This window comes from Haliotis cracherodii, unplaced genomic scaffold (genome assembly GCF_022045235.1).
Source record: "Haliotis cracherodii isolate W230 unplaced genomic scaffold, xgHalCrac1.p SCAF_7, whole genome shotgun sequence".
In the NCBI taxonomy this organism is placed as follows: domain Eukaryota; kingdom Metazoa; phylum Mollusca; class Gastropoda; order Lepetellida; family Haliotidae; genus Haliotis; species Haliotis cracherodii.
The window spans coordinates 33,881,800-33,953,888 of NW_027266330.1; the positions used below are offsets into that span (position 1 = coordinate 33,881,800).

General features: G+C 40.7%; 5 protein-coding genes across 6 annotated transcripts; 4 read left to right on the plus strand and 1 right to left on the minus strand.

Annotated features, from left to right (window-relative positions):
- Positions 1-4,883: 4,883 nt before the first annotated feature.
- On the plus strand, positions 4,884-8,427 carry LOC139448434 (sulfotransferase 1C2-like). The gene is made up of 6 exons (XM_071229985.1): positions 4,884-5,046; positions 5,220-5,376; positions 5,638-5,822; positions 6,535-6,629; positions 7,068-7,248; positions 8,330-8,427. The coding sequence occupies exons 1-6, from the start codon at positions 4,884-4,886 to the stop codon at positions 8,425-8,427; spliced, it is 879 nt and encodes a 292-aa protein (XP_071086086.1).
- Positions 8,428-14,862: 6,435 nt separating this feature from the next.
- LOC139448820 (uncharacterized) lies at positions 14,863-30,722 on the plus strand. Its single transcript, XM_071230349.1, has 14 exons — positions 14,863-14,953; positions 15,472-15,639; positions 17,489-17,645; positions 18,830-19,020; positions 19,861-19,964; positions 21,624-21,804; positions 22,380-22,461; positions 22,494-22,510; positions 26,786-26,956; positions 27,135-27,291; positions 27,532-27,716; positions 27,958-28,052; positions 28,730-28,910; positions 30,625-30,722. Exons 2-14 carry the CDS (start codon positions 15,477-15,479, stop codon positions 30,720-30,722), a joined length of 1,782 nt encoding a protein of 593 aa, XP_071086450.1. The 5' UTR covers positions 14,863-14,953; positions 15,472-15,476.
- Positions 30,723-35,036: 4,314 nt separating this feature from the next.
- LOC139447766 (sulfotransferase 1 family member D1-like) lies at positions 35,037-38,996 on the plus strand. The gene is made up of 7 exons (XM_071229258.1): positions 35,037-35,119; positions 35,498-35,669; positions 35,854-36,010; positions 36,242-36,426; positions 37,036-37,130; positions 37,506-37,686; positions 38,390-38,996. The coding sequence occupies exons 2-7, from the start codon at positions 35,507-35,509 to the stop codon at positions 38,485-38,487; spliced, it is 879 nt and encodes a 292-aa protein (XP_071085359.1). The 5' UTR covers positions 35,037-35,119; positions 35,498-35,506; the 3' UTR covers positions 38,488-38,996.
- Positions 38,997-42,914: 3,918 nt separating this feature from the next.
- LOC139447981 (sulfotransferase 1E1-like) lies at positions 42,915-61,614 on the plus strand. Of its 2 annotated transcripts, none has more exons than XM_071229481.1 (7): positions 42,915-43,001; positions 55,754-55,932; positions 56,544-56,700; positions 56,993-57,177; positions 57,823-57,914; positions 60,481-60,661; positions 61,301-61,614. In XM_071229481.1, the coding sequence occupies exons 2-7, from the start codon at positions 55,770-55,772 to the stop codon at positions 61,396-61,398; spliced, it is 876 nt and encodes a 291-aa protein (XP_071085582.1). In that variant the 5' UTR covers positions 42,915-43,001; positions 55,754-55,769; the 3' UTR covers positions 61,399-61,614. The 2 variants fall into 2 exon arrangements, with proteins under 2 accessions (XP_071085582.1, XP_071085583.1); XM_071229482.1 differs by lacking the exon at positions 42,915-43,001 and adding an exon at positions 49,062-49,118.
- A 3,458-nt stretch (positions 61,615-65,072) lies between these two features.
- On the minus strand, positions 65,073-70,232 carry LOC139449098 (monocarboxylate transporter 14-like). The gene is made up of 5 exons (XM_071230571.1): positions 70,154-70,232; positions 69,063-69,206; positions 67,881-68,027; positions 66,457-67,374; positions 65,073-65,224 (listed from the first exon to the last, which is right to left on the minus strand). Exons 1-5 carry the CDS (start codon positions 70,230-70,232, stop codon positions 65,073-65,075), a joined length of 1,440 nt encoding a protein of 479 aa, XP_071086672.1.
- Between the last annotated feature and the right edge of the window lie 1,857 nt (positions 70,233-72,089).

Below are 72,089 nucleotides of genomic sequence, written 5' to 3' on the forward strand. Positions count from 1 at the left end.
CACATCCAGTAACGACAACCAGCCTATGGCTACCACCAAGTCACTGCTACCAATATCGCCACATCCAGTTACGACAACCAGCCCATGTCTACCAACAAGTCACTGCTACTAATATCGCCACATCCAGTAACGACAACCAGCCCATGTCTACCAACAAGTCACTGCTACTAATATCACACCCAGTAACGACAACCAGCCCATGGCTACCACCAAGTCACTGCTACCAATATCGCCACATCCAGTAACGACAACCCCATCCCATTTGTACAACAAACACTATTACCAACCTAAAACGCCGACAATCACCACCATTCAATCGCTGTGTCGCTATGAATAGCTTGAGGCCCTGTTACACGACAGTACATTATCGGGGAACCACATGATAAAGTGTATTAAATAATGTGTGTATAAGATTAAAGAAATACAATGAATTTCGCCCATACATATAAACGAAACATGATGCGTACGCTTAAGACATTGCATGCGTTGATTCTGTCCAGGAAAGGAGAAGAATTATCGGAATACCATGTTCTTTTAAGAACATCAAACATGCCAACGATAATCTCAGAGATCAGAATTTCTCATGGTATCTGGCAGGATAGCTCAACATGATACTTAGAAAAGGCAAATTGAAAGTTATCTTGTAATAAATATGATAATTCTGAATATGTGTTATTGTGATGAAAAGCGCGCTTACTTCAAAGCTTACTGTGTTTATTCTTATCTGCAAGTTACATTAAGGCTGGTTCCTTGTTACCGAGCAACAGACATGTGCCTTGAACAAGTGACACTGGCTATTAAACTATGTTTGATTTTGTAGACTGATACTGATCATGTATTGAAGGCCACAGAGTCACAGTATAACGAAACAGTATGGCTGACTTACTGATGACCATTCGTGACCAACTCGTGTTATTCCGGGGCAAGCCGAACAGCGACTCGTGCCCGTCTCATGACCTTTTTGACGGGTTCCGTCTAATATAAGCGCAAACGGGCATACCTAAAACAATTGTCAACTCGTGGTTCACATATATTTCAGATGCAATTAAAGCACATCGGGATCTGCGGTATCATACAGGATGATTGAACACATTTAAGTGTGTCTTTGGTATATTTTTAGATGCAAGACATATGCAAAATCAACAATTATTTCTGAGGGACTCTGTGACGAAGAACTTGAAATCAGACGCGCATTCTGATAGGTTTGTCGTATTTTCGCGCATAACATTCATCGATAGGGGGACGAGTCTTCTTGCAGATGACGGAAAGGGGCGAGTGGTGACGAATGACTGATGACGTGACTGTAAATCTTAACACACTAACTATGACATAGTATGGATACAGTGCTTCTGTTTTTGAAATGTAACAATGAAAAGTAAAATAGAAATAATGTCAAACTCTCCTTGGTGTCCAATCAGGACTTTGACCATTTTCAAATATACCTCAAAGTGATATTTCTAAACATAATAAAAATGTAATTAAGTCTATATCACTCTGTAAAGGTCTGAAAATTCACCTACAGTGGTCCCCCAAGATGATTGTGACCCTTTACATGCAGTATTGACGATTTCTACATGCGTACTCGGCCCGTAGTTTTACCTTGATAGGGGCATTCTGGGGTTTATCCCTAACCTGTGGTACGAATTGGACTGACCTTCCACGAGACGGTCAACAAGCCCTCGACCAAGTAAAGTAAATCTTCTACCTTGCCACGTTTTAGATGACGACTGTTGTAGTGAATGAGTAAGTGAGTTGGGTTTAACGCCGCTTTTAACAGTATTCCAGTTATATCACGGCGTGTCAGCTTAATGTGGGAGGGAAGCCCGAAGTGATGCAGGTCTCAGACGTTTACCACTTCGGTGAAACCCACGAGCACGGGTATGGTGCTGACAAACCTAGAAACATAATTGGGGCGAACTGGGTTTCGAACCCACAATCATAGGTTTCAAGGGTCGCAACTCTGCACAGCGAATCGCGGCGCCTTAGACGACGACGACCTTTTGTAAGCAAGGCAGAACTACCCCTGTATCCACAAGAGAATTTAAGCAGTGATGTAATGGTGTTTGGACACATTTTATTATGATTATTATGTACAGATTAAAATAAGAAATGCGGCAAAGGGGCACAGTCAGGCTTGTTCGGCTTTCATTCGGCTTGGGGCCACTGCTCCCTCTTCGCGCAGCCCAGACAGCGAATGGGACTTCTCCCAGGAACCGATGCCCTGTCAAACCCACCCAGAACTTGTCGGATAATGTGAAGCCTCCACACCATGAACAATTGTTCATGATATATTCGGAATCGCACAGTCGACTCTGATTCAGCAGATATATCTTATGAATACTGAAACGGTTTTGACGCGTTCATTCCTAGTCGCCTATTTTCTTTTCATAAAAATATGTTTTTCAAGCTTCACTATTAAATCACAAATCCGGTATATCAAATTATCGATTTTTTAAATAATTCAAATGAATCATAATAAAACTCTCTCAATTAAACCAAACACTACCAGATGCGGTTAATGCTACTGTTTATTTGCTTTTTTATTTTCTTTAAAGCAACATTCAGCAAAACATTTCAGGTGTAAGGTAATTCAAACTTTGTATTTACACTGCCTAAGAAAAGGAATTGTTGCATGCATATTTTGGTATATGCCTACTCTGGAATAAGACCCTGTTTTGAAAAGGATCTGGTCAATGTATGTCAAAGGTCAAGTTCAGCTTTACGCTTGTTTATTTACTCTTTCATCTGTAGCTGTGGTACGTTACATGTGCATGTGCCTTTAAACCTATGACAACTTACCAGATGTAATTGTCAATAGTTTATTGTGAATATGAAACGTCATAAATAACCAGTCTCGATTATTCGCCAAAACAGATTCCATTGGATGTAAAAGCCAAAACAGCCGTAAAAAGTACATGAATTGGTAAACTTTCAATGCCAGTAATTGTTGCACTGTTACTTGTACAGTCTTGAGACTGTTATCTTGAAGGTCAAAGTCTGGATGTGTTGTTTTAGTTTTGCATGAGTCTGTGACTACTCGATTGGTGATTCATGTGATATAGTCGCTGAAACATGCTATAACTATAACATTTCTTTAAACACATTACCAAAAAATTTACATTTTCGCAATGTTTTCAACAACTTTGCTCATAAGGTCAATAATTGTCTTGTCTTTTACAGACTTATTCACACGCTGCGGTAATGTATATTAAACAAACAAGCGAAATGCAGTTACAACTATGATTGTGTATGCATCTCAAGCCTGATCCGCCACTAAAAGTGTTTAGCCTGATTCTTGATTTGGGCTAGAATTATGTGTTAATATCAAATTCATGCACACATGTTAGTTATTCAAATCATCATTATATTTTTTTTTACAGAAATAAATTGTTTCTTATATTATCGTTTGAATCTGATCACGTCGTTTATATACCACTAAGCAAATGCTGAATTATGCCCATTGAATCAGACACATTTACCTCTTCCAAATCTCAAAAAAAGTTTTGTATTTTGTGCCAGGGCAATAGAGACACATTATTCAAGGCTGAACACGGCCACAGTATAGGGATTGTTCCACATTGCTCTCCAGCAGTCCTCCGTGACGTGGCTTAACTATTGCCGACTCATTATGGTATTGTTTATGGCAAGTCATGTAAGGTGAGTCATGCATCATTATCATTGAAGACTTTACCATTGTACACTTTTAATTCAGGAGTCGAAAGGTAGGTAGGTTAAGGTAGGATCGGAACAGGTTTTAAGAAAACTAGACGTGTCTTGGTTTGTATAAAGTATACTTTCTACATCACGTCAATTTTCAACGCTTTAACTTTCAGTACTACTTAATAGTTTGTATAACATTTACAGACATGGATCATTCAGAAAGAAAATGAAGCATGACCATGGCCTGTAGTCATCTATTTGCGATCATAGATTGTGTTGAACTGTTGTTCAAAGATTCGTATTCCTTCATTAATATCACGCCATTGCCACGTTCAAAATGTAAATCAATCAACGTTTTGTTTTGAAAGGCTTTGAGTTCACTGCAGGGATGGTTAAACGGTATGGCAATTTGAAACCATACAAGTCTATAAAAAATAACGCTGTCTAAATATACTCAACAAAGGACAACTAATATATCTCTTACTTAATAATATCGTTGTCAAAATGTTCTAGATAAGTGAACATGTTAATAAGTTTGAAAATGTTGAAAACCCTTTAATACTTCCTTGAGAAGACTCTAAAAGCAGGGAAGAGAGACTTTGATGAAAATTCCAATATAAAACGACTTAATATCAGTGTGATGTCAATGTACCTAAATCAATATTTTTACAACGCAACTAACATCTGCCCACCTTTGATAGCTGAATCATATCCCACAGTAACTCATTCTTTGACAAATCTACCAGGTTGTGCTGACATGCAGTTAAGCTGGAACAGGCGGTGTACGTTACTTTAGCGCAAAAGCATAGCTGATCGGATACAAGTTCAGGGCATATGTCTGTGAATGCATACTCTGTATCTGAAGATACACCTTGACTAGTCTGGCTGAATGTGGCCAGCATTATCATTCATGTGAACCCAATATAATGTCATCAAATCAGACGAAGGGTCACGATATATGGCAACGGTCAATCTTCCATTTGTTAATATATAGAGCTCATTGTTTGTGTGTGTGTGTGTGTGTGCGTGTGTGTGTGTATGTGTGTGTGTGTGCGCGAGCGTGTGTGTGTGTGTGTGTGTGTGTGTGTGTGTGTGTGTGTGTGTGTGTGTGTGTGTGTGTGTGTATGTGTGCGTGTGCGTGTGTGTGTGTGTGTGTGTATTTAACGCTACATTCAGCAATATCAGCAGTGTTCCCTTTGATCATTTGATCACAGTTTGTCAAGATGGCCACCCCAGCGGAAATAGGAATGGCAGGGGGAATTCCTTACGACATGACAGACGAGGACGGAGTGGTTCAAATGACTATCATTGCAGACAGGTCAAGAACGTTGAAGTCTCGTCGACTCCGGGAAGATGACATCCTTCTGTGCACATTCCCAAAGTCAGGTAACAAATAAATATATGTATCCCTTAAAGGACAGCTGATTGTGCTGAAATTCACCTTCCGCTTCACCCATTGAACATTTACTATTTGTGTCCTGTCGTTACATGAGGGCGTTGAATGACGAACAGATGACAGCGATGACTCTATAATAATGTTTGTCTTATAATAACGAAAGGCACTCACTGGACATGGGAGATCCTCAACATGATCGTGGCAGGCAAGGCTGAGTACGCCAAACACTGGCAGAACTCCGCATGGCTGGAATACAGGACTGAAGAAGAACTGGAGGAACTGACATCACCAAGGATCCTCCACACCCATGTACTGCCAAGGTACGAATGGTATAAATAATAAAATCTCCCACGAAAATCACCCTCTACCACCGGTATGTATTACAGATTTGTATATTGGTAATCTCTAACTTTCTTGCCATGTTGTAACGCAAAGTGCAACCCTCTATTTTTCTTATCAGTTTACAGTTCTTATTGTTTTTGGCACTGCATTCACGTCATGATCAGATGTGTAACGTTTGCAAAACATTGCAGAAATGATCCATTTATGTATCAATGTTCATATACATCCCATGCATGCAGGCAGCTGCCCGAGTCGGTATGGAAGATGGGATGTAAGGTGGTGTGCGTCTGGAGAAACCCCAAGGACTGTGCTGTGTCCTACTTCTGTCAGGAGAGCAACCAGGTCTGGAAAGATGACTCGAACGTCACTTGCAGCTTTACAGGGTCATGGGACGACTTCCTTTCCTTGTATCAGAATGGTTACGGTATGTATAACATTACCACATATGATTTAGTTTGTTTGTTGTTTAATGCCGCACTCAGCAATATTCCAGCTATATGACGGTGGTCTGTAAATAATCGTGTCTTGACCAGACAATCCAGTGATTGACATCATGAGCATCGATCCACGGAATTGGGATCGATGAAATGCATCAACCAAGTCAGCGAGCCTAACCCCCCGATCCCGTTAGTCGGCTCTTACGACAAGGATAGTCGCCTTTTACGGCAATCATGGGTTGGTGAAGACCTATTCCTCCCCAGATCTTCATGGGTCACCACATATGTGAAGACCCATATGCATATAAATGATCTTTATTGGCGCTTAAATAGCTTTCTTCTTATTAATGAACGTACAGATGTTATAGTTTAGTAAAGTAACAGAACATACGATATGTGTCATCACCAATACTGTAGATAGTCTGCATCAGTCATACAACTGTCCAGTAATTCTTCTTAGGGGGGGGGGTCGGGTAGCCTAGTGGTTAAAGCGTTCGCTCGTCACGCCGAAGACCCCGGTTCGATTCCCGACATGGGTACAATGTGTGAAGCCCATTTCTGGTGTCCCCCTCCGTGATATTGGTGGAATATTGCTAAAAGCAGCGTAAAACCTCACTCACTCACTCACTCGAGTAATTCTTCAAAGCGTCAGAGAACTCACTCACCCGCAGTTATTCTAAAACACTGTCTTTGTTTCAGTTGCGTTCGGGTCAATTTTTGATTACATATTTGATTGGAAGAAAACAGCAGAACAATATAGTATCTGCCAAGTTCAGTTTAAAGACATGAAACAGGTGAGTTACACAATACGAAATATTATTGCAAATATACTTCAAACGTTAAACATTTGAAATAAATTGTTTATATTCTGCTTATGCACTGGCAGATACATATGTAAGCAAATGGATAAACACATTTCAAGATAATAAATGTTTCAGTGATTCAACAATAGTCTGTTTTAACGTTTCATAATGCTTAGAAGATAAAATCCAAAATGTTATAGCAATTATAAATCCTGACAGTACTGTTTAATGTGCCTCATGGTACAAGTACAAGTGTAATATTTTCATTACATGTGATTTTAAAACACTGTCAATGAGGATTAAGTTTTATTCGACAGTATGACTCTAATGTTTCGCCAATACTTTCTAGTAAAGTTAAGTATACAAATGTTAGTCAGTTGTGTATGTGATATCTAATTTGTCAAAAGCATCTGTTTTACTTCTCAAAAGAATTGCGTGAACGAGATAAGAAGAATGGCTGAATATCTTAACCGCCCTCTCCCGGAGGAAACGTACGTTGAAATAGCAGAAGCATGTTCCTTCAGCAACCTGAAACACGCCAACGAGAACATCAAGGATCAGACCTACCACTCCAAGTGGCAACAGGGATCAAGTGGATACTTCAGAAAAGGTGACTACTCGAACTGTAAAATATAAATTGAGGCGATAAAACAATTTCCATAATCATCAGAAATAAATGCTGAAAGCATTGATCGGACAGTGAAGATCCGGGGTAGAATAGATCTTCAACAACCCATGCTTGCTGTAAAAGGCGACTATGCTTGTCGTAAAAAGGAGACTAACGGGATCGTGGGGACAGGCTCGCTGACTTGGTTGATGCGTGTCATCGTATCCTAATTGCGTTGATCGATGCTCATGATGTCAATCACTTGATTATCTGGTCCAGACTCGATTATTTACAGACTGCCGTCATATAGCTGGAATATTGCTGAGTGCGGCGTTAAACAACAAACCAACCAGACAACCAATTTGCAACCATTGATCGTTTCCAAACAAATCATGAGCTTATTTCTATGAATCACTAATAAATAATCATGATACAAGGTGTTCACGAAAGAGACGGCTATGCTTATCGTTTTGTTTGTTTGTTGTTTAACGCCTTTAGGTTGGGTTGCAGAAGACCTATTTTCACCCGGATTTTCACGGGTCTGTGCTTGTCGTCAGAGGCGACTAACGGAATCGGGTGGTCAAAATCGCTGACTTTTTTATGCCGGTGCTCATGATGTCAATCACTGGATTGTCTTGTCCAAATTAGATTATTTACAGACTGACGCCATATAGCTGGAATACTGCCGAGTGCAGAGTTAAACAACAAACAAACACAATGAGTTTAAAAGGCAAAATACTGCAAATTATATGAAAGCATCACTAGTACTGAAACTGAAAGTGTAAAGTTTCCTGCTCCTCCGGCAGCACCTGCCATTCAGAAGTTTTCCATTTTAGATGTACGTGCCAGTGAGTAGGGAGGTTTGAAATGACCACAGCATGGGATAGCATCGCGCAAGTGACCTTAGACATATTCACTGAACAACTGCCATACGCTTTCTGGAATGACTTAACCAACACCATGGTTGGCAAATTCACTATTTGTGTTGGTAGCAACTGCGTGTACTGTGAAAGCATCGTTAAAATGTAGTTTGATGCCCACAGATTCTATGTAATGATACGATGTTATATATTTTACTTTTCAGGAAAGACCGGTGACTGGAAGAACTGGTTTACAGTCGCCCAAAGCGAGAAATTCGATAAAATATATGAATCAAAGCTGAACAAATCGTTTCCTTACTGAAATACGTTTCCCGGAATGGTTAAGTTAAACTACGACTGTACGATGATAGGTTAGTCATTCCCAGCGTCAACCCGTGTCAGTTCGTCTATCTTTATCATTCCCTCATACTACGATGCTGTACAATTCATAATTATCAACACCCTAGGCACACCTCGTTGTGGTTTCTTGGAAATCTTTAATGTCGAAAATGTGCCGAAATAATCCCCAAGGGTGGCATTTAATGGTCATATTAGAATAGTGTTACAGTTTTCAATGAAATAGAGCATGGCATGAAGACCAGTCTTTATTAAATGTATAATTATTACTTACATTTGAGTAAGCACGAACATTTAGTTATCATATAGTTTTGTTTCACTTCAATCTGGAACTCCTGGAATAGGGGTGTAGGTTTGCTTAGCTTACTTCTGAAAATCAAGTCTTTGAAAGGATAATGATTATGTTTACTGGGTTGTTGTCTCTACTTGGAGGTGAGGTGATGTGAAATGGGGTTTAACGTCGCGTACAAGATTATTGCACTTATTGCATATAGTGACGTGCATGCACGTGTGTGTGTGGTTGCTTGTACTAGTCGTGACTGATGCCGATTTATGGTGCTAGACCACTGAGATACCATGCCGCAGTTTAACATGAATACCCAACTCAGACACAGTATACTGACTAGTACTCCGAGTCGACCAGTCCTTGTTTTAGCCCCTTAATGCCGAGTGCCAGACAGGGTAACAACAAGTACCATATTTTAAAGTATTTTGGTATGACACGGCCGGGGATCGAACCCAGGACCTTCCGCTCTCCGGGCGGACACTCTACCACTAGACCACGGAGGCGGTCCTCTACTTGGATAACCAACCACAACATAAAGTTGTGAATAAAGTTGATATTGATACTAATTTGATATTTGTTATACAGCGATTGTTCGGGTTGTTTCGAGATATGGTGCAGGCACAGACTAAATGTTCATGTGTTTCTTTGTCTGTGGCACAGAAACTACAACTACTGCTGTCCATGAAGCCTAGTGTTGACAAATCATTGTTGGAAGGAAGAATATAATATTCTGCATTGGAACCATTGTATCGTTAGTACACCTGAAAGGGAAAACATTGTAATTTTGCCTGAAATTTGATTTATTTTTGCGAAGAACATCCTCAAATAATGTGTTACTTTTTGGTAAAAATCCAGTAAATAACCACACAGGATCCAAATAAATCAACACATTATATTTCAAATACACATGATTAGGCTACAATCATAAAAGACAAGCCAATGGGCCAAAACATGTGGCTGCAGCAATATACCAGTACACGTATTAGTTGCTCAGGGGGATGTCTACGTCTTGCTTAAAGGAGGTTATCAATGAGGGTGTGGGGGAGTGAATTGGGTTTTATGCCGCTTTCAGCAATATTCCAGCAATATCACGGCGGGGGACACCAGAAATGGGTTTCACACATTGTGCCCAGGTTATTAATGACATTTCAAAATATTGGTTCTCAATGGACTTTCGATAACATTTGCTTTTATATCATATAAACGTGTAAACATATTGTAGTCAATTTTTAATTATACAGTAAACTACGGTTATAACGAACTCAAAGGGACCACAAATTTTAGTTCGTTATAACCGTAGTTCGTTATAAGCATATATACAGCATATATACAGCAAATGGCCGGGACCAAAAAAACAGTTCGTTATATCCGCCAGTTCGTTATAAGCGTGTTCGTTATTAACATAGTTTACTGTACTGAACAACAAAAAATTCCTGTGGCATTGAATAAGATTTAATGCAAAGTTATGTTTTTTTACCAAATCTGAAACAATGTCGGTTTGCAATAGATAAAAGACTCCTGTAAGTGTTCAAATGGTTTAATTTGCCATACTGACTTCAGAAAAGGCGTGATTTCATAAAAAAGCACATGAACATGCCAAAATGTCAATTTACAAATCAATACCGTGGGTGTCCACCTCTGGTTGCGATGCAAGCAACACATCTTCGTCTCATGGTATGGACCAGGCGTCGCACAAAGTCCAGAGGGATATCTGCCAATATCTGCTGGAGCATGTTTCGAAGTTCCTGGAGTGTCTGTGGAACACGTGGTTGACGTCGAAGGCTCCGATCCATTTCATCCCACATGTGCTCGATTGGTGAGAGATCAGGGGAGCGAGCCGGCCAGGGAATGACATTCACGTTGGTTTGTTGAAGAGAATCCTGAACAAGTCGAGCAATATGAGGTCGGGCGTTGTCATGTTGAAAGGTAATGCCTGGGCCATGACGACATAAAAGCGATAGAACAACAGGGCCGATGATCTCGTTGCGGTAGCGCTATCCATTTCCCTCTACCGGGTCCTCTGTCTTGCTGTAATCCCACCCCATACCATTACGCTGCCGCCCCCGAACCGATCTTCTTCCATGACACAATGATTGACGTTAACGTTCACCTCGACGTCGGTACACTCGAATCCGTCCATCACTGTGGCTGAGGTGAAAATGAGACTCGTCAGTGAATAGAACTTATCCTTACTGCATGGCCGTCCAGCGTAGACGCTGTCTGCACCACTGTAGACGTGCTTGACGGTGGTTTCCTGTCAAAATGGGACGTCTGGCGGGTCTTCTGGCGACAATCCCTGCACATCCGAGGCGACGACGTAAGGTTTGTAAATATATTCGTCGAAGGCAAGGGATCCTTCTTGCAGTCACTGTTGCTGGCTGGAATCGATTTCGTAGGTGTGTTGTTCGAATCCAGTTATCTTGTCGATTATTGGTTACGCGTGGCCTGCCACTCTGAGGATGGCCTCTGACTACATTCGTCTGTTGTCAACGTTGCCATAAACACCAAATGGTGTTTCTGTGGAAGTTAAATTTTCGTGCAAAATCACGTTGACTCGATCCTGCTTCAAGCATAGCAATGGCTTGCAGACGCTCATTTTCGGACAGGCGTGGCATTTCGTAATATTGAATAACTGCGTAGATTTGTTGTTTTTCTGAGTGGTTGTTGTCAGCACAATGCTAGACAAAGCATATGGAATCCCATTAACGCACATGTTTTATAGCCATTCTTGGGTAGTGAAATGCATGGGACGTGCATAAAAGTCACCTTTTGCATGGAATGGTTAATTTTCTGTAGCAGTTGCGTTTTTGTGACTTGATTCCATACATGTACTACAATATTGAAAACCAAACTTTACTTGTTTGAAAAATACACTAAAATATTGGTGTCACAGGAACTTTTGTTGTTGAGTATATATGTCAACAAAGATAATTTCATAGACTGCTTATTTAATCATTCCGAACAACAATACGAATTCTGACATCGTTTAGCACAACCATGCAACACAAGCCCAGCCCATTCTATAATTAGGGAAACATAAACGCGAAAAGATTGCTTGGCTAGTCAATCATATGTCACGGAATTACTTGCAATTTATGAATTCCGTGTGATCGTAATCACATGATCATAATCTCCTCTCCTTATTTGTAATCTAATCAAGGTGTTTTCAGGTGTGTGTGTGTGTGTGGGGGGGGGGGGGTTGCACTAGTCCGGACTGATGCTGATTTTCAGTCCTAGGCCACTGAGATATAATGCTGCCGTTTAACATGAATACACTACTCAGACACAGTACTCAGACACAGTACTCAGACACAGTATACTGACTCCGAGCCGGCCAGTCCTTGTTTTAGCCCCTCAATGCCGACCGCCAGACAGGGTTACAACAAGTACCATCTGTTAACGTCTTTTGGTATGACGCGGCCGGGCTCTCCGGGCGGACGCTCTGCCACTAGACCACGGAGACGGTCACGAACAGTAAGTATTGTTTGTTTCGAAATGAGTGAAATTTCAGCTGTGTAGTGTGCTTCGCACTCCATGGGGGTATATATCGTATTTGCATATACAATCAAGTCACCGACATACCTGCAGATAATGATTTCGTGGCAAACAGGCCAGAATTGCGACATCGGCATATATACGAGATGACACATTGAAACTAGAAACAACCGTGCTGACTGATTTAAAGGATACCTTGTGCTTAGAAATTGTTGCAACATTCAAGGCTTCAGTAAAACTTTCAAAAACATGATAGACAATGGAGACATTCGGAAGACTTTTCCAAATTGGAAACATCAGTGACAAAAATGATGTCCAAAGGTATTCCCTATTTTGACTTGTACTATATGTTCCCGTGTTTTTGTCAGGTGAACAATTGACTTTCCTTTGCATGTGTTTGTGACGGGTGCCACCGGTCGGACAGAATGTGTTTGTTGTTTAACGCCTTACTCAGCAATATTCCAGCCATGTGACGGCGGTCTGTAAGTAATCGAGTCTGGACCAGGGAATCCAATGATAATGAGAATCGATCTATGCAACTGGAGTAAAATCATGAAAACTCACCTAATGAAGGAGTAAGTACATACTCCAAAATGTTGTGATAGTCATGATAAAGAAGTTGACGTCAATACATTCTTCTCCGTATGTGTATCACTTCTTAATGCCTCGCATTCTTTTATATATTGTATCATTCTGAGACGAGATAAAGAGAAATAATCACATCATAATGAACAGAGACATATTCAATATTGAACATAATTTTGTTTGTTTCGAAATTTTCTTTTTGGTATTTGTATATGTCAAACAGGTGCACGTCTTGTCCAGTTAAGATACACGGTAAACCGTCTGATGGCTTATTTATTCAAGACATTATTTTCATGGTAAAAACAGTCATTTTTTGTTGTGTGGAAAAAAGCGCCAAATTCCATATTACTCATCGACAATTTCCATACCATGAACGAACATAAGGGGAGATCAGTATTAATCAAAATACCAATGACGTATTTCTACGACGTTGCCAAAGACATAAAACCAGCCACGACGTTTTTCAGTAATTTATTACATTTGATGAAATGGCTAGTGCTCCATTTTGAATGGTGCATCATAAGTCAAATGACAATGGCACAGGTAGGAGAATATTGGAATCTGAGGGCTAAATTAGTAGGCGAGACAGGGCCATCCATTTCGCTATTACTTCCTTTTTTATGAAGTACTATTTTATCATTTCTTATGTGTTTTTTATACCTTAACGTATGCAATTACAATATCGACATTTGTGTTGGAATAGTTTGGTTCCTCGTGAACAAAACACCATGAAATTATATATCCTTATCCACAGCTAATTCTCACCAAGTGACCTGAGTTGCTATAACCAAGGGCTAAGAGTGAGTGAGTGAGTTGGGTTTAACATAGCTTTTAACGGTATTCCAGTTACATCGCGGCGTGTCAGCTTAAAATGGGAGGAAAGCCCAAAGTGATGCAGGTCTCAGACGTTTACCGCTTCGGTGAAACCCACGAGCACGGCTATGGTACTGACAAACCGAGAAACATAATCGGGGCAAATCGGGATTCGAACCCGCAATCATAGGTTTCTGGCGTGCCCAAGAGACGCAACACTGCACAGCGAATCGCGGCGCCTCAGACGACTGGGCCACCCGTGCCCCCTCCTAGGACTAATAATAGCGCAGTGACCCCTTTTATGTGTATGTCTGTCTTTCGACGTCATCGAGGAAAACCGGTTTCGTCATATACGGCAGGCTTTTTTTTGTATGGAATGTATAACGTTATACATAAGCATATAAATCCATTTGATATACATTTATGTCGTTCAGATATTAGGCAGTATTTTGTTCGGTCACAGTTTCCGTAAAGCTGCTTAATAATAAAAAAATCGTCGCACAGTTCTTTTATCGGTGTACGATAAAAAGCGGAGAAATTTGCTGTTTTTCAACAGCATTCTCGGACAACACATGGCAGTAAAATTTACACCATCAGATGGGAAATTTAATATTCTACATCGCTGCGAAATTATATTGTAGATGCCTAGGTAGATGCCTTTACTTTTCAGATCTTAGAAAAATGTCCGTCAGAAATACTCGGTATCCAGCGTGATATACGTGTATCGCAACGAGTTGTTAATTCTTAGGAAAAAAATTGCAAACTACAGTCCAACCTGTTGATTTCCTATGTATCCCGGAGCAAAGAACGGGTGGATAATCTCTGTCAGAACTTCAAAAAAAATGTCAAATAAGTTGGAATAACAGTGTGTCGATTGAGAGCGCGTTTCATGCTTGACCTGACTTCTTCCCTTGAACCGTTCTCGCTGGCTGCCTGAATAACATACGATGCATTCCAAAGGTCGTGCGCAACAGAGCCACTCGGATAAGGGAGATAACCACTCACTCTCAGTGATACAGCTTGAATAAGATACGATGTACAGCATTGCAAGGGCAGTGCGTGATTTAGCTCTATACTACGCCTATAGCTAAAGGAGATAGTGAAAAACAAACTAACCCTTATACCAAACACATATCTGTAACGGGCTGTGTTCCTTTAACACTGATCGTCCACTGTAAACACAACGGTCTGTGCACACACACACATACCACTGTTATCATTTTCAGCCGCCTGACTTAAAGAGAAGCGGACATTTTGAAAGCCTTGTCTGACCCAGACGCGAATTTGAGGATCATATAATTTACGAAGAACGGTAGGTTATTCATCTGGATGGGTTTGTGAAATTGGTTTTGATACGGTTAACATCAGAACTGTGACACAAATGACATAGATCTATTTCAAGGACGTATGAATGACCTGACCTACTTTGCATGTAAATGAACGCAATATTACGTCTACAACTCTTCTTTTAAAGAAGGTATAACCAAAATTTCAAAACCTGACTGAAATATTAGTAACTACACAATGCATTATTATCAATCACTTTTACTTCGTATTATTCATATGAAAATGAGGGCAGTCGGGTAGCCTAGTGGTTAAAGCGTTCGCTCGTCACGCCGCAGACCCTGGTTCGATTCCCGACATGGGTACAATGTGTGAAGCCAATTTCTGGTGTCCCCCGCCGTGATATTGCTGGAATATTGCTAAAAGCGGTGTAAAACCATACTCACTCACTCACTCATATGAATAGGATAAAATGATATCGTATCTAAACATTTTTTCACCTCTGAAAGCAAGGTGTGAGCATTCGTCTGTATTCACCAACAATAGAGGAGATGTCAGCCCTTGCCGAAAGAGCCATGAAGTCCGGATACAATGTGGATCTGGTGGTGCTGGACGGTTATGTGCAGGCAGGGTTCATGGTTGAAGCTATAAAGAGGGTGAAGACGTACTCCATCAGAGACGACGACATCATCCTGTGTACATATCCAAAGTCAGGTAGGGGTTCCATGAAATAAGTGGTGTTGTTGGCATTTCGTGTGAGAAGTGATCGCTAGAAACCTCGTACGTGGCGGACCGCCTCCGTGGTCTAGTGGTAGAGCGTCCGCCCGGAGAGCGGAAGGTCCGGGGTTCGATCCCCGGCCGTGTCATACCAAATGACGTTAAAAGATGGTACTTGTTATTACCCTGTCTGGCGCTCGGCATTAAGGGGCTAAAACAACGTCTGGTCGGCTCGGAGTCAGTATACTGTGTCTGAGTGGGGTATTCATGTTAAACTGTGGCATGGTATCTCAGTGGGCTAGCACTATAAATCGGCATCAGTCCGGACTAGTACAAACAGCCAGACAAACACACACACGCACATGCACGTCGCTATATAAGTGCAATAATCTTGGACGCGACGTTAAACCCAATTTCACCCCACCTCACCTTCACCTCGTAAGACTTAAGGTCGAATGAAGGTCTGTAGGAATGTTTTGTTATTCAAGCATCATATGGCCATCGAATCCTGTGAAAGCGAATATCGTATATTATTGATCTGAACTTCGAGACCATTCAAGTTTCTACGTGTTGCTTAGAACGGATTGATTATGTATAACCAACAACAAGGAGATAGTTGAATGTTCTGTAAATCTAGGTCAAGAATATACGTGTGACCTGTAGTGTAAGGCATTGCTCATTCGCTGGTCTTACATTTCAATCAATATCCATCCTGGTTATATCTGGTTTAAATCAGTATTCGTCCAGGTTATAGCTAGTTTGAATCCGTATTCGTCCAGGTTATAGCTAGTTTGAATCCATATTCGTCCAGGTTATAGCTAGTTTGAATCCGTATTCGTCCAGGTTATAGCTAGTTTAAATCCGTTTCCGTCTAGGTGATATCTAGTTTAAATCCGTATTCGTCCTGGTTATATCTAGTTTTAATCCGTATTCGCCCATGTAATGGCTAGTTTGAATCCGTATTCGTCCAGGTTATAGCTAGTTAAAATCCGTATTCATCCAGGTTATATCTATTTTGAATCCGTATTCGTCCAGGTTATAACTAGTTTGAATCCGTTTCCGTCCAGGTTATATCTATTTTGAATCCGTATTCGTCCAGGTTATAACTAGTTTGAATCCGTATTCGACTATGTTATTTCTGGTTTGTATCCATAATCATCTAGTTTGAATCCGTATTCACCCAGGTTATATCTGTTTGTATCCGTTTCCGTCTAGTTTTAATCCGTATTCGTCCAGGTTGTATTTAGTTTGATTCCATATGCGTCCAGGTTATATCTAGTTTGAATCCGTATTCGTCTTGGTTATATCTGGTTTGTATCCGTCTAGTTTGAATCCGTATTCGTCCAGGTTATATCTAGTTTTTATCCGTATTCATTTATGCTATGTTTTGTGTGTATCCGTTTTCTTCCAGGCTATATCTAGCTTGAATCCGTATTCGCCTAGGTTGTATCTGGTTTGTACCTGTATACGTACAGTGTAATTCTAGTTTGAGTATTCGTCCAGGTTATATTTAGTTTGAATCCTTATTCTTCCAGATTATATTTAGTCAGCCCAACACCATGTTCAATTTCACCAAGTGGAAAACATTTACCAGCTTGATCAGTTTTGACATAATCACTTACGAACAGATCAGTTATGAACAGTATAAAATTATACATTGAAATACTTTAGGTTAACTTCAGTAATCCATCCATGTACATTCCACCACTATTGTGCCTTTTACATCCAATGAAATTTGATGCGAGGGATAATCGGGATTGTACTTCTGTGTTGATGTTGTATATGTACATTGACAAACATTCCATTTACAATGAATCTTCACATGCATCGCCTGCCTATTCACAAGGTACTCACTGGGCGTGGGAGATCCTCAACATGATTGTGGTTGGCACCGTGGGATACACGAAACATTGGCTAAACTCAGCGTTTCTGGAGTACCGGACTAACGAAGAACTGGATGAACTGCCATCACCTCGAATTCTCCACACCCATCTCCCTCCCAGGTAATGTATAATGAACACATAAAACGGTCCGTTTTTTGAGCGTCGTAGGTAAATCCAGCCATTTATACATTATATTTTATTTTTTTGAAGAATGATGTAGGAGCTTCTGTTATATTGATTTGAAGGGCACTCCAGACATAGATCTGGATCTATTGATAGCTCGTGTTTAGATTATATTTGATACATTTAAATATATGAGTATATACAGAAGTGTGGTATGCTTATTAGTGTGTGCAGCAACCCATGCTTGCAGTGAAAGGCGACTATGCATGTCGTAAAAGGCGACTAACGGGACCAGGTGGTCAGGCTCGCTGACTTGGTTGATACATGTCATCGACCTCAATTGCGTGGATCGATGCTCATGATGTCAATCACTGGATTGTCTGGTCCAGACTCGATTATTTACAGCTGGAATATTGCTGAGTGTGGCGTTAAACAATAAACAATTAATCAATCAATATTAGTGTGTTATTGCATATAAATTGTATCGGGCGGTCAGGATCGGGGGATTGACTGATGACTTGTGTAAGTACCAAAATTAGAGTATGTGGGATGTTTACTCAGTGGATTTCGAAATTGAAACGCAAAGATTAATCCAGAAATCGGTTTGTTCAGAACTTAATTGTGAAATCAGTAAGTGATCATACAGGATAAGTAACAATTTATAAGTTACATTGACACACAGTGTTATGTATTATAATGTATGTCCGTTCAACAATGTTTGTAGAATTTTAGTGTTTTCAGACCGATTCCGTCCGCACTTGGCAAGTAAATATGATCAGGTCGTAAAAGCCCTCGACTCGCCCTGATGCCATTCTTATATAGGCAGTCAGCGTTCTGACACATCATGAAACTTCTCGAACGATCGAATTGTCCCTTGTTTATAAAGGAAGGTAGGTAACTCTCGACTTCACACTGAGAATCAGTTTGAATATGAAAGATTGTGGTGCTAAATGACAAAACAAACTGACAGTCAATCAACCAAGTCACCGAATTTGACCACTCGATCCTCGTAGTCGGCTTTTACAAGTTCTGTGAACATTGTTACAATAAGAACTCTTGAAAGGAAATTTTGGTTCATGTACTTCTGCTCAGATTACATCAACTGGCTGCTGCGAGGCTGAAACAAATAGCAATATGATAATGGTCTTACATTCAACGTTGAATACAACATATGATTGCAGCCAACTGCCAGAGGCCATATGGACGAAAAGATGTAAGATGGTGTACGTCAATAGGAACCCAAAGGATTGTGCAGTGTCCGCTTTCAGTCAGCTGTGCAGACAGGTCTGGAAAGACAACCCGTTACAGAAACCAACTTACACTGGCTCCTGGAACGACTACCTTGATTTTTTTCTCGATGGCCTTGGATTTAGTAAGTGATGAAGTCATCGTTTCACATAAATGCTGCCACACATTAACACTGTTATTGGTCTATGAGAGATTGAGATGAGGCCGTTAATTATAAAGAGGATCTTTACGTTTGCTTAATAGTGCATACACACTGTAAATGTTCATAATTGAGATGGTGCCATCGATAACAGTATCTTAATGCCATGAGGTAACTTTTTATATAACAATATTATTTCAACAACAGTCACCACTACAACAAACTATTCATCACCTATCAACATCTACCCATCACGATAACAAGCAACTTTCGCCAAGTCAACATCTTCAATCTCATACTTTAAATCCGCCAAAAGCTTTCAACCTCATGATCAAGAACACATGCACCACCACAACCAACCATCATCACAACCAACCATCACCGCATCCACCCCCTGTGTCGCGTGACGTTAAACAAACAAAACTGTTTCAGCACCTACCCACACCTCCAACATTACCACCGTCACAACATTACAGCCCCCCCCCCCCCCCCCACACACACACACACACACCTTCTTCATCAACCTCATTACCACCATGGCACCTCCCAAATCAATGTTTTCTATCCTACTCCAAACAACCATACGGCAGCAATCACCAACTTGTATTTCTATACATTAATCTCTTATTGCTAGGGCGTGTCTATGACTAAAGCGACCACCATCTTTGTCAAAATCGGCATCCTCATATAATATACTCCCATCATGCCAAACAAACCTACATCAGTTTCAGCTTTCCTACATTTTAACTACAGTTTCATTGTCAGAATTACCAACATGCAAACAACATCCCATTTGTAGTTTGTTCCTTTAAATGTGGTTTCAAGCAACTGGCGGATCGTACTTTGACTACAGGCGCGAAATGACCAATATATTCAACACCTACAAAGGCTTTGAAGTATGCAGTGTGCAGTATGAAGACATGAAAAAGGTATGTCCCAAATATCAATGAATAGTATTGCTGAAAGAAGAAATCCCGAGTTTCACTGAGGTAATCTAGACAAGTATCCATACTCAACAAAAAAGTTCCTGTGACACCAATATTTTAGTGTATTTTTCAAACAAGTAAAGTTTGGTTTTCAATATTGTAATACATGTATGGAATCAAGTCACAAAAACGGAATTGCTACAGAAAAGCATGCATTCCTTGCATATGTTTGACTTTTATTCAAGCCCCATGCATTTCACTACCCAAGAATGGATATAAAAACATGTGCGTTAATGGGATTCCATATGCATTGTTTAGCATGGTGCTGACAACAAAAACTCAGAAAAACAACAAATCTACGCAATTATTCAACATTACGAAATGCCACGCCTGTCCGAAAATGAGCGTCTGCGAGCCATTGGTATGCTTGAAGCAGGATCGAGTCAACGTGATGTTGCAAGACAATATAACGTCCACAGGAACACCATTTGGTGTTTATGGCAACGTTGGCAACAAACGAATGCAGTCAGAGACCATCCTTGGAGTGGCAGGCCACGCGTAACCAAGACAACTGGATTCGATCAACACACCTACGAAATCGATTCCAGCCAGCAACAGTGACTGCAAGAAGCATCCCTGGCCTTCGACGAATATCTTCACAAACCGTACGTCGTCGCCTCCGATGTGCAGGGATTGTCGCTAGAAGACCCGCCAGACGTTCCATTTTGACAGGAAACCACCGTCAAGCACGTCTACAGTGGTGCAGACAGCGTCTACGCTGGACGGCCATGTAGTGGGGACAAGTTCTATTCACTGACGCGTCTCGTTTTCAACTCAGCCACAGAGATGGACGGATTCGAGTGTACCGACGTCTGGATGAACGTTACGTCAATCATTGTGTCATGGAAGAAGATCGGTTCGAGGGTGGCAGCGTTATGGCATGGGGTGGGATTACAGCAAGACAGAGGACCTGTTTGATAGTGGTAGAGGGAAATGTCAATGGACTGCGTTACCGCAACGAGATCATCGGCCCTGTTGTTCTATCGCGTTTGCGTCGTCATGGCCCAGGCACTACCTTTCAACATGACAACGCCCGGCCGCATATTGCTCGACTTGTTCAGGATTCTCTTTAACAAAACAACGTGAATGTCATCCCCTGGCCGGCTCGCTCCCCTGATCTCTCATCAATCGAGCACATGTGGGATGAGATGGATCGGCGCCTTCGACGTCAAACACGTGTTCCACAGACACTCCAGGAACTTCGAAACATGCTCCAGCAGATATTGACAGATATCCAACAGAACTTTGTGCGACGCCTGGTTCATTCCATGAGACGAAGATGTGTTGCTTGCATCGCATCCAGAGGTGGACACACACGCTATTGATTTGTAAATTGACATCTTAGCATGTTCTTGTTTTTTTTTTATGAAATCACGCATTTTCTGAAGTTAGAATTGTAATTAAACCACTTGAACACTTACAGGAGTCTTTTATCTGTTGCAACCCGAAATTGTTTCAGATTTGGTAAAAAACATAACTTTGCATTAAATCTTATTCAATGTCACAGGAACTTTTGTTGTTCACTATATAAAGTCATCTTGGTTTGAGTTGAACAGACAGGCAATCGCTTATGGCTTATCAATTAGATTTATTTTTGTACAGGATTGTGTGAGAGAAATAAGAAGAATGGCTGAATACATTGGACGCCCTCTACCGGATCAAATGTACAAGGATATATCTGAAGCATGCTCCTTTAAGAAGCTCAAACATGTTAGCGAGAAGGTAAAGGATCAGACCTATCACTTCAAATGGCAGGAAGGGACGAGCGGATACTTCAGGAAAGGTAATAGGATTATTAGTAGACTGAAAGTGATATAACGACCAATAATTATAGTTCAACCATGATGTGTTAGATTCCCGAATTTGGCTCTTCCGCCAATGGTATCGAATCTACGTTTGATCATTGTTTTGCTTTTGCACAATAACGAAATAAATATATATCTAAAGGGACTTCTTGCTCGAAGCTGAACCGTATCCGATTCACAACACTGTTTTTCACTTGATGAAGTTTTGAAATACAGTGCTGGTATTGGTACTCAAAGCAAGCGAGGCGATATTTTCCAGTCGGGAAACTCGTGGAAAAAACAATCATAAGAGAGTAATGTCAAATTTAAGAACATCAACACAACTTGACACACTGACATGTCATGTCTACTGTTTTTGGAATAAATTATGAGATAATGATAGTGCCGGATGGTCAGACTCGCAGACTTGGTTGATGCATGTCAATTGTGTGGATCGATGCTCATGTTGTGAATCACTGGATAGCTGAATATTGCTTAGTTCAGCGTTAAAGAACAAACAAACAATATTATTTCAAACATGGATGATGTTAAGTATATGACATTTATTTTGCAGGTGAAACTGGTGACTGGAAGAACTTCTTCACTGTGGCACAGAGCGAGAGATTTGATAAAATATACAAAGAAAAGTTGAATGAACCTCTAGTTGTTTGACATCTGCCGTAAATAGATCGTTCTTTCTGAAATGTAAGTTTCAAACCAAATAGCAATACATAAACTCTAACCTGTGGATTAGCTGTAAATAAAATAAATCAAGTACACATGTACAGTACAAATCAATGGTTTATCATTTCATAACGTCTCCCTCTGAAATGCATTATATCCTCATCACCTGACCAAGTAAATAATGAGACAATGTGTTCCTTAAAATTGCAGAAAATGCCATCTTATCGATTTTTAATTACCAATAGGCCCAATATGTACGTCCGTAAGTACATCTCATAATTGATGTTAGCATAACTTCTGCATGGATTTGGTTGTCGCAAGAAACGTGTTCTTTGATGAAGTGGAGAGAGTTACTGGTCATAATGAGCCAATGCATCCAAACAGCTACCAGTATATATTTCCAAATGGACATCATGGAGTTGCTAGACGACTACAGCTATTAAATTGTGCGTAGTTTCATGCTGATAGCGGAAATGTGAGTGAGTGAGTGAGTTGGGTTTAACACAGCTTTTAACAGTATTCCAGTTATATCACGGAGTGTCAGCTTAATGTGGGGGGAAGCCCGAAGTGATGAAGGTTCGGACGTTTACCATTTCGGTGAAACCTACGAGCACGGGTATGGTGCTGTCAAACCTAGAAACATTATCAGGGCGAACCGGGATTCGAACCCACAATCATAGGTGTGTGTATGTGTGTGTGGCTGCTTGTACTAGTCCGGACTAATGTCGATTTAAAGTGCTAGCTCACTGAGATACCATGCTGCAGTTTAACACGACTACCCCACTTAGACACAGTATACTGACTCTGAGCCGACCAGTCATTGTTTTAACCCCTTACTGCCGAGCGCCAGACAGGGTAGTAACAAGTACCATCTCTTAATGTCTTTTGGTATGACGCGGCCGGGGATCGAACCCCGAACCTTCTGCTCTCCCGGGAACGCTCTACCACTAGACCACGGTCTTCCAAATTTATTTTTTATAGACAGGTTATATGTAGGTTTGGATGCAATAACTTTAGATTGGCTTTCGAAACAGGAAGACATTGTAATACTCCATCAGTTGATAACATATTGTCATTCACATACCACGTCATATGTTGAGCTCCATGTTATAATGGTCAGTACATTTTCTGAATCAGTACGAGAAGAATGTTTTCCACATTTTATTACATTCAACAGCTCACGGGCAGCTTTTATTAGACTAATGGCTTGTGAAGACACAAATATGACTTGGATGCTACTTGTGAAAAGTACAAAAAAGAAATTCATCTTTACTTTATAGCTATCTTTCTCTTGTATCATTAATTTAATAATGTACTACAGTGAACATTATTTCTTAAAAACTTCTGAAGATATTGTACCAATCCTATGAATCTCTACAAGTATGTTTTTCCATCTAATAATCACATCACACCGTTCACCAGAAACATTTATTTGATGAATGGCTTGTGAAAACACAAATATGATACTGTAAAGGGTGCTACTTGTGTAAAGTGCAAAAATAGGAAACTCAAAATAAATTTGTAAATTATCTTTCTATTGATCCCTTGTATTATTGCTTTAATACTGTTACTGTGAACATTATTGCGAAATATACCAGCGTGATAGAGAATACAAGAAAAAACCCTATTGATATGCATAATGGACCTGTGGCCTACTTGACTGAAATAACCTGTTTGTCTGTCAGTCTACACAGTTAGATAAACAATTGAATGTGTATTTAGTATGTCCATGATGTCACTGGAGAGAAAATAAACCTAATGTTCTTGCAATCGGTTTTCATACTATTTTGCCAATGAGTACCCATCTACGTACTGGAATACGATGACAAGCATCAACCAAGTCAGCGAGACTGACCGACGGAACCCATTAGCCTCCTCTTGACAATCATTGGTTGATGAAGATAAATTCTAACCCGGGTCGTAAAGGGCAAAGGAGTTAAAGGCATTCAGCGCATGCCTACGGCTCTACAAGACTATTCATACTTTAGTTCATGATTATCTGGCTCGCCGACAGGATAATAGATTTCAGTGAGGTATCCACACTGATCTGTTATGTGGTGACACGTAGTCCTGTGTATAGCGAATAGGTCACAAACAGACAACATCAAGTAACGTTGGTCACGTAGAGCAATTGGATGGGTGACTGCCTGGCTCCCGATAGTTTCTTGAGGTTTGCTCATGCCCAACTCTGAAGCACATGGAGCACATGGCTTGTTTCTTAGTCAAGGGACTGTGTTCGAAATATGTTTCTGTTCACCCAACTATTAATGGGTACCCGGCACGATGAGATGGTAATGTAAATGTTAACCTTCAAGCGCCTCACGGGCATTTTGGGTTATATACTGCCTAGGCCTAGGGAGCTGAGAATGAAATCGAGTGCACACTGTTACAGTGACCGGCCCTTGAAGATCCTGGATAGAGTAGGTCTTCAGCAACCCATGCTTGCCATAAAAGGCGACTATGCTTGTCGTAAGAGGCGACTAACGGGATCGAGTGGTCAGGCTCGCTGACTTGGTTGATGCATGTCACCGATCCCAATTGCTGGAACAAATGTTGAAAGAGCTGCCGATCGTCCTCTCATGAAGCCCTGTCCTTACGGCAACTCTAAAATAACTTGGCAATTTTAATCTTTTTTTTCTCATTTTGGCGGGTGATCTGACTAACATTGTGTGGTAAATGAAAACTATGGTATATTATACATGTCTTCATGAAATATTGTCTTTGGCTATTTCAACAGATGCCTTCGTTTTGATATATTACCTTTAAAGTGGTGATCCTCAGCAAACTTTGAGTAGCATATGAGATTCATGTTTGTTACATAAGGGTACACTTATACTTAACAATTATCGAACCTTTCAGGGGAACTCGCCTTTGCATGTGTTTGTAAAAGGTGCTACCAATGGGGAAGATACCTGTCATTGTCAGTGCTGGATAGTGACCCCTAATCCAAGGTTTACTATAAAGGCGCCGAAACATTCTAAAACAAATGTTTCTGGTTTTAAATTACCACAGACTCTACCTTAAAGTAATTATTTAAACAACTTTAATTCTGTTTCAGCCCAATGTTCTATGGCTAAATGGGCCAGTGTGTACATTGGTAGGAAACCTATGTCCTTTGGAGATATCCCTTAGCTTATAAAACAAAACACTCTCCACAAGACTGTACGGCAAGAGGGATGCTTGCAACTTTCCAATAGTCAATTTTCCCATCATGTCGAGCAATATTTCAGCAACTCCAGCCTTTGGTGTTTACATTTCTTAACTTTCGAGTAATCGAGCATGCTCTTCCTACCAAGATTTCAAAGAACGTCATACGACTCTTCCTCGGAAATTGTTTGATCTAGGTTTGACAATAATAGAATAACACTAATGAAAATCGATATTCTTCAGGAATACTGTTTTGACAATATTCACCATAAATCATGATGGAATCATCCTCAGTTACCTCTTCCATATCACAAAACAGACAGATAAACACTCAGCCAATTGCAAGTTAAAGTTTTGTACTATGTGCCAGGGCAATGGAGACACATTATTCAAGGCTGAATCAGGCCACAGTATAGGCATTGTTCCACGTTGCTCTCCAGCAGTCCTCCGTGACGTGGCTTAACAATTGCCGACTCATTATGATATTGTTTATGGCAAGTCATGCAAGGATGACTCATGCATGATTTACATTGAAGATTTCGTGTACCATTGTACACATTCACCTAAGGAGTCGAAACGGCTTGGATGTTAAGGTAGGGTCAGAACCGTTGTTTTAGAAACTAGACCTGTCTTGTTCAGCATCAGATAGCAATGGACCATTTAGAAATATAATGATGTATGTGGTCCTGAACTGTCGCTGGAATTTCGATGATTCATTCATGTGTTATTCTGTACTTTGTACATTGACATGGGACTAACACGTATGAGCTATTTGAAACCATATGAGTCCACAACCTGAAAATATCAAACAAAGGTGATTTGACTATATTCATGTCAGGCTATTCTAGATAAGTGAATATATTTTGTTTGAACAGGTGGTATTCGTAACTGGAGATGATCCACAGCACAGCTGACTGGATTCAATTCCAGGGAACATGCCCGTTAATGCATACCCCTTAACTATTCTGGCTCCATGTTGCCGACGTTGTCCTCAGGAGAATGAAATCAAAGCACCTTCATAATCTCAAGCAGATAAAGAATCCACTCAAGATCGGCGGCAACATTCAACCTTCCATTCGTTATTGTATAGAGCACAGTGAACACATCAGCAATTATTTTCTCATTCATCATTAATTATTTAATAAACAGTTTTCAAGATGTCGACCCCAGCGGAAATAGGAACAGCAGGTGGCTTTACTTACGGCTTGACGGATGTAGACGGGGTTGTTCACATGACATTGATTGCAGACAGGCTAAGAACTTTGATGTCTCTTCGCCTCCGGGACGATGACGTCCTGCTGTGTACATATCCTAAGTCAGGTAACAGAGTTGTGAAATAGATGTGTCTCTAAATGGACAGAAAGAGTGTGCCGAAATTCGCCATCCCGTCAAGTATTTAACATTTGTTATCTGTATCCCGTCGTTGCATGAAGGCATGGAATGATAAACTCTTTAAAGATGCAACTCTATAATAATGTTTTTCTCATGATAAATCAAGGTACACACTGGACGTGGGAGATCCTTAACATGATCGTGGCAGGCAAGGCCGAGTACACCAAACACTGGCAGAATTCTGCATGGTTGGAATACAGGACTGAAGAAGAACTGGAGGAACTGGCATCACCAAGAATCCTTCACACTCATTTACTGCCACGGTAGGAATGGTATTGATCAGCAAATTCATACAGAGCCACAAGTATGTAATAGATTTGTACTTTGGCCCTCACTGTTTTATATTTTGTAACGCAAAGTGCTACTCTCTTCAATTTCTGTTCTTCTTGTCAGTTTACATTTTGTTGTTGTCACTGTATATACGTAAAATACGTAACATTCGCAGGATATTGCAGGAATGATATAAGTGTGTGTCAATGTTCCTACACCCCCCATGCATGCAGGCAGCTACCCGATTCGGTATGGAAGCTGGGATGTAAGGTGGTGTGCGTCTGGAGAAACCCCAAGGATTGTGCTGTGTCCTACTTCTGTCAGGAGAGCAACCAGGTCTGGACAGACGTCTCAAAAGACACCTTCAACTTTACAGGGTCTTGGGACGACTTCCTTTCCTTGTATCAAAATGGTTACAGTAAGGAATACATTACCTTAGAAGATCAGTGATCTTTACTGGAGTATTGGTATTTTCATGTGTCTAGATGAAAGTAACAGAACAAAAAAAGTGGCATCATCTTTCTTGAGACAGTCTGTTTCACCGAAGTCGGACACATCTACGACTTCGCATCGCTAATACATCTGTCCAGTAATTGTTCAAAGCGTCACGGATCCTCATTTACCTGCAGTTGTTCTCAAATCTATTGTCTTTGTTTCAGTTGCATATGGGTCAATATTTGATTATATTTTTGATTGGAAGAAAAGGGCTGAACAATTTAATATCTGTCAAGTTCAGTATAAAGATATGAAAAAGGTGAGACATAACATAACAAATAATATAACACCATTTTAAAAGTAACATATGAAATACATTGGGTATGTTCTGCTTATGCACTGGCAGATAAATATATAGGCAAATAGATGATCCCATTTTAGGATAAGAAATGTTTAGTGATTAAACAATAGAACAGTTTAAACGTTTCTTCATGCTATTGCTAAGATTATTAAGTCCTAAGCGTTCCAGGGGGCACGGAGGGCCCAGTCGTCTAAGGCGCCGCGATTCGCTGCGGAGAGTTGCGTCCAATGATTGTGGGTTCGAATCCCGGTTCGCCCCGATTATGTTTCTAGGTATACCAGCACCATACCCGTGCTCGTGGGTTTCACCGAAATAGTAAACGTCTGAGACCTGCATCACTTCGGGCTTTCCTCCCACATTAAGCTGACACGCCGTGATATAACTGGAATATTGTTAAAAGCTATGTTAAACCCAACTCACTCACTCACTCCTAAACGTTCCAGCAATTATGAATCCTAGCAGTATTTTTTTTAAGTTTTGTAATTTTCGAATGTTATTGACATTATTGTCCATTGTCGTAAGTGGAATATATTCAATGTATGTGGTGTTAAAGCATTTCCAATTAGCATAAAATTGCATCCCTTTCCCTCAAACACGTACGTAATATGTAAACAACATTTGTTTTACATCAATAGAATTGCGTGAACGAGATAAGAAGAATAGCTGAATATCTTAACCGCCCTCTCCCGGAGAAAACGTACGTTAAGATAGCAGAAGCATGTTCCTTCAGCAACCTGAAACACGCCAACGAGAACATCAAGGATCAGACCTACCATTTCAATTGGCAACAAGGTTCAAGTGGATACTTCCGAAAAGGTAACTACAAGAATACTACAGAATGAGATAAGGCGACAAAACATTTACATAATCACAAGACATATCTACTGAAAGCATTGTCCCTTGTACGATGCACACTTTATCATAAGAACCTTTCTCTACATCACTATCAAATATTGATGATACCAGATGTTCGGTAAAAGTTCAGCATATCCTGCCTCACCGGTGGCACCCATCACAAACACACGCAAAGGAAAGCCAACTGTTCACCTGAAAAACTCGTGGGAACGTACGGCCGAAGTCAAAATTGAATCTATTTGGACGGATAATCAAGACTGGTTTTGCCCTTGCAATGACGTTTCATATTTACGCCGCCATCAATTTAAGATGAGAATATGAAATCAGAGAATCTTACAAAGAGCTGAGAAAAGTAGCTGCATTGATTGTAGGACAAATAATATCATGAATAATTGGTCTCGAATGTCATCTAAAACAGATTATATGGAGTCAGCAATCCATGCTTGCCTTTAGAGGCGACTTTGCCTTTCGTGAGAGGCGACAAACGGGATCGGGGTGAGTCTCACTGACGTGATTGATGCATGTCATTGTATCCCAGTTAGGTAGATTGATGCTCACGAGGTCAGTCATTAGATTTTCTGGCCCTGAGTTGATTATTTACACACCGCCGTCGTGTGCGGCGTTAAACAACAAAGAAACAAACATCGAGTGTAAAAGGCAAAATAGCCAAAATTAAATGAAAGAATCATTGAAACTCAGATGAAAAGCTTGAACGTGGGAGCATCCATTTAAAAACTAAGTGCCAATGAGCAAGGTGGTGTGAAAAAGTCATAAAATGGGATAGCATCGAGCATCATGTTCAAAGTGTCTCTGTCCTACTTAGTAAATTCACAGAATGACTACCTTAAACATTTGACTTAACCAGTGGTGAAATCCATTATCTCTCTAGACCGCCTCCGTGGTCTAGTGGTAGAGCGTCCGGCCGGAGAGCGGAAGGTTCGGGGTTCGATCCCCGGCCGCGTCATACATAAAGACGTTAAAAGATGGCACTTGCTGTTACCCTGGCACTCGACATTAAGGGGCTGAAAGAAGGACTGATTGGCTCGGAGTCAGTATACTTTGTCTGATTGGGTTATTCATGTAAAACTGCGTCATGGTATCTCAGTGAGCTAGCACTATAAATCCTCATCAGTCCGAACTAGTACAAACAGCCATACACATACACACACGTGCATGCACGTCGTTTGTTAAGTGCAATAATCTAGGACGCGACGTTAAATCCCATTTCACCTCACCATTATCTGTCTTGGCACTATTTATGCTGTATGTGTAAAATAAAATCGAAATGTGCGTCATGTGGTGCTTGAAACAGGATTTGAGAGTCAAGTTGCCCTCTGTACCTAGCTCAGGCCCTGATGACCACGGTTTAGTTCCACAAAGCTAAGTCACATGACCTGGAAAAGTCGTTGCGGTAACGTCGTCGTTAGGAACGGAGCTATGGTTGATGCATACTATAACAATGCAACAATTATTGTACAAATGTGGCCAGCGTGTCGTTATCGTCGATCAAAGAATTTATCATTTATTTGTATTTTTGCATTGTGAGTGCATAATTGGCTCTTAATTCGCTATGTTTTAAGGTGTCAAGGTGTTTCACGTGCGACCCACACTGTAAAAATTCAGTTTTCCCATTCGAATCTATGTAATGATACGATGTCATCTATTTACTTTACAGGAAAAATCGGTGACTGGAAGAACTGGTTTACAGTGGCTCAAAACGAGAAGTTCGATAAAATATACGAAGCAAAGCTAAAGAAACCGTTCCCGTACTGAAATACATTTCCCGGAATGGTTTTAGCTTTTGGGGAAATCGCTATTGTCGAAAATGTGCCATAGAAATCCAAAGAGGTCTTTGTAAGCTTGGCATGAACGCCAGAATTTATAACATGTATCTAAATTCCACCCAAGTGAAGGAAAACATGTGGTAAGTATTTACTATTGTTTGACTTCAACCTGGAGAACCTGGAATGATTATGCCCTGGTAACCAAATAACCGAATAAAATTGATATTGATGCTGATTTTATTTAATTTATTTTCATACATGTTCGAGTTGTTTCCAGATGCGTATCGTTTACTTTGTGGTAAGTCCGGAAAACAGGTGTCTCTGCGTCTGTGGCACAGGGATTTATTTGTGTGTAGAGGTGCTGCTGAAATTTGCTGAGATAATGGAGGAAAAAACCCACAACGTCAGAGCCTAGCGCCGAGACACAGCACATCATATGCACGTGCAACATCACTTGCACGTGCAACATAACTTGTTGGGCTATGAAAACGTTGGGTTTTCATTTGCATGCCATGACAATTTTAGAGCAAGTGAACAGCGACGACATGCCACGACTGACGGAAGCCCAAGCCCACAAAGCCATCGGCCGACTGAAAACCAGAGAATCATCTTCAGCTGTAGCCATGTTTTTCCACGTAGCGCAAAGCACCATTACAAGATTGTGGAAGCATATTCAGACACACGGGACAACACGGGACCTTCCTAGATCCGGTCGACCACGTATCACTACTAGAGCAGAGGACAGATCTATACGGCTAAGTCACTAACGTGAACGAACCATAAGGGCCACCTTTACAACTACGGTAATACGAAGGGTATCAGCCCAGGCAGTGAGGAACCGTTTAGGCATTGAAGGTATTCAGTCTAGACGACAAGTTCGAGGTGTCATTTTGACGGAGCTGCATCGTCGACTGCGACGTCAATGGTGTCAGAGTCACAGAGGATGGTCACAACTGTGATGGAGACGAATTTAGGTGGGTGACGAGTCACGTTTTATTCATGCGGATACTAGACGTCACGTTTACAGGAGACGAGGGAAACGTTATGTACGAAACTGCATACAGGAACTACACAGATATGGTGGTGGTAGTGTAGTATTTTGGGCTGTCATCTCCTACACTGGTAGAACAGACTTGGTGCGTTCTTGGAAATTTAACGACCTCACACGATAAGACTCAATTTCTTGCCATTTTGTAACTGAAGTTACTACTCTCTATAAGCTCTGTTTTTCTTATCATTTTAAAGTTCCTGTTTACGTGAGATATAAAACCTGCCATAACCTTGCATCTGTGATAAAAGCATTCATCATGTTTGTATACAATCCTGAAAGCAGGCGGCTGTCCGAGTCGGTATGGAAGCTGGGTCGTAAAGTGGTGTGTGGCTTGGGCAACAACTATCTGCAAAGGCGTCAACAGCATAATTCAGGAAATGCTGTCAAATAGTGTTGAAAGATCTCTGTATTTGACCAGCCCGAGTCGCTTGGTATAGAACTACCAGATGCATTGCCGCAAAGCCGTTTTAGTACTTGATCGTGATCTTATCAATGTAGCTGGAGAACTCTGATTCGATTTGACAACAGATGTTGGGCTATGATTCTCCCTTTTCATCAATATTCTAAATTCAACGAGGGCATGTCTTCAGGTTGTACTTATCCATGATGTGTCCATGCTCATTAAAATAACAAGTGACGGTCTCCGAGGCAGGTAACGAGTGAGGTAGCTTTCGCTCTCTGTATCTCAAGGGATCGAGGCTTCTTCACTGGTATATCAGGACATCACTTAGAAATCCATAGAACCACTGCAGTGATAGGGTCATCCTTTGACTTCATTCCAAGATGAATTGCTAGATCTGTGGCAATAGTGGTAACCTCAGCCTAGTATGGCCTCACCTAAAATTTGCCATGGCGTCGATATGTGAAACAAGTCCCTGCTCTTCTTCTACCTGGACAATAAAGGTTCTCTACCAGCAGGGGGCTCGTGGCCCAGTATTCTAAGGCGCCGCGATTCGCTTTGCAGAGTTGCGTCCATTGGGCACGCCAGAAACCTAATAATAGTATGATTGTGGGTTCGCATTCCGGTTCGCCCCGATCATGTTTCTAGGTTTGTCGGCACCATACCCGTGCTCGTGTGTTTCACCGAAATGGTAAACGTTGAGACCTGCATCACTTTCCTCCCACATGAAGCTGACACGCCGTGATATGACTGGAATATTGTTAAAAGCGGCATTAAACCCAACTCACTCACTCACTCACACTCTACCAGCAGTAGCGCATTCAATAGAATTCAATATGGTACAATGGTGTTGGGTACATATGGTACAATGGTGTTGGGTATGTATGGTACAATGTTGATGGTACATATTTGGTACAATGTTGTTAGGTACATATTGTACAATGATGTTGGGTACATATGGTACAATGTTGATGATACATATGGTACAATGGTTTTGGGTACATATGGCACACTGGTGTTGGGTACATATGGTACAATGGTGTTAGGAACATATGGTACAATGGTGTTGGGTACATATGGTACAATGGTGTTGGGTACAAGTGGTACAATGTTGTTATTAACATATGGTACAATGTTGATGCCTTGATCACAAGATTTTCGAGCAAGGGTAGTATAACGCTCTTTGAAATCTTTGAAAAAGCACGCTTGATTGTAGCTCAAAAGTTCTGAGGTGTAGACAACAAAATCTGGAGCTGCTGGTTCATTGCTCGACATAAAGGATACATTAACTATTGGAAAGTTGTCATCCATCGTGTCACAAAGTCTTGTGGGCATTTTGTTTGTGTCACTCTGAATTTTTATGTAAAAATTAAGAAAGAGAGGAGGCTGTTTCACTGATCTCTTTTTTTCTTGTTCAGGTAATTATAAGTAAATCTGCAGAAGGGACTTGACTACTTGACCATTATTGAACGATATCAGATCATCGATATACCTGAAGCTGAAGTTAAACTTTTTGTCAAAATTGCTCTTCCTGATTTTGCTGTTCCAAGCAGAAAATCTGATTCATATGCATAAATAGACAGATCAACAGAAACTCCGATTTATATTCATAAATATACAGATCAGCACTAAATCCTATTCAAATGCATAAATAAACAGATCAGCAGAAAATCCGATTCATATGCATAAATAAACAGATAAGCAGAAAATCCGATTCATATGCATAAATAAACAGATAAGCAGAAAATCCGATTCATATGCATAGATAAATAGATCAACAGAGAGGGGAGCACAGCTGGTACCCATGGGGATACCTACGTCTTGCATCTGACAGTATTATTGTCTCAGTATACTCCAGGTGACATTTGCGTATATTGTATTCTTATTAAGTAGATTCATCAACAATAATAAACAGACTGCTTACATGGTCATTACACACAAAATAAACTGTAGACAGAAATATGAAATTGGTGATGTGATTCAGCGCGATAATGCCATGCAAGCCCCAACCATTTTAGGTTCTACTACGCCAAATCAGAACCAGTTTGGACAGTGCGGTTTTCGTCCTGATCGAGAGATATCTGCAGGCTGTGATTGGAGGATATTCTGTAAGATTTTTAAGACTTTCAAATGTACATCCATGTCTTTTTCAACATGATGACTTATGCTGAATGTGACCACAGCTATTTTCAAGTAGGTGACATTTGGTGCGAAACTGGGGGTGGTGTGTTTAGCTTCCTGTACTCGGAAAAGGAGCTGGCTAAGCTAGTCATTTTTTATTTTTTTATTGCTGCTCTAAGGCCAAACTGTGCACACACGTACAGGTAATAGCTGTTGAATGCTTAGTTATTTTAAAAAAAATATATAACGTTACTATAGAAGTCTATGGGAAAACATTTGATTGTGTGTAACCTTTAGTATCAGCCAAACAAGAAACATGTAAGCCAATCAAATGCCACAGAATCTCTTGCAATTTGTTTATTCTTTTTCATCAGAATTCCTGGAATATACAGTAACGCGAAACGATCTCTCTTTAACGTCGATGAGGGCAACCTGACATTTAAAGTACAGTGTCATGGTGATGTCAACAGTCTGTGAAATTTAGCCTTCGTCATCACATGATCACATCTTGAAACCCTCCTCCCCCGTCCTCTAATCAACGAATGAATTACAAACTGTTATTTAATGCTTGTTTTGGAATGAATAACCATTTGGCTGTCGAAGACATTTCATCTACATGTTTGTAGCGTACTTGATATAAAGACGGGCCTAATGAGTGTTTATTTGCACATGTAATCTGGTGACCGACAAACCTGCAACTTATGTCACCGTGACAAACAGGCCTGGATTTCGACATCAGCATATGCGAGATGACATTGAACTGAAAACGACATCGCTAACTGCATAAAGGATCCATTATATACCTTCTCAAGGGGTAAGTGTAATATGCGGATTATTACTAGCGGGCTAGCCTAAAATGCTCTTTTGCATTGGGAAGTAATATTTAGTGACTTTGAAGTGGCTAGCGAAAGTATACGTCTAGTCGGCTAGCCAGGGAGTGATGCAGGTATTGTTCTCTGAGCAGTCTAACATTGTGTTCTTGAAGTACCTAGCGTCAGCACACATCTAGTCGCATGGCCAGTCAACAGAAATGTTGATTTAGAAGAGTAAGATGATCGTTAGTAATCGATGTACCTCGAAGCACATTACGCATTATTTCATTGTGACATATTTAAATTGTCAACACATAAAAGTTTTTATATCGAAGGGTTTTATCAGGATTATTTGCGGAAATTTCCTCCTTGCTTCACAGTTTGTCAAGATGTCTACCCCAGCGAAAATAGCAATGGCGGGCGGGTTTACTTTCGACATGACAGATGTGGACGGTGTTCCTGAAATGACTTTGATTGCTGACACGGTACGAACGTTGAAATCACGTCGCCTCCGGAACGATGACATCCTTCTGTGTACATACCCGAAGTCAGGTAACATGGCTATTGAAGATAAGCGTGTATGACAATTTATGACAGACAATGAATTAGAACAAACTGGGCTCCAGTTAATCATTTCAATAACTTATATTTCTATCCTGTCATGCACGGGGGCATTGAATGACCGAGACTACCAGAACATAACTGTATCGTAATGTACGTCTTATAATAACGCAAGGCACTCACTGGACATGGGAGATCCTCAACATGATCGTGGCAGGCAAGGCCGAGTATACCAAACACTGGCAGAACTCCGCATGGCTGGAATACAGGACCGAGGAAGAACTGGAGGAACTGACATCACCAAGGATATTCCACACCCATTTACTGCCACGGTACGAATGGTATTAATACTACCACAGTCATATACAACCCGGTATATGCATTATAGGGATATCCGCATTTGTAGTAATACTTATTCTACATTTGTTCCTTTTCTTACTTAGCTGTTATATCTGTATTTACGAAAGATCTGTATTTATTCACGTAAGATGTGTAACATTTGCAAAACCTTGCAGGAATAATCAATGTATGTATCAATGTTCATGTACCCCCCATGCATGCAGGCAACTGCCAGAGTCGGTATGGAAGCTGGGATGTAAGATTGTGTACGTCTGGAGAAACCCAAAGGACTGTGTTGTGTCCAGCTTCTGTCAGGAGAGCAGCCAGATGTGGAAGGACGGCTCCAAGGACAAGTACAACTTCATTGGGTCATGGGATGACTTCCTTTCCTTGTATCAGGATGGTTATAGTAAGACATATTTTACGAAGACATAGATAAATATTTACTTGTATGTTCGTTGTCTAACGCTGCAATATTCCAGCTTTATAACGGATATCTATAAATAATCGAGTTTGGACCAGACAATCCAATTATTGAAATCATGAGCATCGATCCACGCAGTTGGTTTACGATGACATGCATTAACCAAGTCAGCGAGCCTGACCACAGTGTCACGATCCCGTTAGTCGCCTCTTAAAACAAGCATAGTCGCCTTTTATGGCAAGCATGGGTTGCTGGAGACCTATTCTACTCCGGATCTTCACGGGTAAAGGAAAGGGTTGAATTGTGCTGACGGGGTGAACATTGACCTACGGATGGGATGCGATGACGTGCATAAGCCATTTCAACGAGCCAGGCCATCGGATCCCACTAGTCATCCGATCCCTTGCGACATGAATTGTGTGCTGAAGACCAAGATGTCCGAGTCATATATAAATTACCTTGATGGAAGGTAAAATACGACTTTGACATAGTGTCTGTACATAATGTAATAACCATGAGAAGGTCCTACTTCAGTACTGTTCGATATTCGCACTTTTTAACTTGTTTTCATTAATTTCACTGTTTTCTTTTCAGTTGTGTTCGGATCGATTTTTGATTATATGCATGATTGGAACAAAACAGCTGAGAAATTAACCATCTGTCAGGTTCAGTATGAAGATATGAAAAAGGTGCGTCCCAAGAAAAGTTTTTGTTGTTTTTATACATATACTAACATTGATTTAAACAGTGTACCTATGCTGGTCGTTAGAGGGGAGCAAATGGATCGGGTTGTCAGGCTCCGTGACTTGGTTGATGGCATGTCATCGCACCCCGACGTCATGGATCGATGCTCATGATATCAACCACTTGATTGCCTGGTCCAGACTCGATTATTTACATGCCGCCTTCATGTAGCAGGAATATTGTTTAGTGTGGCGTTAAACAATAAACAAACATAAACAGCATATTCACAGATGGATAAAAGAGTGTATACAAATAGGTCATGATAATTTCCAGGCGATATAAAATCTAATTTGTCAACAATATCTGTTTTACTTCAAAAGAATTGCGCGAACGAGATAAGAAGAATGGCTGAATATCTTAACCGCCCTCTCCCGGAGAAAACGTACGTTGAGATAGCAGAAGCATGTTCCTTCAGCAACCTGAAACACGCCAACGAGAACATCAAGGATCAGACCTACCACTTCAAGTGGCAACAGGGATCAAGTGGATACTTCAGAAAAGGTGACTACTCCACCTAAAGACAAATGAAAGTCGACATTCGCAATACCTTTTCACTAGACAAGTGAAGATATATGAATTAACATTAACTCTTACTGGATGTTTCATCGTGTGCGTTTTCATAATTTCAACAGTGAATGAATACATGACTGTGCATGGTTTCACCCGCTTTTTTGACATATTTGGCAATATCCCCAGCGGGGAATGGGTTTCACACACTGTACTTATTTGGGAAATCTTAACGTTTTTTGGGCGTGAGGTGTTAACGCTCTAACCACCGCCTGTTCGTCGATCCCGTCAAGTCGTACACGACCAGTATAGTCGTCTCTTATAACATACATGGATTACTGAAGACCCATTTTCTAACCCGGGTCTTCACGTGAATAATGTGAAAGTGAAACATTAGTTAGGGACGCTTGAAGTGGGCTTTGTGTGTTTGTCAATCATTACCACATAGTGTTGTTACCAGGTGTTCCTGCCCCAACAGGATATCAGGATAGAGCTAAATGATAAGGTTTATGTACATAATACTCAGTTGCATGGTTATTGTAAATCACATAAATTGTAATTTATTTAATTTGTATTTAACATTATGAATGCCATTGTTTCTCAAAATGCCATAAAACCTGGGACCCATATTGTTAAAATACATTTTTTTTTCCACAGAATATGCGTAATGATACGATGTCATCTATTTACTTAACAGGAAAATCCGGTGACTGGAAGAACTGGTTTACAGTGGCTCAAAACGAGAAGTTCGATAAGATATACGAAGCAAAGCTAAAGAAACCGTTCCCATACTGAAATACATTTCCAGACTTATTAAGGGGCAGTCTCAGGGCAGTAAGACTGTCGGTCATGGTGTGAAATAAACTGGCATAGAGCAATCGCCGGGTGCTTAGATAAATGACACAGGTGGAGCTTACTAAAACACGGGGGTGGGGGTGTTATTGCAGCAGGGTACTTAATATGTTAAACACGGTACTCCTAACAGAAGCGACTGAAGTTATATAAACCCAGTATTAATACACAAGTGAATGAATCTTAGACATATTTCATTACTCCAGATCTGATGTGTTGATCTTTTTCCTGTGATTGTAAACAGGACTACCCAGCAAATAAACAGGGACATGTACACCTTGTCAAACGTAATGCTTTCTTTATTTTCTAATCAGCATTATTTCGATGAAACGTCACATCCAGAGAATAACCGGTGTAGAGATGGTTCATAGGAATTACCGGGATTATCTCTCTGGTCATCTCTCATTCTACACCATGTATAACATTACCCCACTACAGCAGCAATATAAACAGTGTGGTCTTTTTGGATATGTGTTTGTTTGTTTGTTATTTAAAGCCATAGAAGTCAGCTTTGTTCCAGGTCTATGACGACGGCCTAAAAATAACCATCTAGACAGGACAATCCAGTGATTGAAAGCCGAGTCACGACGTCGGTGTATGGATGGTTTGTGTGTTTGTGAGTCTGTTGTTTAACACTGTCAAACTATCAACCCGTTCACGTAGGTTGCTGCGGACCTATTCTATCCCGATTTCCTCACGGAAATGTATTTCCATTACCTCCATGTCAGAATGGTGACATATTATTGGTTCACGTGGTCTTGAAAAATACTTTATCTAACATCCATGTCAGAATGTTGACATCTTGTTTGTTCACGTGGTCTTGATAAAATACTTTATCTTACCTCCATGTCAGAATGTTGACATCTTGTTAGTTCACGTGATCTTGATAAAATACTTACCTCCATGTCAGAATGTTGACATAGTATTGGTTCACGTGGTCTTGATAAAATACCTCATCTTACCTCCATGTCAGAATGTTGATATCTTGTTGGTTCACGTGATATTGATAAAATACCTCATCTTACCTCCATGTCAGAATGTTGACATAGTATTGGTTCACGTGGTCTTGATAAAATACCTCATCTTACCTCCATGTCAGAATGTTGACATAGTATTGGTTCGCGTGATCTTGATAACATACTTACCTCCATGTCAGAATGTTGACATCTTGTTGGTTCACGTGGTCTTGATAAAATACCTCTTCTTACCTCCATGTCAGAATGTTGACATCTTGTTGGTTCACGTGATATTGATAAAATACCTCATCTTACCTCCATGTCAGAATGTTGACATAGTATTGGTTCACGTGGTCTTGATAAAATACCTCATCTTACCTCCATGTCAGAATGTTGACATAGTATTGGTTCGCGTGATCTTGATAACATACTTACCTCCATGTCAGAATGTTGACATCTTGTTGGTTCACGTGGTCTTGATAAAATACCTCTTCTTACCTCCATGTCAGAATGTTGACATCTTGTTTGTTCACGTGGTCTTGATAAAATACTTTATCTTACCTCCATGTCAGAATGTTGACATCTTGTTAGTTCACGTGATCTTGATAAAATACTTACCTCCATGTCAGAATGTTGACATAGTATTGGTTCACGTGGTCTTGATAAATTACTTACCTCCATGTCAGAATGTTGACATAGTATTGGTTCACGTGATCTTGATAAAATACTTACCTCCATGTCAGAATGTTGACATAGTATTGGTTCGCGTGATCTTGATAACATACTTACCTCCATGTCAGAATGTTGACATAGTATTGGTTCACGTGGTCTTGATAAATTACTTTATCTTACCTCCATGTCAGAATGTTGACATCTTGTTGGTTCACGTGGTCTTGATAAAATACCTCATCTTACCTCCATGTCAGAATGTTGACATAGTATTGGTTCGCGTGATCTTGATAACATACTTACCTCCATGTCAGAATGTTGACATCTTGTTGGTTCACGTGGTCTTGATAAAATACCTCTTCTTACCTCCATGTCAGAATGTTGACATCGTGTTGGTTCACGTGGTCTTGATAAAATACCTTATCTTACCTCCATGTCAGAATGTTGACATCGTGTTGGTTCACGTGGTCTTGATAAAATACCTCATCTTACCTCCATGTCAGAATGTTGACATCGTGTTGGTTCACGTGGTCTTGATAAATTACTTTATCTTACCTCCTTCTTCAGATTATATAAATGACACATCATGGCGACCTTTACAAATTCGAGTGTAGAAACTCATTATGCTTTCCGTTCGATACATGACCTTAAGTACTGGTATTTGAAACATTTAGGTATATTTGAAACTATTGAAACTTACTACCCCGCGGTCAGGACAATGTTGAATCAATGTTGAATCCATATGTACAGTACACTACGGTTATAACGAACTCAATGTTGGAACAACGTCGCGGTTTACGTTGAAATGACATTTCTGGTTAGATTTGAAAGTTGAAATGTCAACGTTGAATCAACATCAGATATCAATGTTGAATTTGGTTGGTTATTGGTTATCTATAGGTTGAATTCCAGTGTGTATAATTATCCATTCGTGGTATATTTAGAGTGAAACGCTGCATGTGGAGAGAGTCCAGTGTCACTATTGGTGTATAAAATACCCGCGGTTTTTTCTCAATCCACTCCGTGAGCTACCAACCCTTAGTAGTTTCAATTCTCTTGAAATCAAGAAAATATCGCCCTTCTCCATCCTGCTTAAGCAATCCAGTTAGGAGTATCATGACAAATAAACAACAAATAACAATTTGAAAAGGACAACGTTATATTTACTGCCTTTGGGTAACACCAGTTTCAAGCCAAAATGCCCCTCAATTAAGTGAGTGAGTGAGTGGGGTTTAACGCCTCTTTCAACAGTATTCCAGTAATATCGCGGCGTGTCAGCTTAATGTGGGAGGAAAGACCCAAGTGATGCAGGTCTCAGACTTTTACCACTTAGGTGAAACACACGAGCACGGGTATGGTGCCGACAAACTTAGAAACATAATCGGGGCGACGCGGGATTCGAACCCACAACCATAGGTTGTTGGCGTGCCCAAGGGACGCAACTCTGCACAGCGAATCGCGGCGCCTTAGACGACATGGCCATTCGTGCCCCCCTCAATTAAATAAGTGCAATCGACGGCACAGTCATATTAGTACAAAAATCTGATAGCACCACACCAAAAGCCTAAATCGTTGGCACAATTTAGTCTTGGCTCAATTTAGTCTATACCTCGAACGGTCTCCTGATGTCGAGTATCTGACGTTAGTTCGGAACACACTGAATAAGAATCTGTATCTTCCCACTACATGACGTTTACAGCATAAAGGCTGCATTATCTGCCTTGATTCATCACAGACATTTGCTCTTATCATTCTGTGAGTGTGTGAGTATGGTTTTACGCTGCTTTTAGCAATATTCCAGCAAAAACACCAGAAATGGGCTTCACACATTATACCCATGTCGGGAATCGAACCCGAACTTCGCCGTGACGAGCGAACGCTTTAACCACTAGGCTACCCGACCACCCCCTCATCGTTCTGTCAACTTAACATGGAGTCTACAGTATATTCGTATAATGATTCCAATGAATGTAATAAACTGACGGCATGAGAAAGCATGCATTCGGAAATGGGATTTGATCCCCCCAAAAACCACACGTTATCGAAACGTTACTGGGCTGAAGATAGTCGCCGAAATACTGCAAACTTAAGGTACAGAGCATAACTGAGATACCTATCATGTCAAATACGAGTATATCACAATCGAATAACCATTTCTTGTTTGTTTACTTTGTCTGGAAATTTAGCCTTCTTTATCACATGATCAAATCTTGAACACCCCCCCCCCCCCCCCCCCCCCCCCCCCCATGCTGCTGTTCTCTAAACAACGATTCTTCAGATGAATTACAATGTACATACAATAAGTATTGCTTGATTTCGAATGTATACGGGGCACGGGTGGCCCAGTCGTCCAAGGTGCCGCGATTCGCTGTGCAGAGTTGCGTCCCTTGGGCATGCCAGAAACCTATGATTGTGGGTTCGAATCCCAGTTCGCCCCGATTATGTTTCTAGGTTTGTCAGCAACATGCCCGTGCTCGTTTGTTTCACCGAAGTGATAAACGTCTGAGACCTGCATCACTTCGGGCTTTCCTCCCACATTAAGCTGACAATCCGTGATATAACTGGAATACTGTTAAAAGCGGCATTAAACCCAACTCACTCACTCGAATGAATAACTATGAGGCTGTCGAATACATTTCAGCTATGTAACGTACTTGATATAAAGACAGGCCTATATTTAGATAAGAAATCTGGTGACCGACAAAGCTGCGCTTCATGTACCTGTGACAAACAGGCCAGGATTTCGACCCCAGCATATGCGAGATGACACATTGACCTAAAACCGACTTCTCTAACTGCATTGGGGGATTCCCTTTGATAGCTTCTCAAGGGGTAAGTACAGTGTGCGATTGATTAATAGCAGGCTAGCCTAAATCATTACTTTGCATTGAGTATTGTAATGTAGTAACATTGACTGGCTAGCGAAAGTGTGTACGTCTAGTCGGTTAGCCTTGGAATGACGCCGGTATTGTTCTCTATGTAGTCTAACGTTGTGCTATTGAAGTACCTAGCGTCTATTTTCCTGGCCTAGCAGTGATTCAAACAATTGTTCATTTGGCAAAGTGATTTAGCAGAGTAGGATGTTCATTTATTATCGATGTACCTGCAGGCATCACAAATCTACACTGCTAGGTTCACAGTGACGTACAGTCTTGATCATTGAATTGTACCATTAGGGTAGGGTTGTGGGCATTCACATTATACACTTTGTTGCAGGATACAGTACACATTTTTCCATGTCACGTTACACACATCATTCCAGGTCGTAATAATCGTATTAATTGTTCGTAATATTTGCGTGGTTGTTTAATTTCTAACCAGATATACATCACCTTTGGCTCCATTTTATTTCACTAAATACGGTAAATGTGATGTTTAAGTGAGGGAGTTGGGTGTACGCTGCTTTAAACAGTGTTTCATTAAATTTTATATCAGAGCATAAATGTGATGTTTGATTCTACATTCAATATGTATACATGACCGTCGACTTGTAGTAGAGCGTCTGCCCGGAGAGCCGAAGGTCGGGGTTTGAATCCCGGCCGCGACATACCAAAAGACGGTAAAATATTGTACTTGTTGTTACCTTGCCTTGCGCTCATCATGAAGGGGTTAAAACAAGGTCGGTCGATTCGAATATTTGGCTGCATTGAAATTCAGCATACTGTGTCTGGGTGGGGTGTTCATGTTAAGCTTCAGAATGTCATTTCAGTGGTATGTCGCTATAAACTAAACATTAGTCCGGACACACACACACACACACACACACACACACACACACACACACACACACACACACACACACACACACACACAAACACACACAGACAATCACAAATATATATATACACACACACACACACACGTTGCTTTACAAGTGCAATAAACTTGAACGCGTTAAACATGTATTTCCTCAACCATCTGCGGTAATCTGTGTGCTCACCGTCTGAATTGTCATTACTACATATGTGTATATGTTAGCTAGTCATTTACGTGCATCTGTTTCTTCACCAATCCCATGGATTTCGTGTTTCGTTGGGTCGCAACCGTTCTTCTTATCCTTACCAACTCCTTGCCGTGATTAAAACGAGCATTTTACAAAAAGACTAACGTAAAATGTACGTTCATGATAACAATTTGAAAAGGCTGACAATAAAACGGAATGCATAGTCGCCTTTTAAGGCAAACGTGTTGCTGAAGGCCTATTCTGACCCGGATCTTCACGGGTCACCCTATCAGGTGCCAGTGTTGACAAGGTAGATGCACGGATGCTGAATGTGTTACTTATGATGTCTGAGTACAGTTTACATAAATTTACATTAATGAATAAACAGAATTGTTGAATAATGTCGAATACAGAAGAAGAAATAACGATTTCAGCCCTTAGTGTCTATAACAATACTATAGTGAGCGAAAGTTTTTAAATGTAGTGTAAGGTTCCCAGTTGTAACAGGTTATGGTTACTTAACATTACTTGATAGTTTACTCTCGTTGCCGTATCCGGTTGGCATACAACTTTTGAGGGCTTTTACCCTGTCTAGATCTGGCGCTCGGCATTAAGGGGCTAAAACAAGGACTGGTCGGCTCGGAGTCAGTATACTGTGTGTGAGTGGGTATTCATGTTAAACTGCGACATGGTATCTCAGTGAGCTAGCACTATAAATCGGCATCAGTCCAGACTAGTACAAGCAGCCACACACACACACGCGTGCATACGCTACGTTAAACCCAATTTCAGGGTACCTAGGTAGGCGTAATAACAGAGTAAACTTGCTCAGGAACATTGGCATGGGCTATAGCATGACAATGGTGAAGGACAGGGTATGCTTGTCCTTTTCTCGAACACGTGCTGTCATCACCGATGTTAAGTGATCTATGGATATAATGTTCATTGCTAACTTTGCCGTTCACTCCCAATGGAATCTGTTTCGGCGCATGATCGACGCTGGTTTTATTTCTGGCGTTAGCGTTTTGAAATAATATTTTTTAATATGTTTCCTGTAACCTCTCGTTAATGTTTATGCGAAGTTTATAGCGACGTGCATGCACGTGTGAGGCTGCTGGTATTAGTCCTGAAGGACCAGGGGGCAGTCGGGTAGCCTAGTTGTTAAAGCGTTCGCTCGTCACGCCGAAGACCCGGGTTCGATTCCCGGAATGATTAAATAACCAGTCAATGAAATTATTTGTGTTGATTTATTAAAAATTGACAACAATATGTTTTCACGTTTATAGAATGTAAAAGAAAGTTTATTGAGAACCAATACTGTGAAATGTCATTGATAACCTGGGCACAATGTGTGAAGCCCATTTCTGGTGTCACCCGCAATGATATTGTTGGAATATTGCTAAAAAACGGCGTAAAACCAAAATCACTCACTCACTCACTCACCTGAACTACCTCGGTGTCATAGTGCTAGCCCACTGAGATACCATGTTGCAGTTTTACACGGAGACCCCACTCAGACAGATCAGTTCACATATAAGTGGTTAAAGACATCTGCGACTTTGGGACTAGCAGCGAATTTAGAATAGTTGGATGGAGCCGGAATATTACGACAGGCCAGACAGAAACGTCACATAAACTGGAGTAGCTTCCCTTTGATAAAAGCCACTTACTCTTGCTGGCGTATCGATGGATTTCCGAAAGAAGCGGTCATATTTTACAACATAATATTTGCCTTGAAACATTATGTGTTGGCAATTGTCGTTTAGCCAACGGCAGCTGTCCTTTTCCTGCATGGTTGTTACTCCACTGTCTACAAACAAGTGTCAGTTGGAACTGTGGTGATTGCTGTCACTGATCGTGGGACCTAATATATTCATACGTACATTGAACTTGAGTATCGATAGAGAGGCAATTAAATACAATGAAGGTAGGGTGCTGACTCGTCTCTGTTAATGGCTGACTTCATTCTTTGGATTTATAAAGGTTATAATGGAGTTTTGGTTTGTTGCAAGGCAATATCGTGGAGAGGACAGATTTTATGTCAGATTTGACAACAGTGGTGAGTTTGGGGATTCCATATTCTAAATTGGAACACATGCTTATGATATACATTGTAGTCGGATTCGTAAAACGGACTGCTTTTCGTAACGATTTCTAATGAAAGAAGAAATCTGTTTGTCGCTTTTATTGAAATAACACCTTTCTAACACTAATGTGATTGGTAAGATTGAGAAAAAACATGGCAAATATGCGGACCTCGCTTTCGAAATGTCACGCTTGCATCCCAAGTACAAAGTTGTCCGACTCCCCATTATTTTCGGTGCCTTTGGTTTGGTACAATGTACCTCCCAATCTGTTGACTGACATTGGGAGAGTACCCGGGTTTGCTACCCGGAATACAGCCTTTCTGGCAATCTGGGTAACGCAGAAGGCTGCAGTGTTGGGGAGTCTTCACATTCTCCGAAAAGTTTTGGGTGGGTTTGACAAGGCAGCGCTTCCTGGGAGAAGTCCCATTTGCTGTCTGGGCTGCGTGAAGAGGGAGCAAGGACCCTGAGCTGATGATGAGCCTAACCAGCCTTCAAACCCTCTTTGCTGCATTTTTTATTTTAAATCTGTAAATAAGTACGATAAACGGCAAAAACCCATTCCATATCTAATAGAAATATCTGCATAAAGCAGGGTCGATTGAACGATTCCGACTCTATCATGAGCATGTGTTTATGAACTAACTATAAAGTTGACGGACGGAAAACGTATCATTTCACCAAAACGGATTTGTTTATAGGACTACGGTTTTATTTATCAAATACAGAATCAAGGGGCCTGCTTGTATAAGCCTTAATAACATCCCCAATATAGGGCCCGCCCATGTGAAGCGTGACACTCAGGGATAGGGTACACATGTTGATTATCCGGTCCTGTTTATACTTCATGCCTAGCGCGAAGGAATGGGAGTTGTCGGATTCGATGATTGTAGGGTGTTCATCCCAGGTTGTCAATACCATACATGTGCAGGGAAATGTCAGTGGCCTGTGTGACTTTAGCCATTACTCTAGGCATGTAAATATTGACAAAGCATTTGTTTTCATTGCAAACATATCTTATAGCATAATGAGAACCCTCCAAGCATTCGTTGTCGTTCATCCTTTGTTTGTCTGCATGTTTACCCTGTATCTTAGCCTAGGTGTATTTCTCTTTCCAAGGTTAGCTAACTGCCGGTTTAGACCAACATAGCAGAAATATGAAGGGATAAGATATTGTAGTCTGAATGAGATGATATAATGTTGTTTGAAAATTCTGTGAGTGGCGGGTGCTACCTGCTTTGGACTCGGTGTCAGGACTGGTATTTTCAATGATTTATTCATTTACATTTCATCACTATTTTGCTTTTTAAGCCCCTTTGAATCTGTTACGGCAGATATTCGTTACGTAATGTTCTGGCGTTAATGTAGATATTATTTGAGGCTTGAAGTCTGGTATGTAATGACGATAACATTAATTGATGTTATTAATTTATCATTTTGTGTCAAAATTATTTTCATACGTTTACCGCCCTTATGATGTTACTAGGTTTGTCAGCACCATACCTTGTAAGTTTCACCAAAATTGTAAATGTCTAAGATCTGTATTACTTCGGGCTTCTCTCCCACATCAAGCTTACACGACCTGATATAACTGGAATCCTGTTCAATACGGCCTTAAACCCAACCCACTTATACTTTCGACCCAACTCACGTACACTTTAGAATAGTTCTTCAGCAGCTCATGCTTGCCGTAAAAGGTGACTATGCTTGTCGTAAGAGGCGACTAACGGGGTCGGGTGGTTAGGCTCACTGACTTGGTTGATGCATGTCATCGTATCCAAATTGCGTGGATCGATGCTCATGATATTAATCACTGGATTGTATGGTCCAGACTCGTTTATTTACAGACCGCCGTCATATAGCTCGAATATTGCTGCGTGCGGCGTAAAACAACAAACCAACCACGTGCACTTATACGTTCCATTTTACCCCTTGAAAAAAGGACTTAACTACAACTGAATCACTTTGGCAAGCACTTTGGAACTGTGCAGCTGCCAATTTAAACTTCATTGGCAAGAGTTGAGGGCAACTGATAAGTACATGCAGTTGTTTATCATGTTTGTTTGTTTGTTGAACGCCAAACAGTAATATTAGTCAGCAGTCAGCTTTATCCGAGCTATGAACGACCGCTTGTAAATAATCAAGTCTGGTTCAGACAAGCCAGTGATTGATGTTATGCGCAACGATCCTGACCACCCATTCAGTCGGTCATGCAGTCAGCATCGGTTACTGAGAACGTGTTCTAACCGCATTTTCCAAGGGTGTGTGTTGCTTAGGTCCATAGAGTGAGTGAGTGAGTTAATATTTAACGTCACATCGGCAATATTGCAGCCATATCGTGACGAGATAAAATATGACTTTAATAACATATATGGACACTGTATAAAACTCTGTCGACGAAGGATAGTAAAACAACTAGATTATCACAGATATATGTTTAAAACTAGTACATAACCATAAAATATGACAATTCATAACATTACAATAGATAAAATTGGGCTATATATCACCAGCAACTAAGGTGAGGTCACCATACTGAGGACCATGGGGACAGGTCCATGGAAGATCCGTCCCTTGATGACATCGATAAAGTAGGTTTAGCCACACATAAGTTTGAGTACATAATTAAAATGGCAGATGCTGACATATTTGCATCTAATCTGTTTAATTTGCACACATTACTGCCTCGTTGAAGAAAGGATTTCATGTTTGTATGTATTAATCGAGCAAAGACCTTGCAGACTCATTTCTGCTGAATCAGTTCCAAATTGCTGACTCATTGTTTACGCAGATGGTTCATGTTGAGTCATGTTGCCATAGTTTGCATAATGCTCAATCATTTTGGCGTCACAGTAGAAGGTACGTGACATATCTGTTCCATAAACTCACCAACTGACTTGACCAGAGGACTTCATCTTCAAGGTAGGACATATATAGTTTTCGTAACTAATATTGATTTACGTTTTGACAAATATTAGCACAGGGGACGCTAAGAAACGTAAACATTACTTTATGGGAATATATGCTCTCACATCAAGATGAAGATAACACGACCGTCATGGTTACGTCATCGGCATTTACAGGAGGCCGGAACATGGTCGTATTGCTATTTAATGAAAGGGATGGATCTGCCACCACTTTCTATATATTGCGTGTCTACAAATTGGTATTACCGGGAGACCTGCGTTGTGACCCAGTGAATATGAATGACTGACATGGTTTATCCGGACGCATTATTCGTTACACATCTTCCCTAAGCGAGAGAGTAAACTGACTATAAAAGTCAAGTTGCCACCCTTGCCGAACTAGGCTGATGGAGTTACATTTTGGCTGGCCTAACAAGTCTATGCATAGTCCAATCAAAATCGAGTACCGAAATCGAAATCCGGTTCGTAAACTGTCAAGCAGATTGTGGTCGATTTCAGGATTTGCAAAGCATGTGCACTGCTAACTCGTTGTCAACCGATATTTTCTAAATCTTTTCATGTTTGTAATCAAGATGCTCACGTGATTTGATGCCTTTCGCGATGTAATAACTCGTTCTATCACAATATATATCTTGATTATCGATAAGATCGTCTCCATTAGGCGCCGCCATTTTGTTTGAAGCAAATGCAAGTGACACGGGAGGTGGAATCTGATTTGTCCATAGAAGGGACATAACTCGTAATAGCCACTGGTGGCGCTACGAACCACCCGAGGAATTCCAACCTAGTTCGGCAAGGGTGGAAACTTGACTTTTAAAGTCAGTGGCAATGGTCAATTACAATGAACACAGCGAAAATAAAATAAAATTAAATTAACTGGATAAACAGTAGAACTACCAGTGTCCAACCTATGTAAGCCTGAAGCAACAAGCACTGTACCAGTCTTCCTGCCAAATGTTTCGTTTGTATTTGTGTTGTTGTTTGTTTTTTAACGCAGCAATGCCATACGATGGCCAGCTGTCAATAATCGCGATTTGACCAGCAGACAGCCCATGGCAGTCCTTTACAATGTGAGCAACAATCCACGCCTTCGGGGTACACGCGATGCCACCGAGCCTGTCTGATATGGGTTGCTGACGACCAAACCCGAACTCCCCACAGGGCATATGCAGTTGGATTCGCCGTACTTTCGTGCAACATTTTGTGTCAGTTCTTTAAAGAACAATATCAATGTCTTCGGAGCCAAAGACAACCCAATAGTCCAAGACCCTGTATCTAGATGTGTCATCCAAATTGTCAAATCCACGACCTGCTAAGCTCATGCGTTTCTCCTGCATTATCATGAGACGCTTTTGTGTGACGCATATACGGTGTTACGTTAATTCCATTTGACTACATGATGCAATCAGGATTTCTTTCAGTTTACTTCAGGCATCATCAAAATGGTTGTTGCTAATTGTACACACTATGAATGCAATAAAACGGGCTTCCTGTTGTTGGTTTTGAAAATATAACCAAGCCGTTAGAATCGCCGTCTGTATTAAAACGTTTGAATATGTGTTGGCTATAATTGAAGGCTAAGGTCTGCGACACTTGCGACTGTTCTGCTACATTAAACTCGATATGCGACGCCATATAATAGCGGGAATAAAATCATGTGCACCATAACAATTGTCATGGATATTTCAGAATCATGTACGATAAGCACAGGTACAATGGCTTTGTTTTGATTTTCAATGAGCATAGACATTGCATGTCTATATCCCGGTTATTACTTTTCAATTCTTTAGGAAAGAAATTCGTACATTCAGAAAGCATGTGGGACCGAGTCAATTCAAATTTTGGTGTTCATCATAAGACCACACGATCATGGTAGGGTCAGAACCAACAGACACCACAGACCGACCACTGTACGTCCACGAGTAACGTCAGGTCGACAAGATAATCATGCCCTCTGGTTCACCTCTGGTTCTTCTTTGTTTGCGTTTATTTGTTATTTCCCATGATAGTGAAGCACGGAAACTATTCCCCGCTTGTATAAACAGAAATTTTAATGGTGTCAAATAAGAAAACAACATGCATGTGAAGTGAAGCAAAGTTGAGCTAAATATGTGTCAATAGACGAGTTACGATGGATCGACGTCCCCTTGTTCTGCAACAGTTTGATTCTATCATGTCAACAGGCAGTTGTTGCTCTGGTTAAATGTATGTCAATACTGGCAATGTTATTGCGAAAGGATACATGTCATAGAATATAAGAAAATCAATTTAGATTTCAAAATAATTGTCGACACGAATTATATAGATGCATTTATACTGCGAGAGTGCGTGCGTGAATGATATCAAAATAACCTGTAAATAATCGGATCAGTGCCATTCACATCAACCTTCCACGCTGACACATACACCGTGACGAGTCTGCCTACCTCGTCAGCCATAGCAGCCTCTAACGGACAGGAATATAATGCGGGTTACCTAATCTATATACACTATTGCAGTGCAGTCAGATAGGCCGATCGAATAATTGTTTTGGGTCCCTGGTATGAAGTGAAGAACATGCTATATTTACTTCTGGTTAAGACCCGTGAAGATCCGGGGTAGAATAGGTCTTCAGCAACCCATGCTTACCGCAAATGACGACTTTGCTTGTCGTAAGAGGCAACTAATCGGATCGGATGGTCATGCTCGCTGACTTGGTTGATGCATGTCATCGATGCCAATGGGTGGATCGATGCTCATGATATCAATCACTGGATTGTCTGGTTCAGACTCGATTATTTACAGACCGCTGTCATAAAGCTGGAATATTGCTGAGTGCGGCGTAACCCCACTACCTATCACCCCAGGTCCAAGGGTAAGCTGGAGTTGAAACAGTCAAAATGGGAGAAAAAAACAATATTTAGTCATTTGTGCTTGAATTCAACTCTAAATCAGATCTGGGGCGGTCGGGTAGCCTCGTGGTTAAAGCGTTCGCTCGTCACGCCGAAGACCCGGGTTCGATTCCCGACAGGGGTACAATGTGTGAAGCCCATTTCTGGTGTCCCCCGCCGTGCTATTGCTGGAATATTGCTAAAAGCGGCGTAAAATCATACTGACTCACTCACTCAATCTGATCTCTTGAAGACTGAGATATTAAATAAGAACGAATCACGAAATACCCAGGAGATACTTGGTTTAGTTCATGCTTACAACACATATTAGGGCAATAATGTAGGGCAGTGAAATCTTTGAAATCATGTATCTTTTATCACTATAATAGTATGAAACTACTTTTGGTGGTTTACTATCGTCGAGAAGCAGTTAATAGTTTATGTTCAAGCTTCGATATTTCGTCGACCGTTATCAAGACTTGGATTCTGATTCTTAAGGGGAAGGAGACAGATGGCGAAATATTTGACCGTGTGTCAATCACGACTGACCTCTTTGGCAAGATAAACCATTCTCTATCACAAGGTTTCTGGTGGAACGCAATGCCACCTTGGGTGAGTGAGTGAGTTTGGTTGTTTTACGCCGCGTTTAGCAATATTCCAGCAATATCACGCGAGGGGTGGGGTAGGGGGGGGGGGGGGGGGGGGGGGGGGGTTAGAGATGTCGGGAATCGAACCCGGGTCTTCGGCGTGACGAGTGAACGCTTTAACCACAAGGCTACCCAACCGTCCCAAAATGTCACCTTTAACAGGAGTGGCAGCAGTTGTAATAGATTAACATTACATCAACCGGCCACAACTCCATAAATCCTATCCTTACTTAGTACTCCAACTTCTAAATGCCTATCAAACAAAGAACTCCATTTTGTTCAGGGAAGCGACAGCCATTTGTATGACAGGAGCACTCTGTTGTGCATGGTTGGCAACAAATACATTACATGTACATTGCAAGTTATGCAAATTGTGTGAATGGTGTGTGCAAGACATTCTTACCCTTGATATGAACGCCTGGCGTCATGACTGATTATCAGTGATCCATTTCCACAGCTGTTTTGCCCATATCACACAGTGGAATCTGTTACGTCGGAAAATCGAAACTGCTTATTTTATGGCCTTGACGTTTTATGTTTATATCTTTTGGTCGATATGACACGACAGCGTACACTTTGGTTTAGAAATACACGAGATTCTCACTTTAATGTTTCAAAATATGCATGTATGATGTTTACATCCTGTTAAGGGACTGAATGTCCATTATACGTGAATACAATAAATAGAGCCCCATGTGATAAGGATTCAAGTGGAAAAAAGTTAGTGATTTTTTTCTTCCAAGGAAAACACATTTTGTAAACTGATAATGGATCCTGTAACACTAGGTGCTGTTTTAATGTGTGGAACGTAGGATGTAAAATACAATAGATGGGGTGTGTGTGTTGTCAAAGGCCAATATAAAATGTATATATGAGGGAAAAAGGAAGTTCTGATTTTATGCATAGAATTATTCAAAAAGGACATAATCTTTGATTATGAGGAATGTTTTATTTATTATCATGAGATTATGTCTTATGCCTTCCACATTGGTATATTACGTACCCGGGAAAAGATAATGTATCCTGTACATTGGCCCCTGTACATACATGTATACATTACAGTAAGAGAAATATGTTAAGAAGATAAAGATAAAGGGTTATGTGTGTTTATTGCCCTATGGAAGGTTACCGAGTGCCTGGCCTTGGCTAAAGTGACTAAGTGATGGATTTTACGCCGCCTTAAGCAGAATTCCAGCATTATCAATATCACAACATCTACAAATGTGCTTCACACATTGTACCCGGAAGGGAATCGAACCTGGGTCTTCAGCCTAATGAGCGAAGGCATTTAACACAACGGTAGCCTACCTTGTCCATATTCCCGAGCCAAGAGAGTTAACTGACTATATAAGTCCAGTTTCAACCTTTGCCGAACCGGGCTGGGATTATGGAGTTAGATTTTGGCTGGACTAACTAGTCTATGCACCATCCAATCAAATCGCGCACCGAAATCGAAATTCGGTTCGTAAACTGTCATGCAGAATTCGATCGATTGCAGGATTCGCAAAACATGTGCATTGCCAACTCGTTGTCAATAGATATTTTCCAAATCTTTTCATGTATTTAATCAAGGTGCTCGAGTGATCTGATGCTCTCGCGAAGTAAGAACCGTTTTATCACAAAATAGATCTTGATGGTCGATCACATCATCTTGACTGGGCGCAACCATTGTGTCTGAAGCAAATGCATGTGATACGAGAGGTGGAATCTGATTGGTCCATATGGGAGAGGCATAGAATGGACATAACTCGTAAAAGCCAGTGGTGACGCTACGATCGAGCCCAGGAATTCCAGCCTAGTTCGGCATGGGTGGAAACTGGAATTATAAAGTCAGTTAACGCTCTTGCCTCGGAAAGATGACCTTGTCACAAGTTATGTAAAATTATACATCAATTTTACATCGCGGGTATTCTCCATGGACCCGTTTCACAAAGCGATCAAATCTATCTTCAAAGAGTCAGAACAAGTTACTGAGATAACAATGTAGGTATTCCTCGCTGATAACAGCTATGTGAAATTTGAGAATAGGAATTTCCAGCAAGAAGAAGGCATAAACATGGGCACAAATTGTGCTCCCTTCCTGCTGATCTTTGTAAATGTAACGAGTAAGACGTACGCCAATCTTGTAGACTGCGATTGTACAAAGGAACGAAATACAGAGCAAAGTAGAAACCAGATTCTGCTATATGGACTCCAAAGAATTACCAGTCACCAATGTAGTTGCTTTCAATGATTTGACTATTAAGTGAGTGAGTGAGTTAAAATTTAGCGTCGCATCGGCACTATCGCAGCCATCTAGTGACGAGACCAAGTAAATATATTTAAAATTTAGTCATTAATGCAAGGTTTTGTTTAAAAAACCGTTGTAAAACATATTTGAGCATACTATATTTAGAAACAATTCATGAAACATATTTGAGCATAACAATATTATATATACAGTTTTAAAACACGGGCTTTAGGCCACCAGTAACCAAAGCTAGGCCACCTCGCTGGGGATCCTCGGGACTTACAGTACCTCTGCTTCCTGCATGATACCCTAGACGGATTTACGTCATCACTTTAGCCACTGGTGGTTGTGGACAATGCTAGCCAATATAAAAAAGTACTCATCAATGAGTTGGCTTAAAAACACTGGTTGATGATGGTTACATTGATTATGATAGGATTACGTGTCACACAGGGGGCAATATTTTTACGGTAATTTAACCTCCTGGACAGAGCCTTCAATAATGTCTGTTAATAGTAGCATCACACCAAAGTTAAAAACAAGCATTTAATTATTCACACACATATTTAAAATTCATTTGACTATCAAATGTCCACTTACTCCATGTGCATGTAGTGTGTTATGCATATATATCGTGATATAAAGAATAGAAACTGTATGACGTAACACTATTAGGATAATGCCAACATATTTAGTTGTAGCATCAGTATCGACAAGAATGATTAACAATGTTCTGTAGACATGTCATGTTGAGATAATTGTTGTTTAAAGATGTATTGCCAGCAATGTTGAAGGTACATAATGCTTTCCCCCAAAACGGTTGGTGCCTAAAGAAGCAGCATCCTTAAGGAGTATAAACATCATGGATATTTTGTTTTGGTAGATACTGTGTGTTCGTGATGGCAACTCCTGCAGAGAGAGCAATGGCGTCTGGCTGGAGCATAGACCTGGTGATGATTGATGGTGCTGTGGAGGCTGCCTTGTTGTTGGACAAGATGAAGACGATGAGGTCTCGTCACGTCCGTGATGACGACATCTACATCTGTACATTCCCAAAGTCAGGTGAGATCCAGAGAAGTTATTGGTGTCTTCAACTTCAATATGAATGCATTACAACTACTAGTACCTTGGTGGCCGAGTGGGTTAGATCGCTGACTTTGTGTGCTGGCGACTAGGTGCCTCACTCTGGTAGTATGGGTTCGAGACTTAACCCGAAAAAGTACGAGAATCTGTACTTTCCTAAGAAAGTGTTATCCCAAATATAACATTTGTTACATTTGACCACTTTCCAAACGCCCTGTGTTCATAGCTTTCGGCTGTGGGAGGCGTGCCAATTATCTCCGTTTTGAACCTACCCGAGGTACTGTAGCCCTGAAATGGCTCTGCTGTTCTATCAGACATACACTACGGCTAAAAGGTATTTGTGTGTACGGACCTCACTTACTTATCGTTTGTATGTACTTTCTGTACTTGCTGTAGTGTGTTTGTGTATCGCCATGCCATGCCTTTCATTAAAGTGTATATGCCCACTGAACTGAGTTATTGATTATAATATATGCACATGGACAACATGAACTAGCAACGGGAGGTGAAATGTTTTCATATTTTCGTAAAATGAGTTCCTGTTCCTGGGGCATATTTGTTTAAACAAAATTTCAATAATCCTTTTGAAGGTACTCATTGGGTTTGGGAGATCGTTCACATGATCGTGGCAGGCAAACCAACGTACGCTAAACACTGGCAGAACATTTCCTGGTTGGATTGCCGAACAGAGCAGGAGATAGATGCCCTCCCGTCCCCCAGGATAATCCACACTCAACGTCGTCCTGGGTAGTAACAGCCTGATTATACTTACGATATAGTCATGCATTACGCGGGTGCGAGCATATCTGAGTGAGTGAGTGAGTGAGTACGTGCGTGCGTGCGTGCTCGCGTGAGACGCATTTATCGAGAACGTAACTTCTTGCACATACGTCATCTATTCTAGACGCAGTATTCATACGGAACAATAATCTCTACTCTGGATCAGAATGAGTAAGAAAGGAGTAAGATTACTCAAGACCTACCATAGGATGGGCAATATATATACATATATAAATCCAAATCATTACTTGTTTTCCAGACAATTGCCAAGGGACGTATGGCAAAAGAAGAGCAAGGTGATTTACGTCAATAGAAACCCGAAGGACGCTGCCGTGTCGACCTTCTCTCAGGCCAGCAAGCAGGTATGGAAGGACAACCCGGCAGGGAAACATACCTTCACCGGATCCTGGGACGAATTTGTCACTCTATACCAAGACGGATGTGGTTGGTATGATTATGATTATGATTAACGCTTTTTCTACATCAGTCTTCATCATTTTGATAACGTTTAATATTTGCTTTCGAATACATGTAAAAAGGTCATGCTGACACATTACACATACTCTGTGTGTTTGCAGAAGGAGTATGTCAAGAAATGTCACTTGCAGACCAAGTTATGTTGCTAAAATACTTTCTACATGTTTTGTTGCTGAAATTGACGCTAGAGACGACAATAATGAAGCAATAGCTGTTTTTTTAAGGGCAGCTGTGCGTTTTTTTTTAGTTTCAGACAACTGAGTAGAGACGTGACTTTTACATCATGATTATTTGTTTAGATTATTTTCTCATCTCCTCATAAATATAGATACCAACGGGTTTCCTTTTGAACTTGTTTTCACCCTTTTGACGATATTATTTTGGAAATATTATTTATGTTTCGATTTATTTATATTTGTATAACCAGAGATTACTCTGCGAGCAACTACTACTACCACAGCTGCTGCTACTACTACTACTACTACTACTACTACTACTACTACTACTACTACTGCTGCTGCTGCTGCTGCTGTGACAAGTACAACGTCTAACATAAATAAACTTCAACGAAAACATTGTCACACAATTGTGAACATACACTTCCTTTTTTAGCGCCTTTTGGGTCCATTCTTGAACACGATCGTCAGTGGAAAAATGTAACAGATATTGATGTCTGCCGTGTTCAGTTTGAGGAATTGAAGAAGGTAAGTATATTGAAAGGTGTACACTGCACCGTGCCACAGTAAACTCACCGTATTGTACCCTACATTGCTACATGGAACCCACCACAATACAACTTACAGTGCTACAAAGAAACACAATACTACACATTACATTGCGACAACGAGCACACCATTTTGCCTTCCAATGTTACCGAGAGCAAACTACCCGCGAAGATCCGTGTTAGAATAAGCCTTCAGCAACCAATATTTGCCGCAAAAGACGACTTGTCGAAAGAGACGGCTAACGGGATCGGGTGGTTAGGCTCACCGACTTGGTTGATGCATGTCATCGTATCAAAATCGATGCTCATGATGTCAGTCACTGGATTGTCTGGTCCAGGCTCGATTATTTACAGACCGCCGTCATATAGCTGGAGTGAGTGAGTGAATGAGTATGGTTTTACGCCGCTTTTAGCAATATTCCAGCAATATCACGGCGGGGGCCACCAGAAATGGGCTTCACATATTGTACCCATGTCGGGAATCGAACCCGGGTCTTCGGCGTGACGAGCGAACGCTTTAACCACTAGGCTACCCGACCGCCCCTCATATAGCTGGAATATTGCTAAGTGCGGCGTTAAACAACAAACAAACAAACCCACCAATGATAAGTTAAGAGCTCGAACAGAACGGAGAAGAATGTGTCCAGGTTGATAAATCAGTGAATTGACTATTTGATGTTTTGTTAAAGCTGTCATATCAATGCATCTTTAAATTATATAACCACGATGATGTGTCACGTGATCTAGTTTGACACCCTTACTCGCCCCCTTTACACGGATGACCTTGAACTTATTGCCAACGGAAGATCCACACTTAGAAAACAAATTCTCCTTGTCGAGTCCTTTTCTTATGATATTGGCATATCCTTTGGACTCGACAAATGCAACATTGTTCACCTGAAATGTGGCAAGGTAGAAAAAGAGATGGATCAGTCAGAGTACTTTGAGGAGGCGTTATTGACCATCTTGTGGAAGGTCAGGGGGGACACGGGGGGCCCAGTCGTCTAAGGCGTCGCGATTCGCTGTGCAGAGTTGCGTCCCTTGGGCACGCCAGAAACCTATGATTGTGGGTTCGAATCACGGTTCGCCCCGATTATGTTTCTAGGTTTGTCAGCACCATACCCGTGCTCGTGGGTTTCACCGAAGTGGTAAACGTCTGAGACCTGCATCACTTCGGGCTTTCCTCCCACATTAAGCTGACACGCCGTGATATGACTGGAATAGTGTTAAAAGCGGCGTTAAACCCAACTCACTAAATGGAAGGTCAGGCCTGTAGGTATTTAGGGAGGCCGATTAAGGACAAACTCCCTTTGTTGTTGCTGATTGAACGAAACAAGAAATCCAGGGTTTTGAAAACGTGATGAAAACAAGGCATTCCACAGTTTTCTTAAATGAGCCAAGTTGGTGGGACATAATCTCAATGTCAATGTTCATTTTGTCGATGGTCCTCTACTACTGGACGGTACAGAAATGATTGTCAGTCAAGCGAAGTGCCAAATCAAATCGGCCCAGACGCCAGTTTTTCAAAAAGAGGCTATCTGAACGACCACTGCATCGAGTCCTTCGTTTCGATGAAGTCGACTGGCCTTTCTGTTTGCTGCTCAGGATAAATCGCTTCCCACTCGAAACCGTCAATGTGTGATTTTGAATCATAATATACATATGAAATGTAGATTATGACAGTAGATGCCCAGCTTTGGCACAAACACAGTATCTAAAGCGATATGATGGAGTGGCTCGATCATATTATCGTCTTCGCCATGCTTGTGGTTTTGACACAGAGGTCCATCCATGGTACGAGCCAGAATATGTAGAGGGCGTCATGGAAAATGATAAATACAAAATTCTTTGGAATAGGCCCGAATACAGCCTCCGACGTATTCAGGCCAACAAACCGGATCTTGTCCTTTTTGATAAATCCAATGAAATAATTTATATTGTTAAAAACTCTGTCCCTTTTGACAGAAATGTGATTGACAAGATTCAGGAAAAAGATGCTCAAATATACGGACCTCGCTTTCGAAATGCCACGCTTGCATCCAAAGTACAAAGTTGTCCGACTCCCCATTGTTCTCGGTGCCTTAGGTTTGGTACCTGCCAATCTGTTGACTGACACTGGGAGAGTACTCGGGTTTGCTACCAGGAATACAGCCCTTCTGGCAATCTGGGTAATGCAGAAGGCTGCAGTGTTGGGGAGTCTTTACATTCTCCGAAATGTTCTGGGTGGATTTGACTTGGCAGCGCTTCCTGGGAGAAGTCCCATTCGCTGTCTGGGCTGCGTGTAGAGGGAGCAAGGGCCCTGAGCTGATGATGAGCCTAACCAGCCTGACTGTGCCATCACCAAAACCCTCTTTGTTGCATTTTTAAAAATTTTAATATGTTAATAATAATAATAATAATAATAATAATAATAATAATAATGATAATAATAATAATAATAACACTAATACTAATATGGGTCCTACATAGTTATAGAGTTGTATCGTAGATGCTTTTATGGGTTTTGCGAAGCCTTGCTGTGTATCTGATCAAATTATATTTTTCAGGACAGTGTGTCAATAGTCAAACGAATAGCAGAATACCTTGAGCGCCCCCTGTCGGAGGAAATGTACCGTGAAATTGCCGAGGCATGCGGTTTTGAAAATCTCAAACATGCCAATGAAAAGCTTAAAGACCAGACCTATCACAATAACTGGCAACAAGGATCAAGTGGATACTTTAGAAAGGGTACTTCAATACGCATGTTCAAATAAAATATTTTATTCTGATCATGAGCACATATAAACTCGCTCCGTATACTTCGATGCAAAAGGCCAACAATGCACATTTTGTATGGATCATTTGAGGCTAATGATTACCTAATCAAAGAAAATTAAATGAATATGAACAATATAAAGACATAAAAATACCAGTACGAACATATTGGAATCAAACGAGACCAATACATTGCTCTTTAAATTGCACGATATTGCGCTCAAGATACAGAGTGAGTGAGTATGTTTTTACGCCGCTTTTAGCAATATTCCAGCAATATCACGGCGGGGGACACCAACAATGGGCTTCACACATTGTACCGGGTCGAACTCGGGTTTTCGGCGTGACGAGCGAACGCTATAACCTCTAGGCTACCCGACCGCCCCTGAAGATACAGAAGGATTTATGATGGGTACCTTTGAACTAGCCTTATAGTATGGGCACCATAATAAAATATATACACTCCTTAATTCATATGGATTCCTATGTATCTTCTAAATGCATGACGTTAACTGTTTCTGTAGTTACGATAAATCTTTCACCTTGTACATGTATAAGCGATTTAATAATGAATTTTTAACATCATGTCTGTATACTATCTATGTTTTACAGGTCAGTCCGGCGAATGGAAGAATTGGTTCACTGTGGCACAGAGCGAACGTTTTGATCGGTTATATGAAGAAACATTCAATGAAAAGTTTCCTTACTGAAACTACCCTATCAAACAGATGCACATCTGAACCAAGTGTTAATGTTGTATCGTGTCTCATGAAGAATTATTGTCGAGTAATTTCGGACGTTTGAGATGTGTAGTCAATAAACAATTTAAGGAGTAAACTTAAAATTGTTAATTTCTCAAAGGGAATTTCCTTACTTACGCACCTGGTACTGATAGAGAACACCAGGTGGCTATAATGTGAAATATAAATGATGGTATCTACCCAAATCTGTTTGTTTGTTTGTTGTTTAACGCCGCACTCAGCAATATTCCAGCTATATGACGGCGGTCTGTAAATAATCGAGTCTGGACCAGACAATTCAGTGACTGTCATCATGAGCATCGATCCACGAAATTGGGATACGATGACATCATCAACCAAGTCAGCGAGCCTGACCACCCGATCCCGTTAGTCACCTTTTACGACAAACATAGTCGCCTTTTACGGCAAGCATGGGTTGCTGAAGACCATTCCACCCCGGATCTTCACGGGTCCTACCCCTTTCTGACTAAGATGGAAAAGGCTGTAAAAGGGCGAGCATGCGTCAGTGCTTCGTGCCCCATTCCTGCATTTGGTGCCCTATTCCAGTATTTCGTGCCCCATGTTACCTGTCGATTCCGAAATTGAAACAATATGTCAACCAAGAAATCTGTACGTACAAGAACCTTGTATAGTGTGAAATCAACCAACAAACAACAAGCGGTAACACTATGGAACCATATCAGTGCCACAGTCTAATAAGAATATATCATCTGGGTAGATAATACTTTCATGTACGTAGAGGAAACTTTCATCTCCGAACGTTATATTATAACCGTACGTATCGTTACTAAGTCAGTGGTTTTGTCTTGTGAATTTGCGACCCTGTTTGGATTATGCAAACATTAATATTCTAAATAAAGGTGATAACTTAATTTCTGTAAATTTAATAACATGTTTGAGAGCATGTTGGTTGCTTACTTTCATTGGACTTTTCCGTATTTTAACAACATACTGACATCATTTAAGTTTCATCATAGATTTAAGTATCATGTAAGTATCATTTACGTAGATGAAGACTCGCGAAGATTCCGGGGTAGAATAGGTCTTCAGCAACCCATGCTTGCCGTAAAAGGTGACTCTGTTTGTCGTAAAAGGCGACTTACGGGATCGGGTGGTCAGGCTCGCTGACTTGGTTGATGCATGTCATCGATCCCAATAGATGAAAGTATCAGCACCTTTTCGCGATTTTGTTTGACAGTGAGTGCACATGGTCTTATGCCAATATTCCAGCTATATCACGTCGGAATACACCAGAAATAGACTGGGGAATAGAACCCGGGTCTTGGACGTGACGAGTGAATGCCTTAACTACTAGGCTACCCCTCATCCCTCGAGGTTTAAGAGACGCCAGGCGAAATGTGTGTTCCTGCTGGAATTCGCACGAGAACATACGGGACAGCCAAGAGAACTGATACGACACTGGGATAATATCCAGCATCGTTGGCAAAAGTCTGTCAAAAGTGGAAGGGGATTTTGTTGAAAAATAATTATTTTTACTATCTTTAGGTCAAGTCTTTCTACGTGAGGCTCAGAACATATCGATAACCACCCGAAAATATTTTGAGATATCGTGACACTTCTATCAGTGAAGTTTTATTTACCCGAACTTCATGTAAACTTAGTTGCCGAGTGCGTAAGGAGGGGTACATTATGTCAACCACTGGTTTGTTTGGTCCGACTCGGTTTACAGGCTGCGGTCACATATCTTGAATATTGCCGACAGCCCAGTGAAAAAAACAAATAAGAAATGTCCAAACCAGAAACTAAATCAGTATTGATTATCTACAGAAGCAGATTTCACTGGGCGTAAAAGACAACGTGGGGTGTCTTATCTCTGAAAAATCATTGATCACACCAGGTGTTCGCAAAATTGTAAAGATGTCCACAGAAACATCAGACTAAGGCATATTCTTCACACTTTGAAGCCAGCAATAACAGGCATTCGCCCAGAGAATCAGTGTGAGTGAGTGAGTTGGGTTTAACGCCGCTTTTAACAGTATTCCAGTTATATCACGGCGTGTCAGCTTAACGTGTGAGGAAAGCCCGAAGTGATGCGAACCGGGATTCGAACCCACAATCATAGGTTTCTGGCGTGCCCATGGGACCCAACTCTGCTCAGCGAATCGCGAAGTGGTAAACGTCTGAGACCTGCATCACTTCGGGCTTCCCTCCCACATTAAGCTGACACGCCGTAATATAACTGGAATACTGTTAAAATCAGCGTTAAATCTAACTCACTCACTCACTCACTTTTAAATCGTGATGCCTCTGTGCAAGGCAATCCAGTGTGAGCACTTCAGCAGACCATGCACAGTTAGTAATAAAACTATTATAATATATTCAAAAGGGGTTTAACCAGACTATGTATTAAACAGCAATAAAATAAGGTGAGGTGAAGTTAACTAGGATTGAAGATTTCACTCACCCAGCGAGTGCCTACACGAGTGTGTGTGGCTCCTTGTACAAGTCTGCAATGATGTCGTTTAATATAGATCCCTGATTCAGACGCAATATACTGACCCCGAGCCGACAAGTCCTTGTTTTGTCACCTCAATATCGATATTTGATTGACTTCTGGTATAATGTGGATAGGGGATCAGACAACCGACCTTCCGCCCTATCCACAGACCACAGAGATGGCCCAATACCGCCAGACTACATAACACGATTATGGACAAATATGCTCAACAATGTTGGAATTATGTCCCATAACAAACTTTTAAATATCCAACTGTAATGCATTTTGAAAAAATATTAATTTATTCAACAGCAGTGAAGGACTATGACTAGATTACTTATATTCAGCAGTGATTCTATGAGACTTCATGTATAAATATTAATATATTCAACAGCAGTGAAGGACTATCACTAGATTACTTATATTCAGCAGTGATTCTATGAGACTTCATGTATAAATATTAATATATTCAACAGAAGCGCATTCAGATTATACAACTAGAGTAATCATATTCAACAGTGATACAATACCACTACAATATTAATATATTCAACATAGCGCAATTAAAGAGTATTGTGTCACTTGTGGATAACCACGGGAGCATATACTTATATTATATCATACTATAACATACAACATAGAACCATTCCGCTTGTTTGAATAAAAATATATATAGAACTGTTATCACACACTGCAACAATGTCGGTTGACTACACGGCTGCACTGCCGCCTATGTGAATCAGAGAAGAGAAAGCCAGCTCTCATCAAACATCGCATATATTGGCCAATGCAGGCCTGATAACCTCAATGATACTGGTCCAAAAAGCGCACGGCATTACCAGCCCAAACGCTGCCACTTTGCACATTTGCTCTCCGTAACGTGCAGCATTAAATATTGATCCTATTTCGGTTCGATCCTTATCCTCAATAACCTTGGCCCTTCGTTCCAATATTCCCCTGTCATAAATCTCCTTGATATATACTGCATGTGCCCTTTGAAAATAAGCAGATCTATAATCACATGTACAATGTGGGTCGATACTTTAATAGTAACTTGTGTAGACTTTATGCTTTGTAAGCTGGGTAAACATGCATGTCGAGCATCTGTTGCACCCTGCGCTCCGTGGTCACGTTTCGAGCTGTTACATTAATAGATGACATCACACTAAGCAACCTCGTTGTCAGTCAGGTTCTTGTTACGTGCTTCCCATCTCCGCAGGAGTGGTTCTGTGAGAATGATAGCTGAGGCAAGTAGCAGGGAAGCTCCAAGGAAATGGAAAGTGACATTGTAGTTTCCTGTCAGGTCCTTGAATGTTCCTGGAAGTAGAGTTTGACTTTCAAAAATGAAATTGGAAGGCATCTTGCTGACCACCTGGTATCGTCAGTCTAACAGGGAGCTAAAACATAGATGGGGCAAAAATAGTAAATAATTAAGTATTACCGGAAAGGTAAATGTGTTTGAAATATTTACGATTTCGAGAAAAGAGGCCATCCCAACGAGTCACAGAAACATCTGTAAATATATCTATGTATATGGCTTTCTTCTACAGTGTATGTCTGAAATCCGCTCCCTTAATGATGCAGATCGGGATATATGTTTGATGTTTGATGGAGGTAGTGAGTGAATATGGTTTTAACCAACCAACTGTTAGCAATATTCCACCAACATCACTTTTGGGGACATAAGAAATGTCCTTCAGACATTGTACTCATGCAGGGAATCGAACCCGGGTTTTCGGCGTGACAAGCGAACGTCTTTACCGACGGAAATGGACTGCCAATAATTTCGATCAAGCGAGTGCTTTTTCAAATAATCGTTTCAATTAAGTATGTGTCAAACTTTGGAATAAAACGTTTGAATGTGTTACTTGCATTTCAGTGAACACGTTATATGACGAGACAAATTCACCTGAAGTTAATCTGGACTAAGACTATTTATTGTATACTTCAGTGTGGAAAACTTTTCTTATTTTGAGAAAAGAGATTTTTTCATTGCAGTAATATAACACTTGATATTAATGCACTACAGTGAACATAACATTTTGTCATGCAAGAGCTACCCCCCTTAAATTATCGTAGTGTCATACACAAACTGTTGACTTCTTTTTCACGTAAGTTTCACATTGACAATCCAAAATAATGCTCAAAATAATGTATACTGTAATGTTCTCATTTAACTCCTGATTCAAGACTGTTTGTTACTTGACCTGCGTGAATTCCATCGCTTCCAACAGCGGTCTCGTAATTAAAAAGGGATGGTGAAACGTCCCTGCGTGTTGGGTACTAACGGAATCGGGTGGTCAGGCTCACTGACTTGGTTGATGCATGTCATCTATCCCGATTGTGTTGATCGATGCTTATGGTGTGAATCGCTGTATTGTCTGGTCCAGACTCGATTATTTACAGACTGCCGTCATATAGCTGGAATATTGTTGAGTGGGGCGTTAAACAACAAATAAACGAAACCAATCAACAAACATATGTGAGCTAATTAATAATTAAACTACCCCTGAAAAAAGAGAAGAATACATGAAAGAAAATCCCATTACCTAAAACTGGATAGGTTAACGCTCCAGCAATTCCTTGGAACACCTGCACAAATCCAAACGCTTTGGGGAATTTATCAAGTCCAATTAAATCTATTATAATGACGGGTAGAAGAGAGAAAAAGAATCCAGAAAATCCTCCATAGACAATTATGAAACCCAGCATGAATTGAAAGTTCTTGTAATAGGCCGTGAACTGGAAGAGGATGCCAATGATGATGAAGGCGCCTGCCAACATCTTGGGTCGTGTCATAAGTCGCAGCTGGGCAATGATTCCTGGTAGGAGTCGACTGAGGAGATCTAGAGCGGCTGCCACAGTGAAGAGATATGCTGTCTCCATGTCCGATAGTCCCTTTTCCTTAGCCAGGGAAGGAATGAAAGCTACTGACAGCTCGTTACCAATCAGGCCAAAAAAGGAAAAGCCAAGAATGCAGACGAAAATGGGATTTTTGAACAAGGAGAGATCCATAGTTGCCATGCAGCCTCTGACAGCACGGCAACAGGAATTATCAGCTGAAGCTGTTTGCATTTTATCCTCTCGCGACATTCCTATAAATGATGTCTTCTCTTCATTTGATCCTTCCAAATCCTTGTCAGTATTAACATAAGTGGCCGGACTTGGTGCTGGTGAACCGCTTATGTCATCAGGGTCTGGTGATGGTATTGGAAGTCCCAGTTCCTTAGGCTGAAGTGGTCTGAAGAGGGCTGCGCACACGACGGTTTGCATCATGACCCCGCCCAAGAGCATAAGCGCACCCTGGAACCCGTACTCGTCAAATAGGTATGTGATGAGGGTAGGTAACACCATCAGGCCTACGCTGATACCCGAATTGGCTACTGCTATCGCTAGAGGGCGTTTCTTGTCGAAGTATTGTCCAAGAAGGTAGATTCCTGGTCCGTACACGAATGCATTTCCTAAACCTGCAAGGAAAGTAAACATTATGTAGGTTATCTTGGCCATGATCACAATCGTCGTTGATGTGTCAAACTATTTCACTCTCCTCCAAACGTGCTCAAAACTATTACCAGAAAAATTGTGCCACGTCGAAGATTTATAAAAAGACCATTGTGGTCTCATCATAATTAATTACACCATGTCCTGATAAAAAAAAAAAAGTAAATAAGAAACAACCGTTAATCAAATACCAACATTAAATTAACATACACTTCGAACTTGAACTTCAAATCTGAGGAGTTGCATCGTCTCGAAAGAGAGGATGGTTTACATCCTCTCTTTCGAGACGATGCAACTCCTCAGATTTGATATATGAGCTGTAGTCTAATATGGGCACACATTTTATCTCGAACAACGAATTATTCATCATTATTTTACTGCTCAAATTAAAGGATTTTAAATCTATGTTTTGGTTTACCAAAACAACAACAAAATTAATCGTTATGCAGATACGCATGAACATACACCTTACCTGTGAGGATGCTTTGAGTGAAGATGATGAAGGCCACGTTCTCTGCAAACACACTGAGCAAGATGCCGGCGGAGGTCAAGGCTGACCCGATAAGGGATAACTTCCTGATTGATATCCGGGTGATTAAGATATTTAGGGCTAACATAGCTGCAATAAATGAATCACATATATTACCTGATGTCCACGACACCGAAAATAGAATCGAAGCAACATTTTTTTCTCCAAAATCATAAGAAATATCTTCTAAAAGTAGAATCAATTGTATGATTCCGGCTATATCGTAAGAATGTGATTATGAACAGCTATCACATAGTGATGATACCCGGTTTCCGCGGGTATGGTGAGCGTTTCCTGCCTGACCAGTGACAACAGTCACAAACACATGCATCCCTCCAGTCATACAAACTTGTGTTGTTTTTGTCTCTCTGAATCTTTATGATTCGGTCCAAACATGTAACAGGAAGCCAGTTTCATCTTGCGCATCATGAACCGCCTTAATCCCAAAATGTCATATGGAGGTTATCACTGAAGGAATCAAATGCTTTACATGTTGTTTTCTCAGTAAACTTCTTATGTCATTTGCTGTTATGTTTGTCAAATTGTCGTGAACATAGAGATGTAAGAATGTCTATCGTCACCATGATTAGTGACGAATGGATCAGTAAATGAAGTTTACACTAAGGTTTATCGTGTGGGAAAGTGGTGTACCGAGTTGAAAAATCAATTGCATTGTCAGAATTGAACTTGGTTCTGTTGTGATCTTGAGATTGCTCAAATGCAACCAAATTGTTTAAGTATTTCAGAATTCATATGGTATTAATTCCACTTGTCTCGAATACTTCATGTGAATATAAAACAAGTTCTGACCTGATTTGATTTATCAAGGTATTTGGTGATACATTTGTTGGACCCAGCAATACATCTCACTTTGTACTGATGTTTTTATATTGTGGAACTTGTTATGGATTCCAGTACAAAAGAGGAATGGACATGTCTTCACAATTTTGAGTCAAGTCAAACGTTCATATGACTGATGCATGGTTTGGGCGGATTTCTCACTCATTGTGGATCAGAAACGTCAGAAATAATTTTGTTGGCTTAATCAAAATTTGATTATGAAAACTGGAAATGCCACTTACTCAAATATAAGAACACACAGTTATAATCAACATGGATGCCTACCCGAAAAGCTGAAAGCCACAGCCTTGATACCAAGGATTACTGATGTCACTGAAGTTGATGCTTGAAACCGTTTGAGAAACTGGACAAACAGTATCCCATAGGACTTGATTAGGCCAATGACGAGCATGTTGTTCACAAAACAAGCTGAAATGATGAAGTATGTATTTTTTACATTAAAATATTATACAACGAAAATATGTTTGAGACAAGATATTTCTTTTCAGCTACAACTGCAAAACCAGATTTCTTTTACAAATTGAAAGTAGGGACCCAAAACAAATGTTATATTTGGGATAACGCTTTGTTTGTAAAGTAGACATTCTAATACATTTTTAGGTTGAGTCACATTCGCGATTCAAATCCACATTCTCAGTGAGGCACACACAGCAAGCTAACCCTCTCGGCCACCGAGGCTTCCACAACAAAATATGTAAGTCCGACAATTTGTAGTCTAGATCACGTACTTTGTGTACCCCTCCGACAAGTACAAATTGGTACCGTAACGGCTCCCTTGGCCGAAAACTATCAATACGCGATGCCATTTAGACAGTGGTCAAATGTAACAAATGTAATACTTGGGATAACACTTTCTTAGTAAAATACAAATTCGTGTACATTTTTGGTTGAGTCCTATTCGGGATCCGAACCCACATTCTCCTAATCGCAGTTTACTGAGAATACAACATTTGTTTCATTTGACCACTTTCTAATGGCATTACGTAATATATTATTCATACCGAATCATAATTATTTTTTCAAAGTATTTTCTAAGACAATATATTTTTTTCGATAAAATCCCAGGCACCTGCCTGTCCCGAGAATATCAAATGGTCGGTCCATACCATTGAGGCCCAGCCTTCCTAGGCGCATATAATAATACTGATTCAGCTTAACACAATATGGGCGGTCGGGTTGTCTAGTGGTTAAAGTGTTCGCTCGTCACCCCGAAGACGTGGGTTTGATTCCCGACAGGGGTACAATGTGAGAAGCCCATTTCTGGTGTTCCCCGTCGTGATATTGCTGGAAAATTACTAAAAGCGGCGTAAAACCATACTCACCCACTCACACAATATTTACTCATTCTCTCTAACCTGCAACTATCACCCATCCGTATCCTCCGTCCATTTCCATTCTGTCTTTGGCTCCAGATGTTCTGCGTTGTTTGCTCATATTTATAAACAATGACGCTCACTCCAGTCTCTCGGTTTGGTAGGATTCCACAGTGAATCTAAATAAAATAACTGAAAACAATCATGAATAAGGAAACTCAAAAGCTACGTGTACGCTTGTGTTGAGTTGACTGGTATCTTGAATCATGGAATATGTTAGACACAGAATGCCTAAGATAGAGTTGCATTTCAATGGTGACACTGGGTGTTCGCGAAGTGGTTGAGACCTCCGTGTTATCGTCCCTTAAAAACAACATATGTCATTTTAGCTCTTGTAAGGAGCAAGTTTGTGGGTGTCGACAAAGTGATCGAAACGAAACTCGAGGTAAAAATGTCAATTGGCAAAGTATGAAAAATAACATTTGAAAATATAAGACACCTCTATCTGCCTGAAATGTATTGCCATAACCCGAATAAACGCTTCTGTCTTCGAACGATGTAAGGTTATTAAGAAACGTATGTAAATATCCATGTCAAAATTATGAAGTGAGACAACGTTTTGCAAAAACTAGAATATATACTATGATATAAGTTACTTGTTAATTCATGCACAAATGTAATATGTACACATGCACTTTATCTGTATCAGTGGCCTTAATACGAATAAAAGACTTGCACTGACCAGTAGTTCAAAACAGTTCTTGTTCATCCTAGCTGCCAGAAAATGCATGCAACCGTGTCGAATATTCAGTCAATGTCGATAACAAGGACATATTTTTAAACGCTCGACTGTGTTTGAAATGAAAGAAAATGTCATCTGAAATTTACTGAGAATACATAATGTGAAATGCTTGACTTAACAGATGACGTCTACATGTATGTGTGACTCAAGTAGTAGGCATATCCGTGGGCACCAGTTGTGCTCCCCTCCTAGCAGGTCTGTTTCCTTATACATACGAGTCTCTTTGCGAATCGGTAAAATCAAAACAAGAATATTTGGCCAAGACGTTTAACTTGAGCTTCAGGTATATCGATGATCTGATATCGTTCATTATACCCCGGCAAACATGCAGGTCCCTTCAAGTGATACACCTACCTGTACCATAAACACATATAGACCAGTGATACCGTCTCATCAGTTTCATATTTGCATCTGTGACAACATTATTCAGGGTGACAAAAAAACTTCCCAAAAAGACAGTAGGCTAAGATGGGTGACTTGCCTTTGCATGTGTTTGTGACGTATGCCACAGGTGGAGGAAGTTACGCTCACTTTCTTCGAACACATAGAGTCATAGAAGACCCGGGTTCGATCTCTTACATGGGTACAATGTGTGAAGCCCATTTCTGGCGTCCCACGCCGTGATATTTCTGGAATATTGCTATACTCACTATGATGAGTAGGCTAATGTCCTGGAAAGATACATGCCGAGGAAAGCTTTAACAGGGAAACAAAGTAATACTAGGAACACCCATTTAAACATTATTAAACAAAACAGATTTAACATTAATTGAATCCACTTACAATAGTATAATGTTTTAAAAGCATGGCACCAGTGGGGTAGGATACCCTCACCTTGGTATCATTGCTATTTGATAGTTATTCATAAACACATACTTATGATGCAGTCGAAATCGGAAGGTCGACTTTGCTTCTAGACGCTTGATGCTTTGGATAGCTTTTATTGAACGTTATAAGAAAATTATCAACTTTAAGTTGACATACTTAGGAAATACGAAGCAGCACGAAGTGTTAGTATGACTTAAATCAGACATGCAGGGACTTTTAAAAAACTTTCTGTCACTCAGTTTGTCTGCGAAGTTGTGATGTTTATCCTTTAGTATTCAATTGTCCATATCGTTTTTCTCAGTTTTATGCAAGACACAAGTGATGGCATCGAGACCTAGATTGGAATTG

What these genes read in the sequence shown, in the direction of transcription:
- LOC139447766 (XM_071229258.1), top strand. Translation starts at nt 35,507, where the DNA reads ATGTCTACCCCAGCGAAAATAGCAATGGCGGGCGGGTTTACTTTCGAC. An exon ending in GTGTACATACCCGAAGTCAG is followed by an intron (nt 35,670 to 35,853) that starts GTAACATGGCTA and finishes TAATAACGCAAG; the next exon opens with GCACTCACTGGACATGGGAG. An exon ending in AAGTGGATACTTCAGAAAAG is followed by an intron (nt 37,687 to 38,389) that starts GTGACTACTCCA and finishes TTTACTTAACAG; the next exon opens with GAAAATCCGGTGACTGGAAG.
- LOC139448820 (XM_071230349.1), top strand. Translation starts at nt 15,477, where the DNA reads ATGTCAGCCCTTGCCGAAAGAGCCATGAAGTCCGGATACAATGTGGAT. An exon ending in GAGCGGATACTTCAGGAAAG is followed by an intron (nt 21,805 to 22,379) that starts GTAATAGGATTA and finishes TTTATTTTGCAG; the next exon opens with GTGAAACTGGTGACTGGAAG. An exon ending in CACACTCATTTACTGCCACG is followed by an intron (nt 27,292 to 27,531) that starts GTAGGAATGGTA and finishes CCATGCATGCAG; the next exon opens with GCAGCTACCCGATTCGGTAT.
- LOC139447981 (XM_071229481.1), top strand. Translation starts at nt 55,770, where the DNA reads ATGGCAACTCCTGCAGAGAGAGCAATGGCGTCTGGCTGGAGCATAGAC. An exon ending in AGTTTGAGGAATTGAAGAAG is followed by an intron (nt 57,915 to 60,480) that starts GTAAGTATATTG and finishes TATATTTTTCAG; the next exon opens with GACAGTGTGTCAATAGTCAA. An exon ending in AAGTGGATACTTTAGAAAGG is followed by an intron (nt 60,662 to 61,300) that starts GTACTTCAATAC and finishes TATGTTTTACAG; the next exon opens with GTCAGTCCGGCGAATGGAAG.
- LOC139449098 (XM_071230571.1), bottom strand. Translation starts at nt 70,232, where the DNA reads ATGAGCAAACAACGCAGAACATCTGGAGCCAAAGACAGAATGGAAATG. An exon ending in CACTCAAAGCATCCTCACAG is followed by an intron (nt 67,375 to 67,880) that starts GTAAGGTGTATG and finishes CTTTCCTTGCAG; the next exon opens with GTTTAGGAAATGCATTCGTG. An exon ending in GTTAACCTATCCAGTTTTAG is followed by an intron (nt 65,225 to 66,456) that starts GTAATGGGATTT and finishes CTCTACTTCCAG; the next exon opens with GAACATTCAAGGACCTGACA.
- LOC139448434 (XM_071229985.1), top strand. Translation starts at nt 4,884, where the DNA reads ATGGCCACCCCAGCGGAAATAGGAATGGCAGGGGGAATTCCTTACGAC. An exon ending in CACACCCATGTACTGCCAAG is followed by an intron (nt 5,377 to 5,637) that starts GTACGAATGGTA and finishes CCATGCATGCAG; the next exon opens with GCAGCTGCCCGAGTCGGTAT. An exon ending in AAGTGGATACTTCAGAAAAG is followed by an intron (nt 7,249 to 8,329) that starts GTGACTACTCGA and finishes TTTACTTTTCAG; the next exon opens with GAAAGACCGGTGACTGGAAG.